Source organism: Schistocerca serialis, chromosome 3, assembly GCF_023864345.2.
Source record: "Schistocerca serialis cubense isolate TAMUIC-IGC-003099 chromosome 3, iqSchSeri2.2, whole genome shotgun sequence".
Lineage (NCBI taxonomy): Eukaryota > Metazoa > Arthropoda > Insecta > Orthoptera > Acrididae > Schistocerca > Schistocerca serialis.
In genome coordinates, this window is record NC_064640.1 from 381,710,236 (window position 1) to 381,782,324 (window position 72,089).

The 72,089-nt window shown below is 43.6% G+C and overlaps 1 protein-coding gene across 1 annotated transcript; it reads right to left on the reverse strand.

Annotated features, from left to right (window-relative positions):
• Positions 1–7,620: 7,620 nt before the first annotated feature.
• On the reverse strand, positions 7,621–16,006 carry LOC126470881 (octapeptide-repeat protein T2-like; the record flags this gene model as incomplete). The annotated part of the gene is made up of 3 exons (XM_050098903.1): positions 7,621–7,676; positions 14,531–15,473; positions 15,950–16,006. Coding segments are annotated over 3 exons (1,056 nt in total), but the record flags the coding sequence as incomplete, so codon positions are not given.
• Positions 16,007–72,089: the final 56,083 nt, after the last annotated feature.

Genomic DNA, 72,089 nt, shown 5'->3' on the forward strand with positions numbered 1-72,089 from the left:
AGCAAGCTGTGTCAAAATCGGTAAAGAATTGCAAAAACAGAACGTTTTTGAGGAATACGGGTGTGTATATTCGTAATATTGCCTCGTAAATCCCCAAGATTGGCGATCATTTACAGATGCTCGAAACTTAGTGCGGACTTCAACGCGAGATGCCTATAACAGTTTCCACAACGAAACTTTGTCTCGAAACCTGGCAGAAAATCCAGAGAGACTCTGGTCGTATGTGATGTATGTTAGCGGCAAGAGACAATCAATGCCTTCTCTGCGCGATAGCAATGGAGATACTATTGAAGACAGTGCTGCCAAAGCAGAGTTACTAAACAGAGCCTTCCGAAATGCCTTCACAGAAGATGATGTAAATATTCCAGAATTAGGATTGAGAACAGCCGCCAACATGAGTAACGTAGAAGTAAACATCCTCGGAGTAGTGAAGCAACTTACATCCCTTAATAAAAGCAAGTCTTCTGGTCCAGGCGCTGTACCAATTAGGTTCCTTTCGGAATATGCTGCTGCATTAGCTCCATGCTTATCATATACAACCGTTCGCGCGACGAAAGATCGGTACGCAAAGACTAGAAAGTTGCACAGGTCACACCAATATTCAAGAAAGGTAGTAGGAGTAATCCACTAAATTACAGGCCCATATCAACGTCAATATGCAGCAAGATTTTAGAACATACACTCCTGGAAATTGAAATAAGAACACCGTGAATTCATTGTCCCAGGAAGGGGAAACTTTATTGACACATTCCTGGGGTCAGATACATCACATGATCACACTGACAGAACCACAGGCACATAGACACAGGCAACAGAGCATGCACAATGTCGGCACTAGTACAGTGTATATCCACCTTTCGCAGCAATGCAGGCTGCTATTCTCCCATGGAGACGATCGTAGAGATGCTGGATGTAGTCCTGTGGAACGGCTTGCCATGCCATTTCCACCTGGCGCCTCAGTTGGACCAGCGTTCGTGCTGGACGTGCAGACCGCGTGAGACGACGCTTCATCCAGTCCCAAACATGCTCAATAGGGGACAGATCCGGAGATCTTGCTGGCCAGGGTAGTTGATGTACACCTTCTAGAGCACGTTGGGAGGCACGGGATACATGCGGACGTGCATTGTCCTGTTGGAACAGCAAGTTCCCTTGCCGGTCTAGGAATGGTAGAACGATGGGTTCGATGACGGTTTGGATGTACCGTGCACTATTCAGTGTCCCCTCGACGATCACCAGTGGTGTACGGCCAGTGTAGGAGATCGCTCCCCACACCATGATGCCGGGTGTTGGCCCTGTGTGCCTCGGTCGTATGCAGTCCTGATTGTGGCGCTCACCTGCACGGCGCCAAACACGCATACGACCATCATTGGCACCAAGGCAGAAGCGACTCTCATCGCTGAAGACGACACGTCTTCATTCGTCCCTCCATTCACGCCTGTCACGACACCACTGGAGGCGGGCTGCACGATGTTGGGGCGTGAGCGGAAGACGGCCTAACGGTGTGCGGGACCGTAGCCCAGCTTCATGGAGACGGTTGCGAATGGTCCTCGCCGATACCCCAGGAGCAACAGTGTCCCTAATTTGCTGGGAAGTGGCGGTGCGGTCCCCTACGGCACTGCGTAGGATCCTACGGTCTTGGCGTGCATCCGCGCGTCGCTGCGGTCCGGTCCCAGGTCGACGGGCACGTGCACCTTCCGCCGACCACTGGCGACAACATCGATGTACTGTGGAGACCTCATGCCCCACGTGTTGAGCAATTCGGCGGTACGTCCACCCGGCCTCCCGCTTGCCCACTATACGCCCTCGCTCAAAGTCCGTCAACTGCACATACGGTTCACGTCCACGCTGTCGCGGCATGCTATCAGTGTTAAAGACTGCGATGGAGCTCCGTATGCCACGGCAAACTGGCTGACACTGACGGCGGCGGTGCACAAATGCTGCGCAGCTAGCGCCATTCGACGGCCAACACCGCGGTTCCTGGTGTGTCCGCTGTGCCGTGCGTGTGATCATTGCTTGTACAGCCCTCTCGCAGTGTCCGGAGCAAGTATGGTGGGTCTGACACACCGGTGTCAATGTGTTCTTTTTTCCATTTCCAGGAGTGTATATTGTGTTCGAACATTATGAATTACCTCGAAGGAAACTGTCTATTGACACACTGTCAACATGGGTTTAGAAAACTTCGTTCCTGTGAAACACATGTAGTGTTGAGTGCTATTGACTAGGGATTTCAGATCGATTCCGTATTTCTCGATTTCCAGAAGACTTTTGACACTGTACCACGCAAGCGGCTTATAGTGAAATTGCGTGCTTACGGAATATCGTCTCAGTTATGTGACTGGATTTGTGATTTCCTGTCAGAGGTCACAGTTCGTAGTAATTGGCGGAAAGTCATCGAGTAAAAGAGAGGTGATTTCTGGCGTTCCCCAAGGTAGTGTCATAGGCCCTTTGCTGTTCCTTATCTATATAAATGATTTTGGAGACAATCTGAGCAGCCGTCTTTGGTTGTTTGCAGATGATGCTGTCATTATCGACTAATAAAGTCATCAGAAGACCAAAACAAACTGCAAAAGATTTAGAAAAGGTATGTGAATGGTTCGAAAATTGGCAGTTGACACTAAATAAGGAAAAGTGTGAGGTGTCATCCACATGAGTGCTGAAAGGAACTCGTTAAACTTCGGTTACACGATAAATCAGTCCAATCTAAAAGCTGTAAATTCAACTAAATACCTAAATACCTTGGTATTACAATTATGAACACCTTAAATTGGAAGAAACACACAGAAAATGTTGTGGGGAAGTCTAACCAAAGACTGCGTTTAATTGGCAGGACACTTAGAAAATGTAACACACCTACTAAGGAGATTGCCCACACTACGCTTGTCCGTCCTCTTTTAGAATACTGCTGGACGGTGTGGGATCCTTACCGGATAGGACTGACGGAGTGCATCGAAAAAGTTCAAAGAAAGGGCAGCACGTTTTGTACTATCGCGAAATATGGGGGAGAGTTTCACAGAAATGATACACGATTTGGGCTGGAAATCATTCTAAAGGAAGGCGTTTTTCGTTGTGACGGAATCTTCTCACGAAATTCCAATCACCAACTTTCTCCTCCGAATGCGAAAATATTTCGTTGACACCTACCTACATAGGGAGAAACGATTACCACTATAAAATAAGGGAAATCAGAGCTCGTACGGAAAGATATAGGTGTTCATTCTTTCCACGCGCTATACGAGATTGGAATAATAGAGAATTGTGACGGTGGTTCGATGAACTCTCTGCCAGGCACTTTAATGTGATTTGCAGAGTATCCACGTAGATGTAGATGTCTGCCGAGAGCAGGTAATGAGTGCGTGTCAGAACACGATCGGTGCTGGTAGCCTAAATACAAGGAGCGTTAATATCAGTTAGGCAAACATGTAATTCGCTAACTGCGACAACTATTCGCGCGGGTAGTCTGATACGAGGAAGTATTTTTAAATGATTCTCAATGCAATGCACCATGTAATTACACTGCAGCGACTTAGAAATTTAGGGACTATCGCGTGAGATAATACTGGCACATATTAGCAAAAAATATTTATTAGTGGTACTTCTTCAGTAATTCCTGCACTGTCGGAAAGTAGAATTGCTTTAAAAGGGCCTTATCATAAAGTGTCTGAAAGATGTGTAGATGAGAATGTAACCTACGAATAAGCGTTGTGGATGACTGTGATTATTTGCGTTACTTCCAAACATACAGTGACTAAAGCACACGGCTCTCGGAGATCGATGATGCTCGCTAAACCGGTTCGAACTTGCCTCTCATAGGACAGCGGATATAGCTCTGTATTCCACCCCCAATTTAGATTTTACATTATTTCGGAAATACAGTGACTCTTAATAGCACTCTAACAACGCACTTTCTCTAGCATTTGTTATTAATTAAACTCATATCATTACTAGCAATAAGATTAAAAAAAAAATATAGGCAACAACGCGACAGTACTGCATGATTTAGTGAAAATTTTGAAGCTACCTAGACAGTCAAGCAGCTTTTCTTGCTTTTAAAACTTAAAATATTTTCTAATTAACTCTAGGGAGAAATGTTACGTTGCTACTAATCCACTGTAAATTTTACTGCTAGTAGGAAATTCCCTGTTTATACCCTATAATGACAGCCTTACTGCTCAAAAAGTCATGGGAAAAAAATCATAATTTATGCTATGCACTTCGTTGCAAATTATTATAATTATTGTGACTCAGAGTATTTTACGTACAAAATGCGTAGTCTTCTGCTTTCTTCCACGGTCACCCAGTGGTTCTCCATCCGATTCATTTGTTGTTTCAACGTCTTGTATCTACATCACTGTCCACTGTACACACATTATATTCTTGAAGAAAATCTTCCTCTTCACTGAATTCTCTATTGTCTGTGTCTTTATCAGGTTCTCGAAACATATCTCCCAGTATGTTAGTGTTAAAATCCTTCAGAACCATCCATAAGTTGCTCATTTCAGCAGCAAGAAACACTGAAGAGGGCCAATGCGATATATGCTGACACTATTGTAACTGAAGCTGCTTAATATTTTACGTATTATGCCACACTGACATAAACTCAGAGCGATGGAACATTTATGCCACTATTAGAAAATAGGTACATCAGTACTATTTCGTAATATTTAAATATTTACAAGGGCACCAGTGCCAGCGAACCTCTGGAGTCAGACGGTTAATAATTCAGTTAACAACTATGTTTTCCATGAAGGTTCTCAAGAGCACCTTTCAAAGGAGTAATTAAATGATTAACCATTAAATATTGCTCATCTCAGGAGTATTAATGCATCTGAATGTTGAAAAAACTTTGTACTGAAAATAGTAGGTGTATGCTATTATTTGGGTTTTGAATAACAACAAAGTACATATAAATCGATAATGGTCACATTTTGCAAGGTAAAATCTTGAAACGCTGAAATGTACTGTATTCGGAATGATAGTCTGTACAAAATAATTCACTTGGCCACTAATCAAGCATTTATTCAATCTGAAACGGGAAGTTCCCTGAGAAAGAATAGCATTATTTTGTTTTTAGTCATTCGTCCTCTAGGAGACATTTTATGACAGGTTTCGAAATAGTCTTGAATGCGTTACACAAAAAGTTCAATCATAGGTCTTAGTATTAGTATTAAGCTGGATGTTCGGTTTCATTCTCATGGCTTCTGTTTAATACTGAGGAGACTTCATTGCCGCATTTTCACTTGGGATACGCGTGCCTGTTGGGGTTAAATTGAATGCAAACCTAGAAATGTGAAAAAATGCCTGTACAAACGCATGGAATAGTTCGACTTGCCGTATATCTGGGAATAGTGTGCATGTGTCATGACTGCATAATCACACTGGGCAAAATGTTAGTCACTCGCCTAAAATAGCCATCTGGCCGCTTTAGTGCGCCGTAGATAGCGTACAACTATATCAGGTGGTCATGTGACGCTCCATCATTTATGTAAGTCATGGCAGCGAAGTGGTGTGCATGTGCAGTCAGTAGCATGGGATTAGCGCTCTAACATGGGTCGAAGTTGAGACTTGACAGCATGTTAGAAAGGAATTATCGTGTCTGGACGTGCCCATGACCACACTGTGAATAAAGCTGCCAGAGCTGCTGTTGTATCAATGTGAAGTGAACTGTCCAAAGTGCCTTTAGGAAATGGTGTTTCACTCGCAGCCATGTTACACAGCGTCTGAACAATGATCCCAAAAGAATCCTAACCTACAGGTACCAGACAGGAGAGTCATGATTATGTAAATGACAACCGATTTTCAACCCTATAAAAATTAATGCTGTCGATGACTGTAGCTCCATTTCAACCAGTTTCTGAGCGAAAATTGTAGAGGAACCTTCATGTAGTGTGTATTTCGAGTGGAGTATATCGCAAAAGGCTACTCACAAATCCACACATCTTCTATGGGCCAAGCAAAACAGTAATTGGACAATAGCCAATTAGAGGCGCGTAGTGTGGTGCGACAAGTCAGAATTTCTCTATTTTCAAATGTTATAAACTGTTGAGTGCACCGGCGGCCTTATGAGGCGTTTAAGATGTGATGTGTGTGTGTGTGTGTGTGTGTGTGTGTGTCTGTGTGTGTGAAGGGATCACGTTAATGATATGGGGCAGTAATTTAATGAATTACTCCTATAGCCTTTCTTCTAATTTAGGTGTGATCTGTGCAACTTTCCAGTCTCTGGGTATGGCTCTTCCGTCGAGGGAGCGGTTGCATAGGATTCAGTATGGAGCTATTGCATCAGCATACTCTGAAAGAAACCTAATTAGTATGTTATCTGGGCCGGAATACTTGGTTTCCTAAAATAATTTAAGTTGATTTACTTCTCTGAGGATATCTTCTTCTAAGTTACTCCTGTTGACAGCTGTCCTTGATTTGAATTCTGGAATATTTGCTTAGTTTTCTTTGGTGAAGGAATTTCGGAAGGCTATGTTTAGTAATCCTGCTTCAGCAGGACTGCCACCGATAGATTTCCGTTGCTATCGCGCAAAGAAGGCATTGACTGTGACTTGCCGCTAATATAATTCATATACGACCAGAATCTCTTTCGATTTTCTGCCAGGTTTCGAGATAGTTTCGTAGTTTCGTTGTGGAAACTGGTACAAGCATTTCGCATTGAAGTTCACGCTAAATTTCGAGCTTCTCTAAAAGATTCCCAATCTTGGGATTTTGCTTTAGTTTAAATTTTGCACGCTTTCCTTGTTGTTTCTACCTTAGGGTTTTGACTTGCTTTGTGTACCATGGAGGATCACCTCCGTCTTTTGATAATTTATTTGGTGTGACTCGCTAGAGTGATATCTATAATATTTATCTTAATTTAAACCACATCTGGTCTACACTTACATTGTTAATTTGGAAGAAGTGGAGAATGTCTCTCAGGTCGGCGTCAAGCAGAATTTTTTTCTGCTTTTTTTGAACAGATGTATTTTTCGTTTATTTTTGATGGATTTGGGAGTTACGGTATTCAGCCTCGCAACGACATCAGTGTGTTCACTTAAAACACATCTTCATTGAATATTATAGAATTTATATTGTCAGGCTATGAAGGGGTTGCTTATTTTTGCTAGCAGGAATTGATTTTATTCTTCTTGTTCCAGCCTGCTCTGATAGAACATCTTGGGCACATTCTTATTTTTGGCGACGTAACCTTCTCTGATTGTTATTGCCCGTTATTTGATTAAGATTTAGGCCCACCTAAGTTTTCAGAACAATCTTTATACCGATTGAATGTATATTTTCCGGGTGTTCCTTTTCACCTATGGATATTAGAAGGTCGCAACGGATAACGCAATATTTTTGGGGGCAGTCAGAGAAAACTGCGTGCTATGAACTAATCTTGTGCCTAGAACTTTAGATTTGGGAAGCGTATTCATCAAATGCTACTAATATGACACCCTATTCCGGCATGCTGAGAAATAAATTAGCGATAACGGAAATTGGCTTCAAATGACAATTTTAATTTTCGATTAATCTTTTGCATTTTTAACAGTAATCTTTTTGCATTTAACAGATGGAAAACATTCATGATATTTTTATAAGGGATCCTATGTCTTCCTCACTTGAGAATTACAAGCAGCGTTGGCTTTAAGCTGCATAGTCCTGTGGGGGTGGGAACATCTGGGGAGCACGTGGCCACTTCTCTGTTTTAAAACACAGGCATTCACATGCACTAAATCCACACGGGAAAGCGAATGTCGACAGCATTTTTAGTCATAAGAATTGGATACATCTCGAAATCGAGCAGGATTTGGTGGCGGCATATTTTTAACGTGAAGCACTTGGAAACAAATCGACTCATCTTGCAAAATGCACACTCGATACAGTTTTTTTGATAATTTAAAATTGTTAACCACAAATAAAAATAAGAAGACAAGCTGTAACTGTTCAGGTTTGGCTTGAGATTTGAATTTATAGACCGTGTGATCGCGCCTAACGGAAATCACATTATTCTGCAACCGATTAATTGAACTAAAAATTATAACCGGTACCTAAATGATCATTGCAAAATAACTACGAGAAAAAATTTTTGAGTTTAACAAATAAGTAACAGATTCAAATACCTTTTATCCCGTGTTCGACGCAGCCATTCTGAGGGAACGTCTGGTCGCTTACCTGTCTTCAAACACGCTCTCGCGACTAACCGTCGAGCGGAGCTCTCCCCGAACAGCCCGAAGTGGTGGGGGAGGCCCATCACCAACCTTAGCTTCACACAGCTTCGGCCAAACGCTCCTGTTCCTGTTCTCTGCCTTCCACTGACAACGTTTACGTTGGTAGAAGATTAAGAAACTCACCACTGGTTCGTCTGCTACTACATTCAAATCACTCACACATGACCACGCATCTTAAGGAGGGGCGAAAAAACGGAAATAAGGACACAGGACTTGCACATAAGAATGAAAAAGAAAATAGAAAATACGTGGACTCATATTATTTCTACAGGCATGCGGTTGTTGCGGCTGAGATTATTTCACAGTTAATTACTTGCATGAAAGATCGATTTAAATCTGATTTTGTATATCAGATAGTATGAAGATTTGTTTTAGCACTAATTTTAATCATGTAACGACACCTATTGTGACGTTGCACACTATTTCATGTATCCGTTTTGATGCTCGTTATTGTCTCAAGATTACTTATTGCTAAGAGATAAAGTGTGTTTTCATAATAGTTTACTAGTTGAGTGGGCTCATCAACTAACTGGTCAAAGCAATTTTGAGAGAATGCGTTTAACACGATTTCAGATAATGTTTTATGCGTACCTCCGGATTTAGATATGTATTTTTACCAACATATCGAGAGTAAAATGAAATAACCACCAACTATAATTGCCTGCCTCGGGTACGTGTTTGACATTAAACGCAAGTTTTCTTTGAACCTTTCAGCAATTATATCATCTGAATTGGGAGGTCGGTAAAATATTTCAGTTACCGTTTTATTCCGGTTGCTAATAGTCTCTCTACCCATACTAACTCACAGGAACTATCTACAAGATAAACTATTTCTAACGGCAACAAACACGCCACCACCAATTGTATTTAGCCTATCCTTTCTGAACACCGGTACGTCCTTCGCAAAATTTCGGCTTAACTTATCTGACTTTAGCCATCTTTCAGTGCCTAAAAGGATTTGAGCATCAATACTTTCTATTAGCGGCTGGCGCTCTGGTACTTCCCAACACAGCTACGACAATTTACAATTATTATACTGATGCTTATTAGATCCACTGTACGATTTTTATGTGTTCGACCTGCACTCTTTGAGACTGAAGCCGCCTCCTGTGTTTCCCCGAAAACGTCTAACTTAAAAGAAAAAAAGTCCAGTCCACGCCACACAGCCCCAACTACCCATGTAGCTGCCTACTGAGTCTAATGAACTCCTGGCTTATTTGGCGGAACCCGAAACCCCACCACCCTATGGCTCAAGATGAAGAATCTGCAGCCTCCATGGTCGCAGAACCGTCTGAGACTCTGATTCAGACCCTACATTAGGCTCTGCACGAGAGATCGGCAATTGGTCCTGTCGACTGTCTGCAGATGGTGATATCTGTTTTCATTTTGCAAGTACATCTGGCAGCCTTTACCATTTCAGACAGCTAGTCGAAAACAGAAAGAATATCTTCCAGTCCAAAGTGACACGTATCACTGGTACCGATGTCAGCCACCACCTGCAACTGGCTGCACCCTGCGCTTTTCATGGTAACCAGAAGGACACAGTATGCACACAGAGTGCACAATGGTTTTCTTCCCCTTCTTGGCAGCCACGTTCTTAGGTGGCTCCATAATTCACCTAACACGAGAGCTCAAGACTACCAATAATCCCACCCTTTGTGACTATCTGGATCTTGTAAGCTGTGAGGTTTCCTCTGAAACAGGAAAGTGACTGCATCTGGCTGAGGGACACTGTCAGCAGCAGATAGCACTTGGAACCTGTATGCCAGACTAACTGGGGAAGCCTTACGTTCGGCATCCCAGGAAATCTTTCACAGTCTATCACCCCCAGACGCGATCTCCCACTCAAACTCAGGTGAGGGGTCAACCTCAATGTGAGCATTAACTGGGTTGGCCACCGGTGCAAACCTATCGTCGGGCTCGAGAGTCGTGCTGTACGTCCTTTGGATCTCCAACGCCGGTCCACAACAGTGATGTCCATTCACTGCAGCCTCAGGCTCTGTAACCGAAGCCAACAAAGCCTGGAACTGAGAGCTGAAATGGTTCAAATGGCTCTAAGCACTATGGGTCTTAACATCTGAGGTCATCAGTCCCCTAGACGTAGGTTAGTTAGGTCTAAATAGTTCTAAGGACACCACACACACCCATGCTCGGGGCAGGATTCGAACCTGCGACCGTAGCAGCAGCGCGGTCCCGGACTGAAGCGCCTAGAACAGCTCGGCCACAGCGGCCGGCGAACTGAGAACAAAGTGTCACCAACACAGCTCGCAACCGCACCAGCAGTCACAGTGCCTATCCATACTAAAGACAAATGACTATCGCCACACTTTGCGGAACTCTACTGTAGACACAAACGAAAACGCAATTAAAATGCAGAAACTAAACAAATTAAACTACAACAGCACCCAGATGAAACTATATAACTCGCTCCTAGTTAGAACTCGTAAAATGTCACAAAATCTGTTACATCCCTGTTGCTGCGGTTGTTCGGTCGGCGGCTGCTGCCTGACTGGAGATAGTTCTCCACTATACCATCAAATACAGATACTGCCGGATTACGACTAACAATGTTACTCAACAAGTCCTAAGAAATAGAACCAAATGTACTGAACAGACGTAACCATTCACTATTCAATAAATTACCGCTTTAAGTGCACTTAATAAGTTATGCACGTGGAAAAGAAAACTGGAAATGGGGGACATCGAAATAAAAACACGAAAACTTGAGCATGCGGCGTGCAAGCATGGTTTATATATTACTTTATTTACACTATATGGAGAAATCTGGCTATGAGTGGTGATTTTAAATATCTGCATTTACAGTAAGCATGAATGGTGACTGGTCATGTCACAGGCCGGAATCAATGGAATCAACTACATTAAAGGTTACGCGAGAAATCTGGTTATAAAGCTGCATTCCCATCTGAATAGGCTTAATGAGGATGGTTCTGTTCTATACAAAACTGGTGGACTGGACGTTGTGCACCTAGCAACGGAACAACCATTTGTGGATTTTAAAAGTGATGAAATAAATACTTTTAATAGACACTCGTTTGCAAAAGGAGTAAACTTGAAGTTCTGTATTGAAATTCCACAGGAATGTGGATCAGAAGAGATGCTGATATACTCCCAGGAATATGTGGAACGCCTTAGCAGTAGTATTAGGGGACCAGAAAGTAACGTAGTTTTTTTACGTCTAACTGCAACATATGAAACGTTAACAGGTATTATTTTTATTTGATCACCAAACGTTTGACATTTAGTGTGCAAATTTTACTTTGTCAACAAACGTTTGTAACCAAGCGCGAAAATTATCAATGTCATATCGATAAAAGTCAATTAGTTTTGAGCAAAATCTCTGTAGAAGGCATTCTGGACATCATTCGCATTTGCAAATCATGGCACTTAGAAAATGTTGTAGCGGTCGGGATAAATGGAAACTGCATGGCGCAATACCAGACAAGTGCGGTGTGTGAGGCAAATCTCCCACCCCAATTCATTTATTTTTTCCAAGGTTCGTCTTACACGGTGTTGTCTTGAATTATCGCATTGCAGAGTAACGCCTTTTTCCGTTGAGTCAATGGGTAATTTTTAATTAAAGATAAATTAACTGGATCAAATTGCTCACTGTAATGGTCTGCATTAACAATTTGTCCAGGTCTGAGCACTTCAAAATGAAAGAACCCGTTAGTACCGCATCAAACACACAAAATCACCTTTTGGGGTGTAAATTTGCCTTAGCTGTACTTCATGGCGTTTCATGTGGAGAGAGCCACTGCCTTTTGCATTTTGTACTATCATAGAGGGCCCACTTTTCATCTCCAGTGAGCGAGAGATCAGATAAAGCTTGTTTATTTTGCTGATGAAGTAATCAGTTGCGCGTTGTGGATCGGTTAGCTTTGTCTTCACCAGTCTGCTGCAAATGTTCTTCAGATAGTCGACCGAAGTTGGTTAGGATGTTTGACAGTTCCTCGATTTCCTGACGCCGGCAGGAGTGGCCGTGAGGTTGTAGGCGCTACAGTCAGGAACCGGATGACCCCTACGGTCGCAGGTTCGAATCCTGCCTCGGGCATGGATGTGTGTGATGTCCTTAGGTTAGTTAGGTTTAATTAGTTCTAAGTTCTAGGCGACTGATGACCTCAGAAGTTAGGTCGTACAGTGCTCAGAGCTATTTGAACCATTTTTGATTTCCTGACGCGCATTTGTTTCCACTTCCACCCTTAACACCTTAACATGTCATTGTCTAAACCTGTTGGTCCTCCTGATCGATACGAGTCAGAAAGATCAAAGTTACCGGATTTGGCATTTACAAACTTCTAATGCACATGAATAAACACCGCAAGCGTTTTTGGTAGTAACTTTCGTGTTATTACCCTTAAAAAAATTGAATTAGTTAGGAGTAAACATGTCACTCTGACGTAAAATATCTTTGGCACGACTTTGAAGCACACAGTGAGCTGGTAAGTGAGAAATGAACATCGAATTATACTGAAACGAAATTAATTGCCAAACCCCCAAATTTTTTGCAGGCCATAAGAGGAGTAATTAAAATCCCCGAATGCTTTCGTCGGGAACAGTTCGAGGAAGGAACAGAGCTAACTGTTAAAGCCAAAAGAGAGGTATTTTACGGGAAAAAAATGGTTCAAATGGCTCTGAGCACTATGGGACTCAACTGCTGTGGTCATAAGTCCCCTAGAACTTAGAACTACTTAAACCTAACTAACCTAAGGACAGCACACAACACCCAGCCATCACGAGGCAGAGAAAATCCCTGACCCCGCCGGGAATCGAACCCGGGAACCCGGGCGTGGGAAGCGAGAACGTTACGGGAAAAAGATTAGATGAAAGAACATACTGTCTTTGTTTTTAACAAATTGGTAGTTTGATAAAGAAATAAATGATTACAGAGTAGATTTAAATAATAAATTAAAAATTGAGCTGGATATTATTAAAACTTCACCAAATGAAAATAAAGTAAGTTTCCTGTTCGTAAATGTGTATGCAAATACAAATAAAGTTGTGATTCTTGAGTTTCTCCCGGCGTATTTGATAGTCCAAATATCCACGGGTGTGCTGCCGGTCTACAGTGTCCAACGGGCACAATATTTCGGCGATCATACATGTCGCCATCATCAGGTGAACTGACGGACTGAGCTCCTGTGAACGTGCCGGCACGGAGATCCGTACGCTATGGCTGCTCAGAGGGAACTGGGTTCGGTCGCGGCGGCGGCTGATTTAAATACCCTCCGCCCGCGGCGCGCTCCCTCCGCCGTCCGCGCCCCGCGCCACGGTCGCGCGGTGGAACAGATTGCGACGGCGTCTGAGATGACGTCGGAGTGATGGCTCTGTCCGCCGTGGTCGTCACAACTATACGTTTGCTCGATTTACTCTTGATTAACCCGATCGCTGGTTCCCAAGCCTTGCTAAGATTATAACCACCGTCACGGTTTATGAGGTCGTCATTGGTGCGAATTTCGATGGTCTCTCTAACAACGCTGTCCCAATATCTCGACGTCTGTACCAGAATCCTCGTGCGGTCATATTCCATGGCGTGATTTTCCGACAAACAATGTTCAGCGACCGCCGACTTGCTCGGATACATCAGACGAGTGTGCCTCTGGTGTTCACGGCATCGATCTTCGACGGTACGCATCGTCTGACCAATATACAAAAGTTACTGCATAAGAATTTCTGCTTTCTTTTTCACTATCCTTCTAAAACTCCTAAGTTTTCTATTGACAGCGATATACAGGTGTCTCTTTGGGAAGGGAATGTGGGTAGTTGTCTGATATAGAAAAGTAGTTCAAACTTCTATATCTACATCTACATTCATACTCCGCAAGCCACCTGGCGGTGTGTGGCGGAGGGTACTTTGAGTACCTCTATCGGTTCTCCGTTCTTTTCCAGTCTCGTATTGTTTGTGGAAAGAAAGATTGTCGGTATGCATCTGTGTGGGCTCTAATCTCCGATTTTATCCTCATGGTCTCTTCGAGAGATATACGTAGGAGGGAGCAATATACTGCTGGACTCCTCGGTGAAGGTATGTTCTCGAAACTTCAACAAAAGCCCTTACCGAGCTACTGAGCGTCTCTCCAGCAAAGTCTTCCACTGGAGTTTATCTGTCATCTACGTAACACTTTCGCGATTACCAAATGATCCTGTAACGAAGCGCGCTGTTCTCCGTTGGATCTTCTCTATCTTCTGTCTTTCTTCTGTCTTTCTTCTGTCTTTCTTCTGTCTTTCTTCTGTCTTTCTTCTGTCTTTCTTCTGTCTTTCTGCTGTCTTTCTGCTGTCTGTCTTCTGCCTGTCTTCTGCCTGTCTTCTGCCTGTCTTCTGCCTGTCTTCTGCCTGTCTTCTGCCTGTCTTCTGCCTGTCTTCTGCCTGTCTTCTGCCTGTCTTCTGCCTGTCTTCTGCCTGTCTTCTGCCTGTCTTCTGCCTGTCTTCTGCCTGTCTTCTGCCTGTCTTCTGCCTGTCTTCTGCCTGTCTTCTGCCTGTCTTCTGCCTGTCTTCTGCCTGTCTTCTGCCTGTCTTCTGCCTGTCTTCTGCCTGTCTTCTGCCTGTCTTCTGCCTGTCTTCTGCCTGTCTTCTGCCTGTCTTCTGCCTGTCTTCTGGCTGTCTTCTGGCTGTCTTCTGGCTGTCTTCTGGCTGTCTTCTGGCTGTCTTCTGGCTGTCTTCTGGCTGTCTTCTGGCTGTCTTCTGGCTGTCTTCTGGCTGTCTTCTGGCTGTCTTCTGGCTGTCTTCTGGCTGTCTTCTGGCTGTCTTCTGGCTGTCTTCTGGCTGTCTTCTGGCTGTCTTCTGGCTGTCTTCTGGCTGTCTTCTGGCTGTCTTCTGGCTGTCTTCTGGCTGTCTTCTGGCTGTCTTCTGGCTGTCTTCTGCCTTTCTCCTCTGCCTTTCTCCTCTGCCTCTCTCCTCTGCCTTTCTCCTCTGCCTTTCTCCTCTGCCTTTCTCCTCTGCCTTTCTCCTCTGCCTTTCTCCTCTGCCTTTCTCCTCTGCCTTTCTCCTCTGCCTTTCTCCTCTGCCTTTCTCCTCTGCCTTTCTCCTCTGCCTTTCTCCTCTGCCTTTCTCCTCTGCCTTTCTCCTCTGCCTTTCTCCTCTGCCTTTCTCCTCTGCCTTTCTCCTCTGCCTTTCTCCTCTGCCTTTCTCCTCTGCCTTTCTCCTCTGCCTTTCTCCTCTGCCTTTCTCCTCTGCCTTTCTCCTCTGCCTTTCTCCTCTGCCTTTCTCCTCTGCCTTTCTCCGCCTCTCTCCTCTCTCCGCCTCTCTATCTCCTCTCTATCTATGTCCCCTCTATCTCCTCTCTATCTATGTCCCCTCTATCTCCTCTCTATCTATGTCCCCTCTATCTCCTCTCTATCTATGTCCCCTCTATCTCCTCTCTATCTATGTCCCCTCTATCTCCTCTCTATCTATGTCCCCTCTATCTCCCCTCTATCTATGTCCCTTCTATCTCCCCTCTATCTACGTCCATTCTATCTCCTATATCCCCCTTCTATCTATGTCCCCTCTATCACCTCTATCACCTCTATCTCCTCTATCTCCTCTATCTCCTCTATCTCCTCTATCTCCTCTATCTCCTCTATCTCCTCTATCTCCTCTATCTCCTCTATCTCCTCTATCTCCTCTATCTCCTCTATCTCCTCTATCTCCTCTATCTCCTCTATCTCCTCTATCTCCTCTATCTCCTCTATCTCCTCTATCTCCTCTATCTCCTCTATCTCCTCTATCTCCTCTATCTCCTCTATCTCCTCTATCTCCTCTATCTCCTCTATCTCCTCTGTCTCCTCTGTCTCCTCTGTCTCCTCTGTCTCCCCTCTATGTCTCCTCTATGTCTCCTCTATGTCTCCTCTATGTCTCCTCTATGTCTCCTCTATTTCCCCTCTATGTCCCCTCTATGTCCCCTCTGTGTCCCCTCTGTGTCCCCTCTATCTCCTCTATCCCCCCTCTAACTATCTCCCCTCTAACTATCTCCCCTCTAACTGTCTCCCCTCTAACTGTCTCCCCTCTAACTATCTCCCCTCTAACTATCTCCCCTCTAACTATCTCCCCCCTAACTATCTCCCCCCTAACTAGCTCCCCCATATCTGGTACGGATCCCACACTGGTGAGCAATATTCAAGCAGTGGGCGAACAAGTTTACTGTAACCTGCTTCCTTTGTTTTCGGATTGCATTTCCTTAGGACTCTTCCAATGAATCTGTCTGGCATCTGCTTTATCAACGATCAACTGTATATGATCATTCTATTTTAAATCACTCCTAATGCCTACTCCCAGATAGTTTATGGAATTAAATGCTTCCAGTTGCTGACCTGCTATATTGTAGCTAAATGATAAAGGTTTTTCCTTTCTATGTATTCGCAGCACATTACACTTATCTACATTTAGATTCAATTGCCATTCCCTGCACCATGCGTCAATTCGTTGCAGATCCTCCTGCATTTCAGTACAATTTTCCATTGTTACAACCTCTCGATATACCACAGCATCAACCGCTAAAATCCTCAGTGAACTTCCGATGTTATCCACAAGGTCATTTATATATAATGCGAATAGCAACGTTCCTACGACACTGCCCTGCGGCACACCTGAAATCACTCTTACTTCGGAAGACTTCTCTCCATTGAGAATGACATGCTGCGTTCTGTTATCTAGGAACTCTTCAATACAATCACACAAATGGTCTGATAGTCCATATGATCTCACTTTGTTCATTAGACGACTGTGGGGAACTGTATCGAACGCCTTGCGGAAGTCGAGAAACACGGCATCTACTTGGGGACCCGTGTCTATGGCCCTCTGAGTCTCGTGGACGAATAGCGCGAGCTGGGTTTCACACGATCTTCTCTTTCAAAACCCATGCTGATTCCTACAGAGTAGATTTCTAGTCTCCAGAAAAGTCATTATACCCGAACGTAATACGTGTTCCAAAATTCTACAATTGATAGACGTTAGACATATAGGTCTATAGTTCTGCACATCTGTTCGACGTCACTTCTTGAAAACGGGGATGACCTGTGCCCCTTTCCAATCCTTTGGAACGCTACGCTCTTCTAGAGACCTACAGTACACCGCTGCAAGAAGGTGGCAAGTTCCTTCGCGTTCTCTGTGTAAAATCGAACTGGTACCCCATCAGCTCCAGCGGTCTTTCCTCTTTTAAGCGATTTTAATTGTTTCTCTATCCCTCTGTCGTCTACTTCGATATCTACCATTTTGTCATCTGTGCGACAATCTAGAGAGGGAACTACAGTGCAGTCTTCCTCTGTGAAATAGATTTGGAAAAAGACATTTAGTATTTCGGCCTTTAGTCTATCATCCTCTGTTTCAGTACCATTTTGGTCACAGAGTGTCTACACATTTTGTTTTGATCCACCTACTACTTTGACACAAGACCTCCTCACATTACATTTCGCTTCGCGTAATTTTTGTTTTTCTGCAGGGCTTCGGCTGTTTATGTTTGCTGTGAAGTTCCCTTTGCTTCCGCAGCAGTTTTCTAACTCGGTTGTTGTACCACGGTGGCTCTTTCCCCATTTCTTACGATCTTGCTTGCCACATACTCATCTAACACATATTGTACGATGGTTTTGAACTTTTTCCACTGATCCTCAACGCTATCTGTACTTGAGACAAAACCGAGCGGGGTGGCGCAGTGGTTAGACACTGGACTCGCATTCGGAAGGACGACGGTTCAATCCTGCGTCCGGCCATCCTGATTTAGGTTTTCCGTGATTTCCCTAAATCACTCCAGGCAAATGCCGGGATGGTTCCTCTGAAAGGGCACGGCCGACTTCCTTCCCCATCCTTCCCCAATCCGATGAGACCGATGACCACGCTGTCTGGTCTCCTTCCCCCAACAACCAACCAACCAACTTGAGACAAAACTTTTGTGTTGAGCCGTCAGGTACTCTGAAATCTGCTTTTTGTCACCCTTGCTAAACATGAAAAATCTTCCTACCTTTTTTAATATTTCTATTTACGGCTGAAATCAACGATACAGTAACCGCTTTATGATCGCTGATTCCCTATTCTGCGTTAACTGTTTCAAATAGTTCGGGTATGTTTGTCACCAGGAGGTCTAATATGTTATCGCCACGAATCGGTTCTATGTTTAACTGCTCAAGTTAGTGTTCAGATAATGCACTTAAAAAGATTTCACTGGATTCTTTGTCCCTGCCACCCGTTATAAACGTTTGAGTCTCCCAGTCTATATCCGGCAAATTAAAATCTCCACCCAGAACTATAGCATGGTCGGGAAATCTACTCGAAATATTTTCCAAATTATCCTTCACGTGCTCAGCCACAACAGCTGCTGAGCCAGGGGGCCTATAGAGACGTCCAATTACCATGTCTAAGCCTGCTTTAACCGTGACTTTCACCCAAATTATTTCACATTTCGGATCTCCGTCAATTTCCTTCGATACTACTGTACTTTTTATCGCTATAAACACGCCTCCCCCTTCACTGTCCAGGCTCTCTCTGTGGTATACATTCCAATCTGAGTTTAGAATTTCATTACTGTTTACATCTGGTTTCAGCCAACTTTCTGTCTCTAATACTACGTGGGCGTTGTGACCGTTTATTAATGAGAGCAATTCTGGGACCTTTCTATAGACGCTCCTGCAGTTTACTATTAGCACATCAATATTGTTATTCCCTGTTGCGTTTTGCGTAGTACTACCTTTTCTTGTCTCAGGAGGCGTCTTGTCGGGCCTAGGGAGGGAATTCTCTAACCTAAAAAACCCACATGTGCACTCCACACCTACTCCGCTACACTTGTAGCCGCTGCCTGCGTGTAGTGCGCGCCTGACCTATTCAAGGGGACCCTGCATTTCTCCACCCGATAGCGGAGGTCGAGAAATTTGCACCCCAGATCTCCGCAGAATCGTCTGAGACTCTGGTTTAAGCCTTCCACTCGGCTCCAAACCAGAGGACCGCGATCGGTTCTGGAAACGATACTGCAAATAGTTAGCTCAGATTCCACCCCGCGAGCGAGGCTTTCCGCCTTCACCAACTCCGCCAACCGCCTGTATGAACTGAGGATGATCTCTGAAGCCAGACGGCAGGAGTCATTTGTGCCGACATGAGCAACAATTTACGGTCGGGTGCACCCAGTGCTCTCTATCGCCACCGGCAGGGCCTCCTCCACATCTCGGATGAGACCCCCCCGGCAAGCAGACAGGGTGAACACTGGCCTTCCTCCCCGATCTTTCCGCTATCTCCCTAAGGGACTCCATCGCCCACCTAACGTTGGAGCTCCCAATAAATAATAAACCTCTCCCCCCGTGTGCCTGCTCAGACCTTGCTGAAGGAGCGGCCACATGTCCACTCACAACTCGGAGTTAAAATTGTAGCGACCCCCCATCTCTTCGCAAAATGAAGAGGTGCATGCATGGAATGTAGCGAATCTGAGGAGGAGAGGGTTTTTTAGCGTGATATTCTTCGGAAATTTAACGTTTCTTTCAATGGTGTCAAGTATGACACTGAACTTATTTGTAAAGCCGAAATTATCTACGTGCTCAACAAGAAAGTGAGCATTATACCTGCTGAAATTGTGGAAGAAGGCGTGTGCGTGTCATGACAGTTGGTAATCCAATTTGAATTGTGGCTTGCAGCATGGAACTTCCTCACTGGATGACACAGGACTCTGTACAGAGTTTCCGCATCTCTATCCAGTTGCAACCCACAAATATGACAGTCAATTGCCTGCTCATATAAGAAATCGTCTCTTGCAAGTTGGTCAGGGGAATGTTGCTGCGATAAATGTTATCACACACCTGAGAGATTTTAGAGATAAGGTAGCAAACACCTCAGATGTATGATTCCAAATGGTTGATTCTGGAGTCATACTAACATACAACGTGATTGGCAGTGTGTTACAAGTAAGTAAAAGTGAAGAACAGAGAGCAAAATTATTGTACATAGTTCAGAATTTCATTTGCTTCTAACAATTCTGATCCTATCACTATGGTGCATAGACTGATAATGAAGAATCTCGTGTATCCTGATACAGTCAAGGTCATGCAAAATGTCCCCTGCATAACTACCACCTACCACCTACAGCATTATCTTACCACTGGAAGTGATGCATCGCCTGTTGTCATCCTATCCACCCTTCAAAAGTACTTCCATCCTCCAAACAGTGATCCCTTTCCATGCGATTTATAAGAGTTATATCTGCTGCGTAGCTGTTGTGTATAGGAGACTGCAGTGGATGCGCTAGTAGAATGTGGTGTTATAGTTGTGTAACGTCCCCAGCCTTAGGGCGTACCACCATCAACAGTTTCATTCGCCTTCACTATGTGAGAGATTTGCGCAGAGATTTGGAATATAATCCACGACTCTGAAACTAAGCCTGGTGAACAGGAAATTTACACGACCATCGCTGCTATACCTGCTGGCCAAATACTAGTGGTAATTCTTATCAACATCAGTATTCTAACTACACTGTCGGGGAAAAAAATCGCAACACCAAGAAGGAATTGCGCGACGTAAACGAAAGTTGAAAGGCGTGTTTCTACATCTGAAAGATCGGCTATTCAAATTTCGCGCCAGTCACTCAGGAGCGGCGCTAGTAGCGACACAGCGACTCTCCAAGTCAGGTGTGATTTAAATAACGCTGTAACGATCGTGAGGGTAAGTTACTTTTGAGACTGAACGTAGTGGGTTGATGGTAGTCAAGAATGCCTTCAAGGCGATGAAGACGCAATTAGCAATACCCTCACTGAATTTGAACGTGGTAGTGTAATGGGGCTACGAGGAACTGGAAGTTCCTTCTTCGATGTTGTCGAAAGACTTGGCAGGACTATAGCCGCTCCACACTACTGCTGACAGTGGTGGGCATCAGAAGATCGGGCTCCGGACGGCCAAGTGGCTCTACCGAAAGGGAAGATCATCGTATTCGGCGTATGTCTCTGGCACATCGTACTGCATCTGCTGCTGCAATTTGAGCAGCGGTTGGCACCAAAGTAACGCAACGAACTATTAAAAATAGGCTAATTCAAGCACAGCTCAGAGACAGACGTCCTGTAGCACGCGTTCCACTGACCCCATTTGCGACTTGAGTGGTGTCAATTGAAAGCTCACTGGAGGGAAGGTTGGAGGTCTGTTATGTTTTCTGGTGAAAGCTCGTTCTGCCTCGGCGCCAGTGATGGCTTTGTGTCGGTTAGAAGGAAGTCGGTTGAGAGCCTGCAACAAACCTGTTTGCGTGCTAGACGTGCTGGACCTGCACCTGGAGTTATGATCTAGGGTGTGATTTTATATAACAGCAGCAGTATTGTCGTGATTATTCTACGCATACTGATTGCAAATTTGTTCGTCGGTCTGGTGGTTCGACTTGTTGTGCCGATATTCATGAACACACTTCCAGGAGTGTTTTCAAACAGGATACCTCTCGCCCATATATCGCTGTTGTAGTCCAACATCCTCTACAGTGTGTCTACATGTTGCCTTGATCTGCTCGATCATCAGATCTGTCTCCAATCGAACGTGTATGGGACATCACCGGACGTCCACTCCAGCGTCACTGACGAACGGCACTAGCCGTCCCTGTATTGACCGACCGAGTGCAGCAGGCACGGAACTCTCTCCCATAAACTGACATCCGGCACCTGTACAGCACAATGCACGCACGTTTGCATGCTTGAATTCAACATTCTGGCGGCTACACCGGTTATTAATGTACCAGCATTTCATATCTGCAAGCCGCGCGGAGTGGCCGCGCGGTGTGAGGCGCCATGTCACCGATTGCGCGGCCCTTCCCGCCGGAGGTTCGAGTCCTCCCTCGGGCATGAGTGTGTGTGTGTTACTGTTAGCGCAAATTAGTTTACGTTAGTTTAAGTAGCGTGGAAGTCTAGGGACCGATGACCTCAGCAGTTTGGCCCTTAGGAATCCACATACGTAGACATACATACATACATACATACATACCTGCAATAATTATTTTTTGGTGTTGCTATTTTTTCCGTCATTTGTTACCTTCTCGTCAAGTACCAACGTACCGGCAAGCGTTGGTAGCCTCGGTTACCAATGCACGCCTTGGTTTTCGAAAACGGAGCATTTCACGTTTCAGAAACTTGCAAACATGCATTTAATGTATGGTGCAGCACGATGTAGTGGCTGGCAAGTCGAACAAATGCTCAGAGAAGAGTTCGATTACAGGTGTTATCCTAACGGAAATTAATTCATGACCTTAGCAGAAACTCGCTAGAAAATACTTCTTTTAAGTCACAAAGAGCCGGCCAAGTTTCTCACGAAACAATTTTTTGCGCAGTGGAATTTGAGAAGCTGGTGATGGATCTTGTTTGAAAAAACTCATCAACTGTCCGATAAATGCACACTTCCAATATTTCAGAGTGGATGTGTTGGGGGAGCTGCAATTAGCTGCAACTACACCTCTAACATGCACAGTGTGAGTAAGCGATGGGACCAAATGATTTTGAACCCAGAGTTTCGTTGTAATGCAAGTATTGAGACCGGTGGCCGTCATTGGAACAATTTTTATGCACTTGGTCTGTAACTATGAGGTTTGGCGCGTGTACATAACAAAATATTCACTATTAATATCTAACCACTAGTTCATCTCAAAGTACTCAGTTTAGAATCCTCTACCATTTATGGAACTTCGACCGTAAGGATTTGCGATATCCCGTATATCAAACATTGCGCTAATAGTGTTTTAAAATAAAATTTGCAAACGATTACACTTAGTGGCTAAAATGTAATTATGTCTCCAGTATTTGGATTTTTATGTGCTGCGGTTATCATAAATCATTCACAAGAAGAGCTGCTTCGGTAAACGTTGCACAGATGAACAGTTGTTTTCCAAGAAATCTGCTAGTCTTGTCGACTATTTTGATAAATGAACTGGTAAGGCAGAAACTGTACTGAAAAGTTAATCATAGAGGAGTTTGTCATCTTCATAGCCATTAGCACTTAAGTCACACGCTGCCATTGAACAATGAGGCCAACTTTCTGGCGCTTCAGATGTTAATCTTGCACTTGCAGGAATTACATGATTGGTACATGATATTTTATAACTTAAGTAAGTATTTATGATTTCGATTATTACTAATCATTACGTGCCAAAAATCCCTAGATTTGCTGATTTGAGATACAGTGTTTCGGGTATGTGCTGAGATAACGTGTAGTTAAAGAACGGAGACTCCGTTCTCTGGAGGAGGCATGAAGGTTGCGACGAACCGCCGTAATAAGCAGCTGGCTTTTAGATGATGACAGAGAGAAAACTTGGACGACGCGGGCCACAAAGCTTCCTCTGTGAGGAAAGGAAATGAGCCTCTGAGCCTGAACATCTCTGTACAATTCTCTAGCACATGCTTTGGCGAACTGTGCTACACTTACTAGAAAAAGAATACAAGATAACTATAATTTACCACTTGCCATCATGAACTTGGATTGAAAGAATCTAAACCACAATACTGATCGCGCTTAATGTTACGCTAGTACAGTTTCTGATACTGGAATTTCTTTCTCATCCATGGGGATATTTTCTTCAGAGGTTTTAATTACCCTCTTCGTGCGACATCAATGGATCCTGCTATATTCCACAGTAACACTCTAGTGGCTTGCGAGATCCCTGAGGCAATATTCTACCCAGACAACCAATAGAGCTTTGCACGATAGTCCACCAAAAATGAAAAATAAAAAATGCAATGAATAACAGCAGAGCTTTGACAGCATCAGCAAACGGTTCACTCCATGGAATGGAAAGGGTGGGTCGTTTAAAAAGAAACCGTATTATGTACATACAAAGCTCTCTAGGAGAGTGCAAGAATACTTACATAAGTGATAGCATTTAGAAAAGTTATATTTCTTATACGAACAGAGAATTTTGTGCAAGTTGAATGGATCAAAAAAGCATAAATTCTTCTTGATTGTTGAACTCTAACGGGACTTCACAACATATTGAATTGGAGCTAAGGTGTTGCCTTCACTTGAGATCTGACAATAATAAGCTTCTGATAACTGAATAAAGAGTGATAAAGACTGTGAAGAAGAGCATGTAATAGACGAAAATATAAAGAAGAGAGTAAATGACAGGGATCAGTTGCAGAAACCACACTGGAAGAAATTAAAGTTAGTATCAAGACTCTTAAAAGCAGTAAAGCTCCTGGAGAAGACAATGTTACAGCAGAAATGATAAAATATGGTGGAGGAAAACTAGTAACGGTTTTGCATGAGATTATAGTGGAAATATGGCGGAAAGAAAATATGCCGAAACAGTGGAGTGCAGCCACCGTCTGCCCTATACATCAGAAACATGACAAAGCTGACTGTGGGAATCATAGAGGAATTGCACTGCTCTGTATAGTATACAAAGTATTAAGAAGAAACATGGCTGGGAGGTTAAGAACATACGTAGAAGAGTATCTAGGAGACTACCAGTATGGTTTCAGAACTAACAGATCCTCCACAGACCAGATTTTCACTATCAGACAGATCCGTGAAAAATGTTATGAGTACAATTGACTTCAAAAAGAGCTTACGGTAGTATCAAAAGGGATCAACTTTGCAAGGCAATGCAAGAGGCAGGGGTCCCTAACAAACTGATAAGATTGGTTCAAATAACATGGAGAAAAACAGTATGCAAAGTAATGATCGAGGGCACTTTATCAAAGGTATTTGAAGTTAACCAAGGACTGCGGCAGGTTGATGTGCTCGCCACTATTCTGTTTAATGTCGCCTTGGAGAGTGTAATGGGCCGGCCGTGGTGGTCTAGCGGTTCTAGGCGCTCAGTCCGGAACCGCGCGACTGCTACGGTCGCAGGTTCGAATCCTGCCTTGGGCATTGATGTGTGTGATGTCCTTAGGTTAGTTAGGTTTAAGTAGTTCTAAGTTCTAGGGGACTGATGACCACAGATGTTAAGTCCCATAGTGCTCAGATCCATTTGAACCATTTTTGAGAGTGTAATGCGAAAGACACAAAGCACAACCCTGGGGAACAATGTTTAATAGAGTGACCCAGGAGCTTGCATATGTGTATGATATTGATTTGTTATCCAGGAGGAAACAGGACCTGGAAGAAAAGCTCGAAAAAGTAGAAAGATATAGTGCGGAGATGGGGCTGACCATTAATCAAAGACCAAGTATATGTTAACATCTAGGAAAAGATATAGTGAAGGAAAAAGAAGGGTGACTTTGAACGGAAAAGAATATGAACGTTGCGAGAGCTTTAAATATCTTGGGTCACTGGTAACTGAGAATAATGATATGAGAGAAGAAATACATGCAAGGATTGCAGCTGGTAACAGGAGCTACTTTGCACTCGTTAAAGTGTTTACAGCAAGGAGCCTTAGTAGGAATCTGAAGCTGACGGTGTATCGTACAGTAGTGAGACCCGCTGCACCCTGCAAGCAGCAGTGGAGCAGGGGCTCTGCAGGTCAGACACACTGCCGCGCAGTAAATGCACAGCACAGTCACAACGGAGCAGCAGAGCCTCTGCAGTTTAACGCATAACGCGCACGCAGCACAGCGCACTGCAAACATCTCGATACACAAAAACGCTGTTTCGTTGTACAGTACATATAAGGGATGATGATGATGATGATGATGATGATGATGATGATGATGGTTGTTGCTTTAGGGTGCCAAACAGCGAAGTTATCAGCACCCCTGCTTGGAATAAATACAGATGAGGGTGGTAAAAAAAATGTAAACCCAAGTGATGTCCTCACACAAATAGTGGGAACACAATCCTGTCTGTCTGAGAGAAAGATCAAACATAAGAAGCAGACAAAATACTGCAGAATAGACAGATAAAATCAAAGATAAAATATCGAAACACACAGTTAAAAGTGGACAGAGGACTGTGGCTGCGTGGGACACATTAAAATTTCACACCCAATATTTTGAGATGAATTCCAGACATCACACAAACTTAAAACACAAGCACTCATTCTCAAAGAAAATAGAGTGTAGGTCCTGTGGGAGCCCCAGGTCTGCACTCAGGTCATCCTGTAAAACACACTCGGTTTAAAATATGTCTTATGGACAGTTGCGTTCCACATTCATGACACGCTGATGGCTCCTCATGATATAAGAGAAACAGTGCGCGTAAGTGCAGTGAAAGATCTGTATGGGGTTACAAGTAATTGCCAAAGTGAAGGACACATTGCAGCTATATGTTACCTACGGAAGATCCTGATCAGATATTTAGGGAAAGTATTGACTAAACACTCACCTGTTCGAAGAGATTCACACGCTGATAGTGGAAGAGCTAAGAGGGAAAACTGAGTAACATGCGGGGGCTGATAGCTAATAAAGAAAAATTATCAATGTGTTAAGGTATGTGATTAAAATAACATGTGGTTTTACCTCAATATTTATTGAAATTAAGTGAAAGCAATTTCTTATGTAAATTCAAGACTTCAAAGGCATTCTGTATATCTGATATATTTAATCATGCATATGGTACAGTTTGTTCAAAATGCATATCAGCGCAATAACATTACGAAGTAGTTGCATATGTGGCAGATGCAGGATTATCCACGTTTTCAATGTTGAATGTTCTCTGAATAGTCTACTGGTAAGAGTATGATGATGAGGATGATGACGTCTAGGTTTATGATTGACGTAATACCATTAATTTACATAATGTTTTCTTTGTGTTTCAGATACGATCTGAAACATTTTTGTTCTCCACTGACGCCTGGTAGATTTTTGGGATGTCTTTTGTTGAAAGGTACATCGACATGCAAAATTGATCCAAATCTTCGTTTTTTAATTAATTACATTCGCACGTAAAATGTCCCTTTCCTCAGCTCCCTCTTCTCAGCTACTTATGCTATCTAGTATCATCTTATGGACGTCTGCTTGTTGCTTTTTCTTTGTCAACAGCTGCTCCAGTTCAGTCAGCATTCCATTACACTATGTTCCTCTGATATAATGTCTCTGTCATCAATTGCAATTGTGAATGTATTGTTTTGCGCTATTTGCTGTCGACCGTCTGTCTGTCATAAGTAAACTAAAAAAATGTCGCCGCGTTTTCGTATGCCGATGGGTGACAGACTGAGGATGCTGCTTGCCCACTCTTCTTCTGTTCCTGGAGGGCGTCCCGTAGAAAGTCCCTCAGTTTCCCGAATTTTCTTTCGCTACATCCCCTGAAAGAAGGCATTTCTCATTATAATTTCTCATACTCTTTATTATAAAGGGACTTAAGAAATGCAAATTTTTATGCCTTCTAATAGTTGTCACAGCCGGCCGCGGTGGTCTCGCGGTTCTAGGCGCGCAGTCCGGAACCGCGCGACTGCTACGGTCGCAGGTTCGAATCCTGCCTCGGGCATGGATGTGTGTGATGTCCTTAGGTTAGTTAGGTTTAAGTAGTTCTAAGTTCTAGGGGACTGATGACCACAGATGTTAAGTCCCATAGTGCTCAGAGCCATTTGAACCAATAGTTGTCACATTCTTCCCACAGTGTTTGAAACGGTTTTTAAATTAGTGTCAAATTTCCATGAATGTGAAAACATATAATAAGATTGCTATCTGCCCTTCCTATCGGATATAGGAAATTTTCATGATTTCAGCCATTTAAAGACGTGTAACTTGTTTAAAACCACAGCTCTGGACTACTACATGGGTGAAATGATAGTGTCAAAGATAGTGTCAAAGATAGTTTATGACTTATTTACAACCTATTTGTGTTCCAGAGCCTACAGTAGTTATGTGGGAAAGTCATGCTTCAAAGTTTGAAGGGAAATGACAATTTTACAATTACCTTGGAGCTGTTGACGAGAAACATGTTACAGTGAGATAACCTCTGTTATCTGGTTCCTTTTATTTCAGTTATACACAGCATCGTTATTTAGTGTTTGACTGCTGTCAATGCTCATTGTAGATTTACTTCTATATAGTGTGTCGAAAGAGGAATGTTTAATAGACAGGGATAGAGCAGCAACGATCATTCGAAGCAACAAAGTGTAGTAAACTTGTGTTCTAAATTGCGTACCTCAAGAGCTAGGAGAACTTCTTTATTTCTCACGCCATGAAATAAATTCATTCTACTGCAAGCTCTTTGCTTTCAGTATTTTGGGAGGAAGTGGTGGGGACCAAAGCAAGAAAAGACTGTCTACTGAGCATGGGCTTTAAAATAAATCTCTTCTGAACTATGAGCACTTGTTCATTTTCGCTACTGTGGAAATACATTTCCTTTACTGAACAACTGCTCGTAGCTCTTAAGGCACACAGATGTACTCGGCTTTGAATGATGTGTGGCTCTGTAGTTACAGCTCTACACTGTAATCCAGTGGTCGTCGAACTGCGGTCCGTGGGCCGCATTCGGACCTAATGAAGTGTTCGTGCAGCCCGTGGTTCAGTCGTTTTTTATAACATCGCATCTAGCAGCTAACAGCCGAATCCTAAAACGTCAACGGTCGTCAAGAGTTCTTTAAGAGTTTAGTGCACCTGCTCAGTAACAAGACAAAAATACTTACACAGGCAGTAATATTTCAAAACGTGCTTAATCCCAATAGACGTTGGTGGACTCAGCCGTGAGCTAAACAAATCTGACGGCTTACCTCAGAGTCAGAGGAGTAACTAGCGCGGCCACGCTGCGGGGTAGAGGATGTGAAGGGTGGAATGTTTTCTTGTTTGTCTCCCAGTACTGACAAAACACGAGCGTGTGCGACTAGTACAGATCAGATGCCATGGTATAAATGTTGACAAGGAAGTAACATGGATTCGTGAATCCGCATTATGGTCATCTTCAAATGCGGTACCTGTTTGTATAAAGGAACATTGTATTAAGGGTGTTGTACTGAAATGTAGTGAGCAGCAAAAAATACGCATTTAAAACGCTTATCAAACTTTGGTGATGGAGCCGTATATTCAATTGTGCATTTAAATGTAAGTACAAATACTACTATAAATCCAAGTCATTCGCACACACACTGAAACCGACAACACTTCACCACGCACTATAGTGTCACAATTGTTAGATCACTGCGGTTGGCAACAATACGAAACAGACCACAGTCGACAAAAGTGAACCGAATAGTGCCGACTCTTAACAGTCAGCAATTAGGGGAGGGCACCAAGTTTATTTCGCCATCACAATAGCTAATTTTCGTACATCGATCTTATAATAAATAATGGGACAGCAGCTGTTTTATTTATGGGCAGCAACAACAACAACAACAATAACACCAACACCACTATCAGCTATTTGTATTAGTTTTATTTAATTGCACACTGTTTCGGGGATACAATCCACCATAATCAGATCCCCTTCGTCGCGCGGAGTGGCCGTGCGGTTTGAGGCGCCATGTCACGGACTGCGCGGCCCCTCTCGCCGGAGGTTCGAGTCCTCCCTCGGGCATGGGTGTGTGTGCTGTTCTTAGCATAAGTCAATTTAAGTAGTGTGTAAGTCTAGGGACCGATGACCTCAGCACTTTGGTCCCTTCGGAATTAACACACATTTGAACATTTCCAGATCCCCTTCAACACAGGGTGATGACGCTTTCAGGTGGAATCAACATATCTCTAATAAAATGAGCAGAAAACAGTGGCGTCTGCGGAACATTTCATTTAAACTGCAACCAGATGCACCATAAGCGAGAAGCTCTGCGGATGCCGGTGGTGTCTGCTTCCTTTATTAGAGATACGGTGATGGTGCCTGCTGAAACTGTCGTCATTCTACGTTGCAGAGGAGACTGAAAATGATGTATTGTAAGCCCAGTACTAGCTGCAACTAAATGAAACTAATACAGACAGCTGATAGTTTTGTTGTCGGTACACGCATACTATAGATAGTATGTTGGGAGCTCATAACAAGGCTACTAATTAATAAGGTCGGGACAAATGCTGCCCTAGGTGCCTCCACCCTTTGTCAGTATTGGCTCTTGAGGAAAATCATTTGACGACCACTGCTCTACTCTAACACTACAAAGGAAACTATCCAGACTAAATAACGATTTATGGTTCAGGCTCGCGTATTTGAATAACACTTTGACACTTGGATTCACTGTCTGACGAACACTCGTTGAGAGCGGCTGACTATATTGGCTCAACATTACTTTCATGGGCAGGCGATAAGTGGAGAACTGTTGGTCTGCAACTTCTACTAGCGATGAACTGGCCGAGTGTGGTTGTGCGTCCGCTTTTATGAGGAAAGATCTCCATATGCGATCTAAACTGGCGGATGCAAAAAGTCGTTCCTGGTGGCAATGCTCTCCTTGGCGGTTGATATAACTACTGGCGGATTGAGCGGACTCTTCGAAGGCTTGTGGTGGAAGCATAGATACGTTGCTACTTATGAGCGCTATCCATGCAGCGACTGGTCAGAAGTTTGTAGCGCCACAGCTGGAGACTGCCACACTTTGCTTTGTACCGTATGTGACCTCATACACAGCAGTATTAGGGAAAAAGGTAACTGTTAGGACTTTAAGTATCCTGTAATATAAATCACCTACTGGACAACATAATAGAACTCCTTGAAGTTTCTTAGATGCTGAGGTGTTTCCATTATTACGAAAACTTTATGCGACCCTACGTGAAAGATAAACTCACTGATAATGATAAAAATAAAGGATTTAACAACACGCTTTCATGTGCTCGCCAAACTGTGGAGTGTGTTTTGTCTATATTGAGTTCCAGGTTTCAAGCTTTCAAAAGACCTTTCGAGTGTAGGCTGTAACGGTAGAAAGCATTATGACAGCAATACTCATACAGCATAATTGAGGACTCGAGACATTACATCATGACACCATGAGTACCAATGAGCAGCGGCATGGGTGAAACTACACTCCTGGAAATTGAAATAAGAACACCGTTAATTCATTGCCCCAGGAAGGGGAAACTTTATTGACACATTCCTGGGGTCAGATACATCACATGATCACACTGACAGAACCACAGGCACATAGACACAGGCAACAGAGCATGCACAATGTCGGCACTAGTACAGTGTATATCCACCTTTCGCAGCAATGCAGGCTGCTATTCTCCCATGGAGACGATCGTAGAGATGCTGGATGTAGTCCTGTGGAACGGCTTGCCATGCCATTTCCACCTGGCGCCTCAGTTGGACCAGCGTTCGTACTGGACGTGCAGACCGCGTGAGACTACGCTTCATCCAGTCCCAAACATACTCAATGGGGGACAGATCCGGAGATCTTGCTGGCCAGGGTAGTTGACTTACACCTTCTACAGCACGTTGGGTGGCACGGGATACATGCGGACGTGCATTGTCCTGTTAGAACAGCAAGTTCCCTTGCCGGTCTAGGAATGGTAGAACGATGGGTTCGATGACGGTTTGGATGTACCGTGCACTATTCAGTGTCCCCTCGACGATCACCAGTGGTGTACGGCCAGTGTAGGAGATCGCTCCCCACACCATGATGCCGGGTGTTGGCCCTGTGTGCCTCGGTCGTATGCAGTCCTGATTGTGGCGCTCACCTGCACGGCGCCAAACACGCATACGACCATCATTGGCACCAAGGCAGAAGCGACTCTCATCGCTGAAGACGACACGTCTCCATTCGTCCCTCCATTCACGCCTGTCGCGACACCACTGGAGGCGGGCTGCACGATGTTGGGGCGTGAGCGAAAGACGGCCTAACGGTGTGCGGGACCGTAGCCCAGCTTCATGGAGACGGTTGCGAATGGTCCTCGCCGATACCCCAGGAGCAACAGTGTCCCTAATTTGCTGGGAAGTGGCGGTGCGGTCCCCTACGGCACTGCGTAGGATCCTATGGTCTTGGCGTGCATCCGTGCGTCGCTGCGGTCCGGTCCCAGGTCGACGGGCATGTGCACCTTCCGCCGACCACTGGCGACAACATCGATGTACTGTGGAGACCTCACGCCCCACGTGTTGAGCAATTCGGCGGTACGTCCACCCGGCCTCCCGCATGCCCACTATACGCCCTCGCTCAAAGTCCGTCAACTGCACATACGGTTCACGTCCACGCTGTCGCGGCATGCTACCAGTGTTAAAGACTGCGATGGAGCTCCGTATGCCACGGCAAACTGGCTGACACTGACGGCGGCGGTGCACAAATGCTGCGCAGCTAGCGCCATTCGACGGCCAACACCGCGGTTCCTGGTGTGTCCGCTGTGCCGTGCGTGTGATCATTGCTTGTACAGCCCTCTCGCAGTGTCCGGAGCAAGTATGGTGGGTCTGACACACCGGTGTCAATGTGTTCTTTTTTCCATTTCCAGGAGTGTATTATTACTAGAGAAAGATTAAAGGATTGATTTAGTTGATCAGAAGGCTCCAGTCAGTGGCAGCTAGCGGCTTAAAAAGAGGTCAGTACCAATGAGAAGAAAGTTATGTCGTTTATGTACAAAATTTGTTGTGAAGGCGCATAGGAAAAATAATAAAGAAAAAAATAAGACAGAATTTGTGTAATGCAGTTCCTTTGTTATCTTCTATGTTTCTTCTTTTAAATTATTCAACCTTCAAATTGTTGTACGCTGGCCACATCTGATTACGATTTTAAGTGTGCAGGAAGCTGTGGTATGGGTTATCCAGTACTGCGGTGAGTGCAGATTCAAGAAAACTCACTCAACAGAATCTTTGTTGTTTGATGTTTCCATGCAGTATGTCGACGGCAGTGACACATGGGAAATTCAGGAAGCAGAATGCTGCAGCAGCACAACTGCAGCTGGCAGCGAGGAGGCCCTCGATCGCCGAGGAGTGTGTCAACTCCATTGAAGAGAGACGTTAGACGGTTGGGCTGGCGTGCCTCGCTCGTGGCCTGTGGCAACTGACAGAAAGTGCACAGGCTACACGTCGAACCCAGGAGCTTCAGACATCGAGTGACAGCAATATGTCTCGTGGTCTTATCGTGGCGTTTTTATCTTCTGCCGTTAGGTCAGACGATAGAAATGCCACTTGCACGCTTAGAGTAGCAGATTGACGGTGACCAACTTTAAACAGAACTTCATTAATTTTCACACACATTTATTACAATAACAACAAGCATAAAAATTATTTAACTTGGTTCCGGATGCTATTTATAATTGACAATCTGAAGTTCCTTTGGTATTGGTACGTTAATCTTACTCCCACATATAATTCTGATACTTGACAAAAGCGTCTGTACATTTATCTTCATGGCTACGTACCGGAATATGGTAATCTTATTAGGTGCAGACTGAAACTTGACTATAGACTGGTACAGACAAATGTAGAACTCGTACCGATTGTTGCAGACAAATGCAGACTCACTAATCGGAGGTCTGTACACACGTTATAATACCTCGCGCGTTCATGTATCACTGCGCGAGTGTGATCCGCGAGGAGAAAAGGATCTACGTTAGCAGCAATCTCATTGGCTGCGTTACATATTAATACGCGGATCGGCGGAAGCAGAATTTGGTCAGTCTCTATGGTTTTCGAAGCACAGGCACTGGACTCGGCGACTTGTAAACCTAAGGTGTGGTACAGGTACGTCGATGATACTTTCGTGGTGTGGAGCCATGGTGAAGAACAGCTCGGTGACTTCCTAAGACACTTGAACAGCCTCCATGCCAACATAACATTTACCATGGAAGTAGAAAAGGACAAGAAACTGCCATTTCTAGATGTACTGGTCACAAGGGACGGCGAAAACCGACACACACGGACAGATACCTGCACAAACTGTCAAACCGCCACCCGAGCCAGAAAAGAGGCATGATTAGTACGCTCGTAACGAGAGCAGGACAAATATGTGAGCCGCAACACCTCAAACGAGAAATGCAACACCTGGAAACTGTCCTGAGGAGCAATGGGTACTCCACAAATTATATTAGAAGTGTAACAGAGCCAAACACTCGGCGAAGTAAGGAACCAGAAAAAGAAATGTCGGGTACGGCCTTTCTGCCATACATTCCCAGAGTGACGGACAGAATCGGTTGTATATTGCGCAAACATGGCGTAAAGACGATTTTCAAACCGACAAGGAAGACCAAAGAGTGTCTTAGATCGGCGAAGGTGAAGAGAGAGACACTTGCAATGTCGGGAATATACCGTATACCATGCACATGCGGAAAAGTTTATGTCGGAATGACTGTACGATCCATTAACACCAGGATCAAAGAGCATAAGCGACATTGCAGGTTGGGGCAGGTGGAGAAATCGGCCGTGGCAGAGCACGCACTGAATGAGACCGACCACGTAATAAAATTCGCCGACACGGAAGTTCTGGTTGTAGAGAAGCACTATCACACGCGCTTGTTCAGAGAAGCTGTAGAAATACAAAAACATGCGAACAGTTTGAACAAGAAAGAGGAAAGCCTTAAGGTAAACGGATCCTGGCTTCCCGTACTGCAGCGAACGACAGTCGCAGGTAGCAAGAGGAGAACAGCACCGGAAATGACCGTGGAGAAGCCTTCGGACGTTGGCGCGCCAGGTACATATAGTCTGCGCCCGCGAGCTCGGCTCCAGTTCACCACCGGCAATGGAGGGTGAAGCTTTGACAATGCCAGCCACTCGTGCTGGCGAAACGTCAGAAAAATCATTAGATGAACGTCGACCGAAGAACCCGAGACAGAAGCCAATAGGCAGTTTGTGAATAAAAATGTCTGAAAAGCTAGACTGAGGGTGCTAATTTGTAAAGTAAGAATGGCTAGAAGAAAAATGTAAAGTTGTTGCAGCATGCATGATTATGGACAAAACAGATGCTACTTAAGAAAAAATTAATGAAACGTTCTGAGATCAGAGAAACACCTGTATTCGTATCAAGACATCAGATAGGAAGCAAATACTAAGGAAAGAAAAGGCTGAAAGGTAGTAGTAGTAGTAGTAGTAGTAGTATATATTATGACTATAGAATGAAAACGGAATTGAAAACAAAGTTAATATATATTATAAATGAGAAAGAGAGAGAGAGAGAGAGTGTGTGTGTGTGTGTGTGTGTGTGTGTGTGTGTGGGGCCCTGTGTATCGGGAGAATGACTCGTACGTGCACAGTGACAGATGGTCTGAAGCGGGTTTAGTCGAGTACGTAGTTATAATTTTCATCCACCAGAGCACAGTAGCGGACAGACACACTCCATAAACAGGTCAAGAAAATGTTTTTGTGAATTGTTCTGTTTATTTCTTGAAGGCTTTTTCGTTTATTTATGTTTTTACAGTTTTGTATATGTTTTTAGTAGCGTGAATGATGCGTTTAAAGTAAATATGTAGATCATAGTTATACTGGCAAACGCTGTACGAACTAGCGTGAGAAATTTTTAAGACAGTGTGAATGCAGACGCCGGGAAATTTTATATCATAATATATGAAGTAAATTTGTGGTAAAAGAAAAGCTAATTCGAGTGCAATTGAAAATAGTTAATAACGTAAAGTACTGGTATAATTAAAATATTGGAATGTTAAATATTTATTTCGGGAAAAACTACAGTTTGAAAGTGTGTTATTTGTTGATTGGTTAGCCATTAAAAGCGCGTAATAAAGCGGGAGAATAATATATTTTTATTGGCCTTAAAGAAAACTGACCAATCAGAACGGAGTATTCTTCGCACGTCTTTTCTCTTGGAGACAGAGAATGCTTACAGCATTCTAAGTAGTCAGAGCCCAGGCTTTCAATGGTGCGGTCGTGTGTAGTATGAGCTCCGAAGGAAGTTTTAGTTTGCCGGTTTTAGTTGTGCTACATGCCTCAAAAGTGTTTTAAAATAAAGGCATATTTATTCGGGTGTTTTTTTTTTTTAGAAATTATGGATTTTTAAATAATTTCGTGTACGAGAAACGACAGTAATTCCGCGTGGCATATTGAGCAGATCGGTGACTAAAAACTTAAATGCATTCGACACCAATGAACTTAATAGTACTGCGAGCATTTTCATTCGAGAACAATCCGTTCTTAGTAGCTGTTCAGATTTCGTTAAATACGTTACCATAAACTTGCTAACGTGAATGAAAGGATTTGTGTATGGCTGTGTTACGATTAGTACGGGCTTGACAGTGAACGTGTAATTCTCAACTTCAGAATATATCAAAGTTTTGCGAGTATTTCCACCATTAATTCAAAATTAAGACCGTTACCTATTTTTAGAATAGTTACGTTGTATGCAGCTTTGTGCGAGTCGCAGTGCGGTAGGTTTCTGCACGGCTTTCCTACCGGCGACATGCTGCGACGAGTTCACAGGTAGGTGCTGGTTTAATCCCAGATAGGAACCGCGCCGCCGCACAACAGATAATGAGATGCATGAAAAACTGCCGCATCATGTATGACGTTTTAATTTATTACTTTTTTTTACTACTAACTATATTCACAACACATTTCTCAGACAGTAACCACATATACACTGGATGTACCTGCAAAATTATATGACTGTACGCAGTTCAGGAGAAATGACGTCATAAACACTGAGTAGCGTGAAAATGAAACTGCAGGCTACATTCATTAGAGATACAGTTCAAATATGAGTACAGATGTGTGTCAAATATGTCAAATGCAAGTGAAATATATTTGATATGTGTGAATGCAGGCAAAAGCACAGGTAAAGATCTCAGCCTAAACCCCTGGGAAGATTTCAGCCAAATTTGGTTCAAATACTGACTAGGATCTGGAAAGAAACACTGTGGGGGGATGAGAGCCACCAGCCTCGTACTGATGTGGTGGTGATGACGTGGAGATAGTGGGGGGAGGAGGAGATGGACACAGATGGTTGGGAGGAGGAAATGAGAAGAAAGAGAGGGGAGAAGGAGATGGACAGAGAGGGAGAGGAGGAAATGGACATAGAAAGAGAGAGGGCGGAGATGGACAGGGAGAGGGGGCAGGAGGAGATCGACAGAGAGTGGGGGATCTAGGAGGAGGACATAGAGAAGAGGAAGGAGGCAATGGACTAGTAGGTGACTGGAATAAATACATACCTATGGTTTTGTTATATATATGTGCGTGTTTAACGGCGGTTAACACCGCGGGACGTAGTTATTTTTATGAATAATTTATATTTCGTCAGGATTCTACAAATGAATCTTTGAAATTTGTTTCTTAAATTCTGTGAGTATTGGCTAACATTACAGCGAGGTGCTATTTTTTGATGCGATCCCTTCTAATACGCAAGTCATTAAGAAATTTTTGACTGTTGCATTCCACAGGAACAGTTCCAGATTGCCGGGAGGTAAACAGTTTTTGTTATTAGGGGTCAATTTCGTTGCATTTCGATTAACTTCGTACGAGAAATATTTTGGAATCGACACCAGGATCCGAGTTCACACTCATTTTGGACATTTGTACATTTAGCAGGACTCATCGCAAAACAAATATTTTGATAATGTGCAGCTGGTTTTTAGTTAGGTTTGTCGTGTGTTCTACAATAACTAATATACTGTGACGACGCAGTGAGTTGAAGCTTAGTCTGCAGTGCATCCAATTAACTAAACTGACCGTCATCAAAATTGCAACATCCGTAAAGATAGCAAATAACTACATTTTACAAACTGTTAGTATACTGCATAGTAGGAAATATATATGATTAAATTTGTAGATTATTTGAGGGTGTACAAGTTGCGAAATTTAGTAGACAGCGCTTGGACGTCTGGCAGCAACAATGGCTGTAATCCGCCTGGGCATCGAGTCGAACTGAACTTGGATCACAGATACTGACACGGTCTTTCATGCTGCTTCAACTCTGTTCCTGGCTTGTTATGCAAGTTACCAACCAAGCGAAGCAGAGCTAATCGTAACTAATGGGCATTTTGTATGACTAAGTTGGTATGGGCGTTGAAATAATTCAGCAGCTGCACTTGAAACATTCTGACCGAACGGAACTCGGAAACGGATAGTGTTTCTCGCAAACGATCCCCTTACACCCCTGCCACCCCACACACTTCCCGTCTGACCACAGTTCCAACGTGCTGATATTGCTACCCCATTTATTTTTCTCGCAGGCTAATTGTATTCTCGCAAGGGGACGAACGACGGTATGCAACGGCACTGAAATAGTCGTATTGCTCGTCGAGATGTTCTTACACAATTATATGAGTGGTGTCTGTTCTTTCGGACATGTCCGGAGAAACAGACAAAACACATGTAATTGTAGGGATAATCGTGTATTGTACTCAGTGGCACTCCATACGACCACGCCGAGTGCTGGGCCCGTAAGACTATAATCAATGCAGTCTGTCACTCTACTCATCGAAACGTTCGTCTTGATGCTGTACCCAGAATCACAACACGTCTAGACAAACCATATGGTGCCTCTCGTATGTACAGTGTTGTCACTATCGGCGCGCCTCTCTCTGCTTCCACAAATGCAAGCGGTAACGATAGTCACCGTGGTATTCCATATGACGTCGCATTTTACAAATTGATAATTCTCTTGCTGCAAACAAACAAATATCCTGACACAAGGTGTGTATAGTGGCTATACATCCTGCACGGTCGAGAGAACAGCATGTCCGTCCTTTAGGGCGCTAGTGATACGGGCCGGCTGAGATCCTACATGGTACTGAGTATGGCTCTCTTGATCCCATCGATACCATATTCGCTTAGCACTCGTGGGATCCAGATCAACGCTAGCGGTAATACTGCGGAACGATAAACCGTATTCTCAATGGGCCACGATAGAACCGCTGTCGAATTTCATCATCCATGCTGGTAGTCGTTTCTCCTTCTTGCACGATCATTTCACAAATAACCAACACTAAAATGTAATATCTGACTGAGAAACTCGCAGCTTAATCTTTCATTACATACGTAACGCAGATGGCTTAACCCCGGCCTACTTTGTGCGGGTGCGCTGAAACACTGATCATTTGTTTAGCTAAGCACACAGAACACTTCATGCCAGTTTGACGTTTGGTGCATAACACCTTCATAGTGTTCCGATTTCCATGGTTAACCATGTATTTTCTATGTATGGTGCTTCACATGATATAATTATCTCGATGACATCGGGCTGGTTGGTATCAGGCTTGTGTGGACCATGCGTGTCTTTCCGCTAATTTATGACATTCAAGCTTTCGGCTGTGTCTTGTAGTTTCCTCTTCCATTTATTGCCGACATACATAAATTGTCTTGGTCCTTAAAACATATTCATAAACAAAAAAAATGGTTCAAATGGCTCTGAGCACTATGGGACTTAACATCTGAGGTCATTACTCCCCTAGAACTTAGAACTACTTAAACCTACTTAAGGACACCACACACATCCATGCCCGAGGCAGGATTCGAACCTGTGACCGTAGCGGTCGCGCGGTTCCAGACTTTAGCGCATAGAACCGCTCGGCCACTCCGGTCGGCTATTCACAAACACTATGACTGAAATATAAGCTATCGTTATCATTGACTGCATGACAACATTTGGTAAGAATATTAATATTTCAGTGCTTATTATATTGGCCTTTCCTTAAGAACTAATATTTCCACCACGTTTGGACGTTACGAACAGAATTCTAGAAGTAAGGCGCAGCAGCAATTGTTGTGGGACACATAAATTATTAAGATTAACTCTGGAACAGTCTCCTGTAATTCCGTTGTCTAGATGAAGTCTTGATTATAATATATTGCCCCCCGCGGTCCTCAGCTGGGGGGTTTCTACCACATCTGGAAAGAGGGATACATGGACTACCTGTGAAAGCTTTAATAGTATACTGTTACATAAATATATAAGTTATGTGTGTGTGTGTGTGTGTGTGTGTGTGTGTGTGTGTGTGTGTGTGTGTGTGTTGAAGTTTATAACTACTGAGGTGCCGCAGTCGTGTAGAATGCTTGATTAGGCAATACTTAGACTGTTCAAATCTCCTCTTCCGTTGCTTTACGCACGAACGGTTTTGTTCATTATGTTCATTATCAACTGCTACACTGCTTTTAAGATCTAATACGTAAGATCCCTTAACACTTCATTAATATTAAGATACCATAAACTAATGCATTTAAATAGATATATAAAACTCTGTATATGTGTAAAGATGTGCTGTAACAAATTCCGATAGTAAGTAGAAGATAATTTATGAATTACCGAAAAATATGCAACTTTGCCTGTTGTAATCTTCAGCTGGGAAACTGATTTGATGAAGCTCTTCACACTAGTCTATCCTGCGCAAGCTACTTCGTCTCAGCGTACCTTCTGCAAGCTGCATCCATTTGAAGGTGCTTACTGTAATCAGGCCTTGCTTTCCCTCTGCAATTTACCCGCGTTCGCTTCCCCACAAACGTACTTTCTTGGATTACCAAATCAACTATTTCCTTGATGCCCTGGGTTATCAACCTAAGCCTTATGGGAGTCAAGTTGCCTCATGAAGCCCTTTCCTTCATGATTCAATTCAGTATCTCTTTGTTACACTATCTACCAGTCTAATCTTCGGCATTTATCCGTAGCGTCACATTTTTAATACTTCTATTCTTGTCTGCGTAGTTTATCTCACGTGATCCATTTCCATATAATGCTACATTTCAGTCAATAACGTTCAGAAGAATACCATTAAGGCTAAAGTTTACATTATATGTTCTTTCACAGAAACTCTTTCATTGCTATTGCCAGTCTACGTTCCTCATCCTCTTTAAATCCACTGTCGTCAGCTACTCTATATTGCTGCGGAAACTGCAACACTCTTATACTTCAGTGTCCTAGTCTTAGCCAGCGACATGTGACCCATTCCGACTGCACTGCATTGGCCTTGTTTAGAGTTTCTCGATAGTCACGTTACAGCCTCTTTTCAAGATACTGTAAAATCCATTATTTGCACATACAGATTGAAGTGACGAATGAAAAGATGTACCAAGGCCAGGATTCAAACCCCGGAACTCTTGCTTACTAAGCAGATGCGATAATGACAAAGCCACCTTGTCACAATGTCTTTACACAAGTGCACAGGCTGCCCTAGCACGCCTCCCTCCTCCCACTCACGCCTCCGCCCACTTGGTATTCCTCCTAACTTGAACAGCACCGCAGAGGCTCTTCATCTGTATAGGAGCAGGACCTCGGCATCATTCTTCCTGTCAGTCTGCGTGTATACATCATAGATAGTTTGGACTTGAAAAGGTCTCTGGAACCATATAGTTTAAATTGATTATAAAATCCCTTCAAATAATCTTCTAATTCCTTTCCTTTCTATGACAAAATTATAATGTAGCTAGCAAACTGTATAGTTTACATTTCTTCCCTCCCAACATTAATTCAGTTCCCAAATTTCTCCATGATTTTATTTACTGCTGGCTGTATGTAGAGATTTAATAACATTGGAGATATTTCTTAGCTACTGTTTCCCTTTCATGTCCTTCATCTCTTACAACTATCGTCTGCTTTCTGTACGAGTTGTACATAATTTTTCTCTCCCTGTATTTTATTCCGGCTACCTGTAGCATTCCAGAGTGTGTATGCCAGTCAATATTGTCAAAAACTTTTTTTAATTTTACAAATAGTACAGATGTGTGTTTGCTTTTCTGCAGTCTATGTCATAAGCTGTAGGGTTAGTATCGTTTCATGTGATCTTACATTTCTCAGGAACGCAAACTCATCTTCTCCCAGCAGTCTTCAACCAGTCATTCAGTTATTCTGTAGATTATACGTATTAGACTTTTTCCACCATGCCTTATGAAACTTACGATTCGGTACTACTGACACCGGTCGACACTTGCCGTCTTCTTACGAGATTATTCCATTGTTCTAGATTAATTTTACGAATGTGTACTCAAAAGTAATGCCTCCGAATTTCTTAAGTGAAAACTTTTAAAGATTTTAAATAAAACAAACTTTATTAGACTTCTAAATCTTTGTATACGCACTTACTTCAATGCATAGTCACCCATTGTCTTGTCGAGCTCCGGTGAGTCGGCTTTTAGGCGGTTTTCCATCTATCTCGGCGAATGTCGGCTTATTTCTCTTATTCCGCCTCAACTACACTATGTCGACGATAGCTGCGCAAACAAGTTCTCCACGTACGCGTACACCACCACTAGTCTCCCACGCAAACATAGGGGTTACACTCGTCTGGTGTGAGACGTTCCCTGGGGGGGGGGGGGGGGGGGGGGGGGGGCGAACCGCACGATAACCCTGGGTTCGGTGTGGGGCGGCAGAGGGGTGAAGTGGACAACGGTAGTCGTCGTGGGATTGTGGACCACTGCAGCTGCGGTGGGGACGGAGCCTCTCCGTCGTTTCTAGGTCCCTGGTTAACATACAACATACACCCTTTGTCTCCCATCAGGAGACAAGTTTCTTGATATCGCCACTGTAGAATGTTTGACTTTGTTGACGGAGCCTCAGCCTCACTTCTGCTTGCCCCGCTTCATCGCTATCAAAGAGAAGTCGTCTAAGAGGTTCTTAAAGTTTTGGCAGTAGATGAAAATCGGTTGGGGCCAAACCGGGTCTGAATGGGGCATCATGTATGATAGTGAACCCGAGGCGTCGGATTGTTTCAAATGTCGCTGCGTTCATGTGTGCTCCGGCAATGTCATACTGGAGGAGAGGGTGCGCCATGTGTGGAAGAACTCTTCGAAGTTTCTCACGCACCGACATCGTTACGTTACACGCTACAGTTCGGAGCCCACTAGTGGGAGAGGGCTGCGTATATGTAGACATGAAGGATGAAGATGTAGAATGTCAATAATGTTTGTTTTATCTTAAAACCTTGAAGGGTTTTCACATAAAACATTTGGAGGTATTACTTTTCAGCATGCCCTCTTGCTTTCGAAGTAGTAAGTGATTGTGTTCAAAAAATCTGCAATGTTCACTATTACAAAAATAGTGTTTTCAAGGTATCTTCTTCACATTACGAAGTTAGTGTACGCAAAATGTTATAGCAGTTGTCTTTGGTGAAATGAATTTCATTAACTTGTGTGATTGTTTTCATTAATTGTTTCTGTTCTTTATTTAAAACAATATATTCTTCTAGCTCGATTAATCTTGGTTATACTGCTGCCTCACATTTAACTGTGTACGTTTGATAGCTGTTATTTGGAATGCACAGTAATATGATCGGGGAGTGTGTATTATATTAGATAAGTCATAAATGAGGAAAAATACTTCGTGGATAGCGTCTCACATTGAGGTGTTTATCCCTTGTTTCTGTCTCAGTAAATGGGAATGCATGTAAACGTCATAAAATCGAAGAGTGTGAAGTTCGCTTTTGAATGTTCTCGTGCGCCTGGACAAGTCAGGAGAGCGACAGTGTGCACACCTTGCGTGCTTTGTGGTTGTCTGTGCCGCATAGTTGAAGGTGATTGAATCTAAGCAAAGTCACAGTCCAGTACTCTGTCTTCTTTTGATCAAGTTGTGTCGCGCATCGAGGCTAGTTAGCGCAAGGAAATGAAACTGAGAATGTACTCTACTAACGTGTCTCTATTTTAATTTTTTTCTGGAGTTAATTTTAAAGATCAGTTACAAAGAACCACAACACGAAATACAAAAATTGAGCTACTCATATGTCTGTTTAATCAACTGAGTGTAGTATAATTGTAAAAGTCGGAAAGATTATACTAACAAATGACGTTAAGCTCTATTAGCGTTTCATGAGTATTATTCGCAACGACGTGTAGGTGGAAAATTTCAGCCTATTGCAGAAATGTTTGCAGGACACGATTCATCATATTTGTGTCCCTTCACATTGTGATCTCACCTATGTAAACAAGAGGTTTCAGATGGCCACTTTAAAAATAAATAATATTAGGGTATGACAATATAGCTAGTCATACTACAGCACATCTGGGACCAATAGAGTTTGAATGAAAGAAGTTGTTGAGATGGCGTTCCACTGTGGCGCAGAAGTTAGTTGGATCACCAACATGCATGAACGAAATTTTCATATTAAGGGGTGATGCTAATTCCATTCAATAATTCCGGTAAAGAAGTATCCAGTGAACACAAAAATCACTCTCCTGTCAGTATTGGTGGTAACACATGTGGTCTTGCCATCGTGCTTGCGTTGCGCGGGAGTTTTCTTATTCCCAGTCGCACATATTATGAGAATTCACCATACCTCTCTCGTGAAATAGGAATCGTCAGTGAAAAGAACTGATCCTGAATAGCTCTGGTATTTCATCTGCTGAATTATAATGAAACTGCTTAAGTCCGGCAACAACACTTACATATACTGCATGCGAAGGAATGGGAATGATTTTCGTGCAGTACTCGCACAACGTAACTTCGTAAAATTTTCCTTGATACAGTGCTCTCGCAATATCTGCTCTTTCGTGCGCAACCAAATAGTTGAGATTCATGTCGGGGTATTTCTCGTTTCTGAAAAGTTACGGGAAAGTAACACTGCAAAGCACCCGTTAGCAGCAGTTGGTGCCTCGCGTATCAGCTAGAGCGAACAGCGCAGTGCTGTTGTAAACATCGCCCTTTCTTCAGGCATCAGTTGCTGTTTCCGTTTATACTTCAAACTTCACGGGACACGAGAATCTACACACTGTTGCTCTCGGCAACATGTAGTTCCCAAGTTTTCGTACGGTGGCTCGTACTCTACGATGAAATAAATTTTTCTGCAATCTTCCCAGCGCCGGCTGACACAAATCAGGACTTTGGTGGGCTATGTGATATCCGTTGGTGTCTGGTTTAATGATTAACCTAATGTTATTTTCTAAATAATAAGTTCAGAAGAATAAACAAATGTTTCTTGACTTGTGGAGCGTAAAAGCTTGCGGTCGCTGTAATATATTCCTTCATTTACGACTCATCCTCTATTATCTACATTAGAGAACTGCTGTAACATACTATTAACCTGTTATTACTGTAGAAGACAAGGTACTTAGAAATACGTTTCCTTAAACTACATATATTGACAACGAAGTAACGAGACTAGTCGCATTACAGAGGAAAGTTTTGTCGCTGAACGTGAGTACGTGACTTTTTACGTCGATCAATAACTGTCCCTTGCGCAGTGTTAACTTTCTTCGGAATCGATGGACTCAGAATCAATACACGTGTAGTCTACTACGAACATGTCCTTTTACGGCACCAGTTGGTAAAAATGGGAGAACTCAAGCACCACTTCTCGGAAAACGACTTGCACAAACATTTTTAGCAGTGGAAGGAACTGAAGTTGACGTGTGTGGACTCAAATTATTCCTCCTTTGAAGACGATCACCTCTAACTCAGGGCATTTCTTTATTTCTGTATTTTCTTTGTTTATGAGCAATCTTCTGACTAGTTTGATGAATCGTGCCATGACTTTCTTATGTCAACTTCATCATCTCAGAGTAGCACAAATTTGCTCCATCAGCCTCGTTCCATTTGTGTGAAACCTTGTACAAAATATTTTTCAGGAAAGCGCCGCAAGGCCACCTCTGTAACGAACAGCTCGTCCACTAACACTGGCGTAATTGGTTTTCCACCCTGAAATGTGCCTTTCCATTGTGACAAGTAATCATGGTGAGAATTTGTGCACTAATTTGCCACTCACACAGTTCCTCAATATTACAAGCAATCGCTTTTTTGTCAGACCACGTAGTTCTATCACAGGTTTTCCGTGTAAAATAACTTACTAAAGACTGCAATCCCTAAAAAGACCCTAAAAGTATCACGGACAGAAGTAAGCAGTTTACTTTCCACACGACAATGTCATCCTCGTGTATAACTGTTGAAGAACTCAGGAAACTTAACAGTATTTACCGTGTTTTATTGATTAAATACGCCAGGGTAAGCCTAATTACAAAGTTTCAAGAGTCAGCATTAAGAGATGAATCCAGGAATGTATTAGAGCCCCGTACTTATAGCTCCCGTATGAACTACGAAGATAAGATTTAAATTGTTATAGTGCGTACTGAGATATTTGAGCAGTCATTATTCCAGCGCTCCATACAGGAATGGGAGGGGCAGACACACTAATGCTTGGTACAATGGAAATTATCCACAACACGGTGATTTACACACTATTCATGCAGATGCAGATGCAAATGGGTCTCCAGATTAGTTCAGTACCTATAAGTTTTCTGGTAACTGCATAATTCACAAGTTAATCGCAGAATCTTCTTCAGAATACATTCCAGTCATGGCACACCATTCTTTTTTAGGACGATTACGGGTAAACGGTCCACGTAAGCATCACACGTGATTTTAAAATGTTAACTAGACACATTTCAAGGCTATTTTCTTGGCGAGATCGGCAGAATTTTTTCCTATTCTTTTATTTTAAATAGTAAGGTATCAACTTAATATCTGCCTCTTATCTTGTGGACTAGAACTTGCGTTCCATGCAAGTTTAAAAAAATTATTGTCTTGAAATACACCCTCAGATAGAAAAGGCAGTTTTGAGGGATAACAAGATCTTAGTAGAATAGCGATAGGGAGAGGTTTCAACAGTGAGCTCCTAGTTTCACTATTTCACGGTTTAACAAAGTGTCTCTCATGAATTCTCTTAACTTCGGAAATGTTCCTTACTCTGTGTTCCTCATTTTGCGTAATAACCTACAAATGTCTACTACTTGACCATTATTAATAAATGTAAGTTGTTCGCCTCCACCACTTGAAGATCTCGAAGAAAACTGCATCAGCATCAAAGTTATCTTACACTCTGAAAATAAGTTCAAAGGGAACACGCTACTGCCATGCATCCTTTACGTATCAGTCTATGGATTCCCTGAGTTCACTGAGAAGCTCTGTTCAAAATTCTAATATGGATGCCAAATCAGAAATACACAAAATAAATTAATAAATATTTGTAGGCAAATTAAATTGACTGAAGCTATATTTCAAGACAGAATCATACATACATTTCAGTCCTGGTGGCTGCGATCATTTGTTGAAATAGATTAGGTCGAGTGGTTCTAGGCGCTTCAGCCCGGAACCGGTCTGCTGCTTCGAATCCTGCCTCGGGCATGGATGTATGTGATGTCCTTAGGTTAGTTAGGTTTAAGTAGTTCTGAATTTAGGGGACTGATGACCCCGGATGTTAAGTTACATAGTGCTTAGAGCCATTTTTTGAAATAGATTAACTTTGAAAGATTTCTGTTGGTTTGTCGACTGGATGATTCAAGGAGCAAGCTATGCCTCGAACAGACAAGTCTACATGTCTGTACACATACGAGATGGCCTATCGCTCAAAACCCATGGGAAGAAAACACCTAGATCTACCAAAGGTCAATTCAATGAGGGGGCATACATCCCCACATTCCGCTACTTACCAGAGGTAAGCCACTCACAAATTTCCTAGAAGGACTGGAAAAAGAGACAGAGAAAGAGAAGCACAGAGAGACAAAAGATGAACAAGTTGAACAGACCATGCGAGAGGGGGGAGGGGGGAAAGAGTAAAAGAGCAGGTAGGCTGAGGACCGGGATGGACCACCAAGCCAAGATAGTCACAGCCCGGCCTGGGCAGAAGAGGCAATAGAGCGTTCTGCCAACCCCTCAATGAGCCGATAAGGTTAAGTGGCCGTCCATTAAAGAGAGTGGTAAAAGCCTCCTTCACGAATGAAACGTAAAACTATGTCAACCTCTGAGACATCGTCTTCTAATATCTCCTAACACTATGTGCAGCGAGTGAAGGAGATTAAGAGTCCACTGCAGAGTGGCTAAGTTGGGACAGTTCAGCGCAATGTGCACCATCGGCTCTTGGGAACCACAACTACAGTGTGGGGGGCCTTTGTGATGGAGAAAATGACCATTAGTCAACCAAGTATTGCCAATGCAGGGCCAGCAAAGGATGGTGGCGTTCTTGTCAGAGGTTTGCATGGAGGATCTCCACAGATTTGTAATTTCCTTTATCACCTATAGTTAGCCTCAGGGAAGCTGTGACTGTTTAGCATAACTGGCAAGCTATTGTTGGTGCCCGATCCGCAGTGGTGGGACCCCACCCTTCACAAGTAAGCCGTTCACAGGGTTAGTTCGAAAGGCTCCTGTTGCAAGTTTTGGTGAAGTTAGAGTGAGCCATCCCATATTCCAGGTTCCTAAAACTTGACAGCGTAATATCACTCACAGATCTGTTTCCAGAATACCGATCTCAAGAGTCAGCTTACTGGTAGCCAGTTTGACAAGGCTATTAGCAAGTTCTTCTCCAGGATCCCGACTTGGTGCAGTGTCCAGATGGAGGTCATAGAACGTCCAAATTGTTCAAAGGCATACAGGAAACCCTGCATAACAAAGATCAAGGGATGGATGGGTAACGCTGGTCGAGAGCTTGCAGCCTGCTGAAGGAGTCGCTGCAGTTGAAAAAGGACTCAGCGATGCATGAATGGATATGCTCAAACGTATGAGATGGCTACCAAGTCCACAGTGAAAACACTGCAGCCACCTAGCAAGGACGACAGTTCACTATGTCCCATGTGAGTATAAGCAACCATCGAGCCATCAGTATATATTATTTTTGAATCCCTGTAAGTTTTGTGTTGTGAAGGAGGAGACAGTATTTCGGATGCTCAGGGAAGCTGTGAGTGTTTATCATAACTGGAAGCTATTGTTGTTGCCTGATCCGCAGTGGTGGGACCCAACCGTTCACAAGTATGCTGTTCACAGGTTTAGTTCGAAAGGCTCCTGTTGCAAGTTGAACCCCGCAGTGTTGAATCGGACCAAGTATGTGCAATGCGGAAGGTAATGCCAGGCTGCATGGCAGACTCCTATAATCCAGACCGGGTTGTATCAGGGCTTTATAAAGCTGCAGTAGGGTATTGCAGTTTGCATCCAAACTGCTGTTACTCAGGCAGCGATGTGTATGAAGGTGCAGCCAGCACTTTCGCTTAAGATGGCGAAAATGGATAATTCACATCAACTGAACATCGAAGACCAGTTCTAAAATGCGATGAGTCTCCACCACATTGAGTAGTTAGTTGTCGAGGTGAAGTTCTGCTTCTGGGTGAAAGGTACGACGTCGAAGAAGTGGATGACGCAAGTCTTGGCCGCGGAAATCCGAAAGCCTCTCGTATGGCGAGTTGCAGTCGACAGTCAGCCTCGCCCACAATAGAGGAGCAATAGTAGAGGCAAAATTCGTCAGCATGTGGGGAGGGTGATACTGACGACCCCACAGCTGTTCCTAGACTATTGATAGCTACTGGAAAGAGAGGGACACTCAGTACAGAGCCCTGTCGGACTCCATTTTGTTGGATAGGGAGATACCAACTCGAACCCGGAAACTACAGTGCCACGGGAAGTTCTAGATAAAAATAAAGAATTGAACCCAGAGACCCCACTCGTGTAAGGCAGTGAGAGTGTGGTGTCAGTCAAGCCTTTTGCAGGTAAAAGAAGACGGCTATAAGGTGTTGACGTTGGGCAAATTTGTTTGGATGGTAGACTCCAGGTAAACCTGATTATCAGTAGTGGAACGGCCATGACGGAAACCGCTCTGGGATGGAGACAGAAGACCCTGAGACTCAGGGAGCCAACACAGCCGTCGGCACATCATGTATTCAAGCAACTTACAGAGACATTAGTGAGACTAATTAGGCAGTAACTATCCATCTCTAGAGGGTGCTTACCCAGAGTCAGCACTGGGATGATGATGCTTTCTCGCCACTGCGATGGAAACTCGCCCTTGCTCCAGATGCGGTTACAGATTGCAAAGATATGACGCTGACAGTCCCCTGATAGGTGCTGCAGCATTTGCTTGTGGATGCAGTCAGGTACTGGGGCTGTATCAGGACAGTGGACGAGGAAACTGATGAATTCCCACTCACTGAATGGAGCATTGTCTGTCTCCAGGTGGCTTGTAGTAAAAGATAATTTCTTTCGCTGCAATCGCTATTTTAGGACACGAAAGGCAGGTTGATAATTATCAGACGCAGGGGCTCAAACATAAGGCAGAGCAAAGTGTTCTGTGACAGGGTTTGGATCAGTGTAGACAGCGCCATCCAAGGTAATACCAGGTGCACCTGCAGGTGTCTGGTATCTGTAGAGACGTCTGATCTTTACCCAAACCTGTGAAGGAGAGGTACATCATCTGATTGTTCAAACGTACCCTTCCCAGCATTCTTCTTCCCATCGTTTTATTAGGTGGTGGACCTGGGCGTGGAGCCGCCTAAAGGAAATGAGGTGCTTCCTCGATGGATGCCGTTTGCAGCGTTGGAGGGCCCCTAACAATCACTAATGACGTCTGCGATTTCTGATCACCACCAAGATACTATTTTCCGCTGGGCGTACCTGAGGAACAGTGGCTCGCTAAATCAGCTACCAAAAAATGGCTGTTGCTGTATTCTGGACTGCCTCATCAACACCTCCGTGTGTCAGGGGGCCAAGGGCTACAGCACAGGCGAAAGCATCCCAATCAACACTGTTGAGAGCCCATCTGGCTGGCCATCTAGGGGAGTAACACTGAGGGATAGACAGGATGATTGGCAAATGTTCACTAGGACACAGATATTTGTGGACTCTGCAGTGGATGGATGGTTCAAGACAAGGGCTGCAAACGGAAGGGTCAATGGCTGACAAATGTTCTGTGCATCAGAATCAAGTACGTGGAGGACCAGTAAACAATAGGAAACGGTCAAGTTGTGCCAGTAAGTTTTCGAGGTCTTTACTGAGCCAGTGATCGTGGGTCCACCTCACCAAAGTTTATTTGGCATTCAAATCATCCAAAATCAGGAAAGGTGGGGCGAGGTGAGAAACCAACACAAACAATGTTCTGAGACACTTCACCATTGGGAGGGAGACAAACACTGGAGATGGTCAAATCCTAAAATGCTCTTACCCCAACATCCACATCCTCCAAAGGTGTGTTAAGAGGCACAAATTCGCTATATAGTGTGTCCAGAACAAATATACAAACTCCGCCAAATACCCTCTCATATGTAGCACGATTCGAAAAATAGTCCCGGTATTCATGAAGGGCCAGGGTCCGTGATGCTGAAATCAGTCTCTTGAAGGGTAATGCAGAAGGCAGGGGAGGTGCTTTAAAGACGTCGTAGCTCAGTCAGGTGGTGAAACACTGCCACAATTACAGTCGAAAATAATGTTGTCGATGAACTGTGAGGTCATGAAGAGACCAAGTAGGCAGGTCATGCACTAGGCTCACCTGATGCCACTAGTTGAGGGGTTATGACATCAATATACAAAGGTTCTGGGTTCCGTTTAGTGGCGCAAATCGGGGCCTCAAAGGCCACTGGACTCTCCACCTCAGCCAAGGGAGTCGAACAGGCTGAGTACGTTTTCTTATCTTTCCTCTCCTCTAAGGAGAGGAAAGATTGGATGATTGTGAGGGCTTCTCTGAATCAGTTTTGGATAAAGACGATGTTCACGAGCCCTGCAACCAGCAGCATGTGGTTCGTTCAGCCACTGGCTGGTGTCTGGTTGCAGACAAGCTGAAACATTGGAAGGTGTCCTGAAGGACCCCTTCCTGGCGGGAGAAGCTGGAGGAAGGTGATTTGTCTCTGGCTGGGAGATAGGGACCAATGTCTCCAGTGGGTGAGAAGCTAACTATCCGAAATTAGGTATGGGGAAGCAACAGTCATTAGGTGACGGGCTTGGTTGAGTGACCCAGAAGGCCCACTCACTGTAGGAGGTGTAACGGGCGGGAGTACCATCGCCAAAAGGGTCGATGTCGTCCTAGCTGTAGCATATGACTCCGTTACATATGCTGATTGCAACCGCTCGTACTTCTTCTTGGCCTCTTGTTAAGTCAGTTTGTCCAGAGTCATACATTCTTGTGTTTCATCCTCTTTTTGGAAAATGGTGCAATTGGTGAGCAGGGAGAGTGGTGATTTCCACAGTTGGCACAGGTGGGGGGAGGGGTAGGAGGAGGGTTCGCATGTATTGCTCATCCAGAATCTCTACAGATGGGGCGAGCATTACAACGCGAAAACATGTGCCTGAATTTTAAACACTTGAAGCACTGCAAGGGGGGGAGGGGGGGGGGGGGGCTGGACACAAATACTCTTTCACATCGCATCAGTATAGCATCACCTTGACTTTTCGAAACAATGAATCCCTCTCAAAGGCCAAGAAGAAGTCGCCAGTAGCAAGTACATTGTCATTTGGCCCCCTATGTAAACAATGGACAAAGTGTACACCCCATGCCCTGAGTTGGTGTTTATTTATTTATTTCTTTACACGTCAGGCTCCGTAGGATCAAATTAAGGAGCAAATCTCCAAGGTCATGGAACGTGTCAGTAGATGAAATTACAACATAAAAGTAATAACAGATAAAAATAGTGTGTTTATGAATCCAAAACGGTCAAGCCCTAAGCTTAAGTAAACGCAATCAACAGTACACATAAGAATCACCCTTATTTTTCAAGGAACTCCTCAACAAAATACAAGGAGTGACCCAAGAGGAAACTCTTCAATTACGATTTGAACGCGCGTGGATTACTACTCAGATTTTTGAATTCTTGCGGTAGCTAATTCAAAATGGATGCAGCAGCATACTGCACACCTTTCTGCAGAAGAGTTACGGAAGATCGATCGAAATGCCGGTTGGATTTCTGACGAGTATTAACTGAGTGAAGGATGGTTATTCTTAGGAATAAACTGATGTTGTTAACAAGAGACGACACTAAAGTATATATATATATATATATATATATATATATATATATATATATATATATATATATATATATAGAGAGAGAGAGAGAGAGAGAGAGAGAGAGAGAGGCCAAGGTCAGAATACCCAGACTAGTGAAAAGAGGTCGACAAGAGGTTCGCGAACTTACACCACTTACTGCCCGAAGCGCCCGTTTCCGAGTCAAAAATACACTTTTAGAATGGCGCCATACGACATAAGCGAATGAAAATACGCAAAGTAGACTAATTTTCTTGTCGAACGATCACTCACTTCAGATACCGCTCGAATAGTAAAAATGGCAGCATTAAGCTCGTCATCAGATTGCAAGAGCAGACCTCCTATCTTCTCCACAAAGGATAGGGGCTTTGCGGCCAAGAACGAATACCCATCAGTCCTTGTGCAAACTAAGTATTTGGAGGAATATATCTCTGCTCTACGTTCTTCCCACAGCGTAGCCAGTGACAACGTTTTACGGTCGTCTCTCTCTACATTACGCAATGACTTCCCTTCCATAGAGTCGGCTGGGGCCATATGGCTTCTAGCAGGAGATAACTTCATCCACTTAATTTGCAGCTCATCCGCTGTGCTGACACCCACTCCAAACAGGGGATCCCCCCTCCTCCTCCTCCCCCCCACTCTCCGACCAGCCTCAGCAACGCCTACTTAGTAAGTAATCCATTGCTCGGGGTCCTCATGCTCCATTCACGATGGGCTCATAATCCTTGGCATACATACGTCAGGCAGCAACAGTGGGATCTCTGTGTGGTCAGGAGGCCACCAGTTTGCAGGTAGTTGACGACCCCCCCCCCCCCCCCCCTACCCCATTTCTGAATGGCTGCCGTGCTGGGTTTTGGGTTTATTACCTTATTAGAGGAAAGAGAGCAAAGAAGGAAAAACACCAAGGTGGAGCATACACCGCATTTGGCGACCTTCCCTACACTATCCGTAGTTACGGAGAATTCTCATAATTGGTGGAGGGTCAAACTCAATAATGTGGATCATGCGTTTATTCAACGAAAGTTTGTAGAAAACACCGGAAATGGAAACGAGCCCGAATTCATAAATAAGGTCCAAGCGGGGCCTGCAACAAGAAAACCACCTGATGGAGAGGCAGAGAGGGAAAGGCTCAGTGTAAGTATAACCTTGCAGCACCGAAAGGAAGTAATGCTGCAAAGGCTGCGTCCCCGTGGTAGCCAAGCACGTGCTCACAAAAGAGTTGTGAGCCCCTGTGGCAAAAGCTTTCTGTACAGTATCGCAAAACCACATTACAAAAGTAATATTCCACACTGAATAAATACTGCATTTATAGTGATAACTTAGTTATAACCCACTTGAGGTTTAGGATACCTGTTACTGAAATGGATTCCAGACCAAACGTGCTGTATAACGAGTACTAAGTCGGAGGTAGACCTACATTTAGGACATGAAATTACAAAACAAAAACAGGAGTCAGCACGCCAGCCGCACCAAACGAACAGCAGCCAAGAAGCTGAATGCCTTGTGTACAGCGAGTCGTGTAAACAGAACACGGAAAACTACATCCAAGTGTTCCGATGCGATGATCCGTGTTCTTAAATACCTTAGCATCTCAGAAGACATCGCTGCATTCTCGCACTAGCAAAGACGCATTGCTTCCGCGTTTTACAGTCGATACGAAACGACAGCCTGACGACATGAGAGGCAAACACAATACGTAGTACACATTCAGGATAAATGAAAGGGCGCTCGTTATTAAGTGGACTCCTTTAAAACTTCAATTGAAAGGAAATACTTAATGGTCGTTGTTGTTGTTGTTGTTGTTGTTGTTGTTGTTGTCTTCAGTACAGAGACTGGTTTGATGCAGCTCTCCATGCTACTTTAACCTGAGCAAGCTTCTTCATCTCCCAGTTCCTACTGCAAGGTACATCCTTCTCAATCTGCTCAGTGTATTCATCTCTTGGTCTCCCTTCACGATTTTTACCCTCCACGCTGCCCTCCAATACTAAATTGGTGATCCCTTGATGCCTCAGAACATGTCCTACCAACCTATCCCTTCTTCTAGTCAAACTGTGCCACAAATTTCTCTTCCCCCTAATTCTATACAATACCTCCTCATTAGTTATATGATCTACTCATCTAATCTTCAGCATTCTTCTGTAGCATCACATTTCGAAAGCTTCTATTTTCTTCTTGTCTAAACTATTTACCGCCCATGTTTTACTTCCATACATGGTTGCCCGCATCTCGTGGTCGTGCGGTAGCGTTCTCGCTTCCCACGCCCGGGTTCCCGGGTTCGATTCCCGGCGGGGTCAGGGATTTTCTCTGCCTCGTGATGGCTGGGTGTTGTGTGATGTCCTTAGGTTAGTTAGGTTTAAGTAGTTCTAAGTTCTAGGGGACTGATGACCGTAGATGTTAAGTCCCATAGTGCTCAGAGCCATTTGAACCATACATGGTTACACTCCATACAAATACTTTCAGAAACGACTTCCTGACACTTAAATCTATACTCGTTGTTAACAAATTTCTCTTCTTCAGAAACGTTTTCCTTGCCATTGCCAGTCTACATTTTATATCCTCTCTACTTTGACCATCATCAGTTACTTTGCTCCCCAAATAGCAAAGCTCATTTACTACTTTAAGTGTCTCATTTCCTAATCTAATTCCCTCATCACCCGACTTAATTCGACTACATTCCATTATCCTTGTTTTGCTTTTGTTGATGTTCATCTTATATCCTCCTTTCAAGACACTGTCCATTCCATTCAACTGCTCTTCCAGGTCCTTTGATGTGTCTGATAGAATTACAATGTCATCGGCGAACTTCAAGGTTTTTATTTCTTCTCCATGGATTTTAATTCCTAATACGAATTTTTCTTTTGTTTCCTTTACTGCTTGCTCAATATACAGATTGAATAACATCGGGGATAGACTACAACCCTGTCTCACTCCATTCCTAACCACTGCTTCCCTTTCATAACCTTAAATTCTTACAACTGTCATCTGGTTTCCGTACAAATTGTAAATAGCCTTTCGCTCCCTGTATTTTACCCCTGCCACCTTCAGAATTTGAAAGAGAATACTCCAGTCAACATTGTCAAAAGCTTTCTCTAAGTTTACAAATACTAGAAAAGTAGGTTTGCCTTTTCTTAATCTATCTTCTAAGATAAGTCGTAGGGTCAGTATTTCCTCACGTGTTTCAACATTCCTACGGAATCCAAATTGATCTTCCCCAAGGTCGGCTTCTACCAGTTTTTCCATTCATCTATAAAAAATTCGCATTAGTATTTTGCAGCCGTGACTTATTACACTGATAGTCGGTCATTTTCACATCTGTCAACGCCTACTTTCTTTGAGATTGGAATTATTATAGTCTTCTTGTAGTCTGAGAGTATTTCGCCTGTCTCTTCGACTTAGGTCTTTCAGTGCTCTGTCAAACTCTTCACGCAGTATCATATCTCCCATTTCTTCTCCATCTACATCCTCTTCCATTTCCATAATACTGTCCTCAAGTACGTCGCCCTTGTATAGACCCTCTACATACTCTTTCCACCTTTCTGCCTTGCCTTCTTTGCTTAGAATTGGGTTTCCATCTGAGCTCTTGATATCGATACTAGTGGTTCTCTTTTCTCCAAAGGTCTCTCTAATTTTCCTGTAGGCAGTATCTACCTTACTCCTAGTGAGACATGCCTCTAGATCCTTACATTTGTCCTCTAGCCATCCCTGCTTAGCCATTTTGCACTTCCTGTCGATCTCATTTTTGAGACTTTGCATTCCTTTTGCCTGCTTCCTTTACTGCATTTTTATATTTTCTCCTTTTATCAATTAAATTCAATATATCTTCTGTTACCCAAGGATTTCTACTAGCCCTCGTCTTTTTACCTACTTGATCCTCTGCTGCCTTCACTATTTCATCTCTCAAAGCTACCCATTCTTCTTATATTGTATTTCTCTCCCCCATTCGTGTCAATAGTTCTCTAATGCCCTCCCTGAAACTCTCTACAACCTCTGGTAATGTCAGTTTATCCAGGTGCCATCTCCTTAAATTCCCACCTTTTTGCAGTTTTAATCTGCAGTTTATAACCAACAGATTGTGGTCAGTCAACATCTGGCCCTCGAAATGTCTTAAAATTTAAATCCTGGGCCCTAAATCTGTCTTACCATTATATAATCTATCTGAAGCCTTGCAGTATCCACAGGCCTCTTCCAGGTATACAGCCTTCTTTCATGATTCTTGAACCAAGTGTTAGCTGTGATTAAGTTATGCTCTCTGCAAAATTCTACCAGGTGGCTTCCTCTTTCATTCCTTACTCCCATTCCATATTCACCTACAGCGTGTCCTTCTCTTCCTTTTCCTACTATTAAATTTTCATCTCCCTTCACTATCTGAATAATTTCTTTTATCTCATCATACCTTTCATCAATCTCTTCGTCATCTGCTGAGCTAGTTGGCATATAAACCTGTACTACTGTGGTAGGCATGGGCTTCGTATCTGTCTTGGCCACAATAATGCGTTCACTATGCTGTTTGTAGCATCTTACCCGCATTCCTATTTTCCTATTCATTATTAAACCTACTCCTGCATTACCCCTATTTGATTTTGTGTTTATAACCCTGTATTCACCGACCGGAAGTTGTTTCTCCTGCCACTACCGATGGCCTAGCAGTCTGGTCCCTTCAATCCCACAAACCAACCTCCTGCCACCAAACTTCACTAATTCCCTCTATATCGAACTTTAACCTATTCATTTTCCTTTTTAAATTTTCTAACCTACCTGCCCGATTAAGGGATCTGACATTCCACGCTCCGATCCGTAAAACGGCAGTTTTCTTTCTCCTGATAACGTCCTCCTGAGTAGTCCCCGCCCGGAGATCCGAATGGAGGACTATTTTACCTCCGGAATATTTTACCCAAGAGGACGCCATCGTCATTGAACCATACAGTAAAGCTGCATGCCCTCGGGAAAAATTACGGCTGTAGTTTCCCCTTGCTTTCAGTCTTCCGCAGTACCAGCACAGTAAGGCGGTTTTGGTTAGTGTTACAAGGGCAGATCATTCAATCATCCAGAAAGTTGCCCCTGCAACTACCGAAAAGGCTGCTGCCCCTCTTCAGGAACCACACGTTTGTCTGGTCACTCAACACATACCCCTCCGTTATGGTTGCACCTACGGTACGGTCATCTCTACGGTACGGTCATCTGTATCGCTGAGGCATGCAAGCCTCCCCACCAACGGCAAGGTCCATGGTTCATGAAATTATATTACTAGGTGGAAAACTGAATGATGATAGCTTTAGATTTAGGCAGCCATGTCATGTGGATTGTCTTCTTGGCACTCTGTACCACTCGGAGATGTAACCAAACAATAACCTGGCTTAAATTTTGGCCCAAATTTACGTAATTAATCTCGTATTAATGTTTGATATTAAAATGCGAACAAAAACGTAAATCTCGTGTCAAAAACTAGTTTTTCATTTCCTTTATTTGGAATACAGCATGATTCCATGTGCTGAAATTGTAGGTCACTCATCTTCATTCGTGCATGAACACATACACCTGTTGTAGGATACCAGGACAAGGTCGAACCCTGTGGTATTTATACAGAACATGTTGCCTTAGATTCTTTTCATTTAGAATATCTATTACGGTTGAATACATCTGTGCCCTCAAGTGACCTCCCAAGTAGTCACCACTTGCGTTTAATTTATGGACAGTCCATTAATTGCACTGGATCCTGTTCATTCATGTACTGATTTGATGTGTGATTCAAATGTGATGGTACACCTTCATGCACGTAGCACATGACGTTACACAGATTCAGTGATAGAAGTGCAAGAAACTGTGGCTGATCATCGTCCAGAAAACGTCCGTAGAAATTTGCAGGTAGAAATTCTAGAAGTATCTGTAATCCGATCATAATTTCACCAACGAGGTCCAATCAAACGTTCACAGAAAGGTTTTGTTCGAAGAAGGTCCGTACATATTCGCTGTAGACGATGAAGACGCCGTTTGTAGTGAAGTACGCTTTGTCGTTGAACAGTTCAATGTCGTTCAAATTACGGGCTCTTCTGATTTGACACAGGTACTACTCGTGACAGTTAAAGTGGACAAACTGGTCAGGGCTTAGAATTAATTGCACTGGATGGTAGTGACACGCGTGCAAGCTGTCTTGCAGGAAATGTGCATTATTTTATATAGTGCCCTACAGTGCACTGGTCATTTTTTGGTAAATGGGCTACTGTCAAGATAGTCCCATTCAGTACACTGAATGGTTAGAGGTGTGTAGTCAACATCATAGTAGTTGCGCGTTTAAAACTTGTTTCCAGAAAATGCCTACAAACATTAATAGATGAAAGTAAACTTCAAGTTGGCACGCTTTGGGAAACTCAAGGACGTGCATTACACAACACAACACTTCACTTGACGTCCGTCAATTTCTCGTTATTCCACTCCACAATATAATTAATGGAGAGCTGTATTCTATGTAGACTAGAGACGCAACGTTAATGGATAGCCAGCCTCGATACGATAACAAGAATTAACGAATTAGAGCACTTGCCTGTCAGTCTTCCAAGTCAGCTGCCCTAAGGTGTGTTCACAGAAAACTCAAAGCGCTGCGTCTAATGTCTCGAAGTCGAGAATGGCGTACGATTTGTGCATTTCATTTGTATGATTGCAGTATTATTACTAAGTTAATAAAATGAATACTGAGTGAAATATTACAGAGGAAAGTGATAATTGCGACGTGATGAAGTGGAGAAGGCGAGACAAAGACTGTATTTTAGTGGCAGAACACTTAGAAAATTGGGGGACTGATGACCTTAGCTGTTTAGTCCCCCTTAAACATCCCAACCACCACCACCACCACCACCACCACCACCACTTAGAAAATTCAACAAATCATCTAAAGAGACTGTCAACACTTCACGTGCGGTATGGGATATTTACCAGATAGTACTGACGGAGGACACAGAAAAGTTCAAAGAAGGGCAGCTGGTTTAGTATTGTAACGAAATTGGGTAGAGTGACACGTATATAATAAACTAATTGGGGTGCTTTCATTAAAGCAAAGGTGTATTTCCTTGTGCCGAGATCATTTCACGAAGTTTCAATCAGCAACTATGTCCTCCAAATGTCAAAATTTTTTGTTGAGCACCAAGTACAAAGGGAGAAATGAACATGGTAATAAAATAAGGGGAATCAGAGCGCGCACGGGAAGACGTATGTGTTCATTTTTTCCGTGTGATTTCTGAGTATGGAACGATCGAGAAACAGTCCGAAAGTGGGTCTATGAACCCTCTGCCAAACACTTAATTGTGGATTGCAGAGCTGCCATGTAGATGTAGAAGTAGGCATTGTTGGTGCCAGCTTCCATGAACTAATCCCACCAAGCCTTACACAAAAGCAATGCAGCACTTGGTTTAAGACACTTTTCAGAAAAAAGCTTATCGAAGCAACTAAATTACCTTAGAATAAGCAAGAATCCAATTTTTCTTAAGTCAGCCACCCAGTTTCCCACAAATAACATTTTAACTCATATGCATAAATTTAAAAAATCCATACATTACGATAGATTACTTTTCTTAAACGTTGCCTGGATGTAATCTGATTATAGGCCCATATTCCTCAGATGACTACCGTACAGGGTGTTTCAAAGACTTCACGACAAGCATCTAGTGGTGAGAGATCAAGTAATGGGGAATAAGTTTTTTGGGGGTAAAATGTTGTTTGACATTTCCTGCGACGCTAGCCATCGTTGTAAGATTGGTCATCAGGGCGAAGGCACTCTGTGGCTTTCGTATGCAATGTGTGTTGCCTGTCATGCAATAATATGCTCCGCATGAAAGGTGGTAGGCCGAGAAAATCGAAGTTCCTGAATACCTTCTGAAATATGTTTCTCTACCTAGAGGCACTGATTATCATGGTCTTGTTGTTGAGAATCATCATGTCAATTTACTGTGGTAGGTGGTACGTTGTACATCTCGTTAGTAGAACTTTCTGGGGCGGTAAAACCTCGTCGTCTCAAGGCTCGCAAATACTACAGCGAGCCTAGTGTCACAGGGAAGAGTCAGCGAACATTTAGTCTCTAACAAAAGTTGTTCCCCAAGATGTGAATTATCACATCTAGAGGTTTGTCGCAAAGGCTTTGTAACACCCCTTGTAATATCCGACAACCTGCCACCATTGTGGTGTGAAGTACCAACTGTTGGATGGCACCGCACACTGGAGACTCATCAGATATTACATGAGAAATAAACTCTGCGAACGTCCCTGAGCCACACAGAATGCAGTGAAGAGTCACTCATCCTGAATCCAAGCGATTTATTTACATTAGACAGCAGCCTTTTACACTCTTTCAACAAAACGTCAATCTCCACACAAAAAATATAGCAATGGTTGTTTGCGTTGTGCCGACGGATACCTGCTCAGCACGACACGACAACCGTATATCTAGACGACTGAAAAAGTCACTCTAAGTTAAAAAAAATTTCAGGGCAGGTTTCAGCATGTCGGATTGGACCGTTCCTTTGTAAGACAAAAAAGAATATGTAAATAACTAAATGAATAAATAAGTAAATGTGACGCATCAAGAAAAAAGTTATCCAAATGGGACAGAAATCGGTATATGTGATGTACACGTACGGAAAAACAAAAAATATTGAATGATTTATCCAAGAGAAAGAGATTTACGAATTGAGCAAGTCAATAAAGTGTTGGTCGGCCCCTGGGACTTGGGGGTTATTCAGCTTGAAATTGATTGCCAGAGTTGTTGGATGTCCTCCTGAGGTATATCATCCCACATTCTGCCCAACTGGCGCGTTAGATCGTCAAAATCTCGAGCTGATTGGATCGGCATGCATATAGTGCTCCAAACGTTCTCAATTAGGAAAATATTCGGTGATCTTACTGGCCAAGGTAGGGTTTGGGAGGCACGATGACAAGCAGTATAACCTCACGCCGTGTGCGGTTGGGTGTTTTCCTGTTGAAATGTAAGTCCAGCACAGCTTGCCATTGAGGGGAAACAAAACAGGGCATAGAATATTGTCGACGTGGTGCTGTGATGAAAGGGTGCCGCAGATTACTACCAGCAGGTCCTGCTATGAAAGGAAATGGCACCCTAGGCCATCAACCGAGGTTGGCGGGCCGTATGTCGGGTGACAACTACGCTGGTATCCCACAGCAGTCTGTATGCACTGGACATCAGGGCTCACTTGGAAGCAAGACACTGAAGACAATTCTACTCCAGACAGTGAGATTCCAAGTCGAAGACGTGTTTCATTTCTTTGGCTTAACGCAAGACTTCAGCTTGGACACCATTCGTAATGCTATGTCGATACGATACTGAGAAGAAGTTCCAAAGTCTGTGGGTCATATTTTCACAGAAGAAGACGCAGTTTACTTAGAAACGTACTAACACTTGTTTTCTGACTTGAGAAATATTAAGTTACTAAAACAGAACCGACTAAATATTCTTATTAAATTATTAAAAAGGAGGGTTAGAAATTAATTCCCATCGACAACGAGGTCATTCGGGTAACAAGCTCGGAAGTAGTAAGATAAAGCCGCTACTGATGTATTTTCGTTTTGTGGGTTGCATACATTCAGGGGCTATCATTCATTCAGGGACAAATCTATGTTTCTCCTAAGTGGTTTATGACTATCTGAGAATAACTGTGATTATGCTAATTGCTTTATCAACCCTTGGGGATAATTCATCCTTACGAGAATCCTCCCACCCCTTGTCCTCCCACAGCCCTCAGGGATAAGGGACACTTTCTCTGTCACTTCTTCGCAATTCAGTTCTGAGCCTCTTTTCTCTCTTCTGGAATATCCTCCAGCGATCTCCATACCTTCCCCACTTCCCTCCTTCTCTCCCCCACCTAGAAAACGGCAGAAAAACACTCAACCTGTGCTCATCTCAGGACACGAAATTGAAATCAATGTCAACTGACATGGTAACCCCTAGGCTTCCTCCTTACCCCCACCTCCACCTCCTCTCCTTGAAACCCTGCGCCACTTTCTATATAAGAAAAATTGGTGGGATACAGGTCAATAGCGTTACCTCCGCTCTTACAATTTCACCTTACGTCCTATTGGTGGATACTGGTGCAATTAGGTCAAAATCCTTACTGTGTTGATTCCGCAGCCCATCAGTTCCCCAGAAATACTAGCTCACATTTGATTGATCACTGCAGCTGATTTGAATATTTGGCGGGAAACATCTCATCATGATTGACAGTGCAGAATATTGCAATCTGGGAGGGGGGGGGGGGGAATCTCGCTTAAAACAATCGCCACAACCCACATCTATCGAAAAAGAAAAATTTTCCAGTCACACTGTCCACGGACCACAGGTGTGCTGGGAACTACGCTGGCTTGAAAATTAGGTCTTCATGTGCACCACACTGTACCACATGTGCTGCACTACCAGCAACCTTTTGAGTCCCAAGCACTGGACTGTGAGCCACTAGGACACCTGCAGAGAAATGTGTGATGCTTGATGTTGGCTTCCTTTGAAATTTGATGCCAGACTGACTTCTTATTTTCTTCCAAACACGCACGCTCCACACCACATCAGTGGAAGCAGCTGCTCTATGTACTCATCCCGGTATGCAGATACTGACTGAGCTAGTTCACAATACCACCAGCATAGAACGCTGGGAGAAGCCTCCACCCTCCTGTTCTCTCCCCCCTCCGACCTCGCCCCTCTGGTTACTTCCTGCCAGACAAAGCATCAGGTGGTGGCAACTCTTCGATATTCATACCTGGGCTCAAGTGGCTGCTTCCTGACCAGGAAGCACATGTCATGTGCCACCGGAAACCACGCCATTCACTCTTTTGTTCTGAACAAGGAAGCGGATACCTAGTAAATACCCAGCCCTCCCCAAAATGCTGGACTATGGATGTCTCGAAAATAGTCCATTTGTGCTACCCCCACTCAATCAGATTGATTGGCTAATTAATTAAATCAATACAATCTATGTGGTACAGTTTTTCCTCGCTTCCTATTGGTACATATTAGGACCGAGATTTGTGGCGGGAAATTCTGTTGCTATCCGGGTTCTGATACTGCAACTGCCTAGTTTCCCAACCCTACTCTTCCCCCTTCTGGATTTTCCTTTCTCTCTAATGGGGGACAATGGCACAATTAGGACATTTTTCAGGGAATCCATTACGCTGGAGGTAGCTTAAAATGGTAGTGTGGATTTCAAATTTCAGCTCAGTTGTCCTTAAACAATTGGCAGGGACAGGCCAGGGACTTGACAGGTGTGTGCTCGCAATACCATTATTGGAAACAATAAATTGATAACAATAAATTGATCAAACAGGAATTTGACTTTGTGATTGGAAGCGGTGCTGTATAAAATGATAGTTATTTATGATATCGGAGAAAATTTATGCCATCACGGTTGTGTGATTCCCGACGGCTACAGGGCTGCTGTGTGTATTTTTTAAAGCACTTGTAACCTCCCCCTCACTTATCGACCTTAATGACAGTGAAAAATTAAACCGCGTGTACCTAATGGAAATTTGGGAAAAGCAATCGTCACCGAAGTTAATCTGTCGGTAAAGAGGGAGGAAAGGGTTACATCTAAATGAAAGGAAAAATGCAAATGAAACTGGTGGAAATTAATTTTGAAAAGGGGTAAAGTAAATAAAGAAAGTAAATGTGCGACCGTTACGTCAGCAATTAACTAGCGGTAATTAGATATTTGAGATTTTGGGGAAATTACGGTCGCCAGTCCTAAGGACAATTACTATAGTAACTGAAAAAGAAAGGTTATTACACATATAATTAGCACTAGAAGCGTGGCAACTGAAGGTTGACACGTGTAGTGAGAAAACTGAAAGTTTGTCAGAAGTAATAAATTTCGCTACACTCTGACTTAATTTAACAAAAGAATTAACAAAACCGGAAAATCGAAAGTTAATTTAGTGACTGAAGTTAATAGTGAGCTTTCTTTCTGAAGCACATCGAAATTCAGTAAAATACGATTAGTCTTGGGCTACCTCAACAATCATCTCAAAAGCCACTTGAATCTACGCAATTTAGAAATAAGAGATTTAACTTTGAACTTGAATTAAATGATTCTGAGCGATTAACAATAGTGAAATTTAGTACGTACCAAGCTGAGCTGCAGTCACAGGTAAGCTAAAATACGGTAACAAAACTCGCACTCTTAATTTGTGCTTGTGCAATCTAAATATTGTAGCCAGCTATGAATATCTTAAATGAACTTTGAAATTAAAGCAGTGAAATCGAATGATGCTGGCGTTTGAATTTCAACGACACTCGGGTTCATTTCGGAGAAGGAAGGGACCCTGCTTGGTAATGCAATTGGGACAATGAGCAACAAAGGTTCATGCTAAGTTGCTGTAATTTTGCGAGGCAAATGGAACAGTTTGAAACGCTGAGGTCTGCCATACAGTTCTGAAACTTTACGTGCTTTTAGTCTTCCTTGTTGGTTGATTGAAGGTTTGAAGTCGTCGATCGAGGAGGTGGCGACAGTCACTCATTGTCGGCCGTCGCTGTTGCAGAAGCTGGATGCTGGCGCGCCTTCTTCTCGACACGGTCACCAGGCGAAACGGGCTCTTGATGTGCGCCAGCCAATGCTTCCCGTCCGCAACACCGTGTCAGAAACTATCATCGCAAGTCGAGCGCAATTACATGCTGCCAAACCCCGAAAGCGCGGCAACTCGCGGGAGCTTCACACAACACACCTGCTCCACTCGCTACTCCAGCCAGACTCCCCCTGCCCGCGCTCCACGCGGCAGAGTTAACACTACCAAAGGTCCTACACACTTTGATTCTTCACACGACCCATCGATGTAATCGTTCGATAGCAGTTTTCCCTAGGCAAGACCCAGCGTAAAAATACAAATAATATTTACGAAACAAACCAATTATACATCGACATAAGTGCATATATATATATATATATATATATATATATATATATATATATATATATATATATATACAAACAGTAAAACAATTACAATATATAAAGAGACAGAAATGTCATATCTTGAGGTAACAAAACAAGGAAAAAAAATAGTACAATAGATGGAAATAGGAGGATATGCATTTCCGGCGTTACACGCTGTCGAATTACCATGTTGGTTCTCTCTTGTAAAGCAGAGAGGAGGGGAAAGGGACTACTGCGTAACAACAGTAAATCACCTTTATTTAATCATATACCACTCCACCTTCCAGCTGCAAGACGGAGTCCACTGGGGTGTACTAAGAAGCCCTCATCGCCACACACTGCAGACATCGTCACGTGGACAGGACACTTTATAAAATGGTTCAAGTGGCTCTAAGCACTGTGGGGTCTTAACATTTGAGGTCATCAATCCCCTAGAACTTCGAACTACTTATACCTAACTAACCTAAGGACATCACACACATCCATGCCCGAGGCAGGATTCGAACCTGCGACTGTAGCAGCAGCGCGGTTCCGGACTGAAGCGCCTAGAACCGCTCTGTCGCAGCGGCCGGCTATACTTTATAAACACTCACACTTAAACCATGACCCGTTCAATAGTAGTTGCCATGGTTAGATGTTGGAGAGCGTGAAAACTTCCATAGGCCACCGCCGCCACTCGTCTTTCCGTCCCAAAGCTCCTGGCATCCTGTATTTGATGTAAAGAGGCAGGAAAGACTACCGCCGTGACCGCCAAACCGTCAGCCGATCAATTTACATGGGGGTTCAAATGGCTCTGAGCACTATGGGACTCAACTTCTGAGGTCATTAGTCCCCTAGAACTTATAACTAGTTAAACCTAACTAACCTAAGGACATCACAAACATCCATGCCCGAGGCAGGATTCGAACCTGCGACCGTAGCGATCTTGCGGTTCCAGACTGCAGCGCCTTTAACCGCACGGCCACTTCGGCCGGCATTTACATGGGGGAATAACCGTCCAGCGCGAACACTCGCCATATTGATCCTACTCACAAAACTCAGATGATGGCAAGGGCTGCCCAGTACATACAGAGTATTAGTTCGTTATTCACCTGTATAGAGGAACTCATGGATAGGTCAACTGCAACCTCTTACACTACCTGTCTGGTTCGGGAGGCTCTGCAGCAGATCGCGCCTTAAGGCGGACCATGCACCCTGACGCAAAGTGTAGCTGTTCTTGGAATCCTGCCACATATTTATTTGTGTAATTACAATGAAATATTCCGACCATAGCGACAATCTGGTGAAATTCGAGAGTGATAAAAGTATCGGGAGTACCTCCTCATGACAACAGTGACTCTGGAAATATAAATTTTCAACATAAACCTATATCCTCGTTGTGAATATACATAATTCTCCACATCAAATCTTTCATACCCCTTACGGCTATCGATGCACTGAATTCGCAGTTTTCGACATAAAAATCGGAGACTCTCTCTTACCCTTACGACCCGACGTAGACCCACTCACCTCACCTCACCTCACTTTCTTTGCACATGTCGGAACACTGACCATAGTAACATTACACTCCAACACATAGACATTTCAGACAAACAGTGCAGTTACTATCGCAGTAGCTTTACGTTTCAACAGCAAGTAGCGTGATATCATTTATAAGCGTATAGCGTCCGAAAAATTACTATATTTCCGCACTTCACACCAGCTGAGTGTCGTTCCGTGCGACCTGCCATAGCTTTCCAGCAGCAAAATCCCCCAGCCATATCGTCATTATCGCATATTTGTCGAGGAATAAGTGGCGTACTTACAAAAAAAAGCCACAGCCTCTTTTATTTATGTTACATACGTTGTTGCACGATAGTCATCGAATGCCAGAGCAGGAAGAACTGACAGATTTAATTTGGAAAGAGTGACTTACCTGACTCCAGCTAACTTCTACGAAAACATCACCTCAGTCCCAAGACGTCTCATCCCACGAGAATGTGGGGCGGCGGGTTGATAATAATAAATCATAAGTAATAGGAAATATTAGAATATTGTTCGCAGTGTTTTACTAGAGACTGGAAACTATATTTATGGTCAGCCAGAAAGCGATGGAGAACATACTGACCATAGTTTCCAGTCTGAAAGTTTACATTCTTGTCCAGCCCACTGAAGAAAATGTTTCTACTCTCTATTGTCCGCCCCAGGTAGCTGAGTGGTCAGCGCGACAGAATGTCAATCCTAAGGGCCCTGGTTCGATTACCGGCTGAGTCAGAGATTTTCTCCGCTCAGGGACTAGGTGTTGTGTTGTCCTAATTATCATCATTTCATCCCTATCGATGTGCATGTCACCGAAGTGGCGTCAAATCGAAAGACTTGCACCCGGCGAACGGTCTACTCGACGGGAGACCCTAGTCACACGACTCTCTATCTACTCAGCGGGGTCAGGAACTATGATTATAAATGAAGATTTTGAGTTTTAATTGATAGCTGTATTTGATAAATTTTCGCATTCACAGCATCGTAATACTCATGATGTTAGTACTTACAATAAATCTCTGTAATCTGAAAGCACTATGAGCTGTTCAGAGGCGACCTCTACGGTACATTCCCATGAAATGGTCTTTCGCCCTGACTGCTGATAATCAAAATAATTACTCGCAATAAAGGTGGAAAATAATTGTCACCACTTGCCATGAGGATTTTGTTAACATTGCGGGCGGCACACTAACAGTTACTTCCGCAAAATCTAGGCGATCGAGGACGGTGTACAGTCCTCTCAATTTCACTTCCTATTTGTACCGAAAACATGAGTTAAATTGCGGTCTGGCTGTGACGTCATCAGAGGTACTGCGTACTCTGGCGATTGACTGACGTGTATCGTATGATAGAGTGCGAAGTGGAGTCTTTTCAAAAATCCAAACTACCCAGGACGGTGTACAGTCCGCGATAGTTCACTTTTTTTTAATTACTGAAAATATGCGTTTAGTAACAGCCAATCTGTCACGTCATCCGAGGCAGCGCATACCCCGATGTTTGACTGACGCGGATTGTTCAGTGGCTGCGTGCGGAGTGAAGTCAAGTCACTGTTTTTTTTTCTTTATTATTTGAATACCTTTATTATAAAGGTAGGCCGGCAGCGGCCTATGTATGCCGCTTTTCGGCCACAGTGAACACATACAGGAAACAGTAACACAGAAAAACAAACATGGACAAAAACGGGAAACTGACATAGTAAAATAAATGAAGCCGTTCACAGGTGCACTGTTTGAATAAAACAGGGAAACATAACAGGGAAGAATGAGTTTACACACGTGAACGGAAGAGCACAAATGGAGAAGCACTAACGCGAAGACACACACGAGCACTGGTGACGATCTCTGGCACATGAGGACACACTGTTCACACACAAAGCCTGGGCCTTCCAAAGGGAGGAGGTGCGGGTAGGAGGAAGAGAGGGGGGGACTTGATGCCAGTGGAAAAGGAGAAGGGAGGGGGAGGGGAGAGGGTAAGGGGGTTGTGGAAACCCGGGAGGGAGGGAGGGGAGGGAGGGAGGAAGGGAGGAAGAGAAGAGAGAGAGAAGGGAGAGAGGGTGCCCTGGAGGAAAAACACAGGGGGAGGAAGGGGAGGATCAAAGTTGGTATGAGGCGTAGATGGAGGGGAGGAGGACGTCATCTTGGAGGGGGAGTTGGCGGAAGCCACCTTGGGCAAGGGTATAGAGGGTGGAGAGATGGAGAGTGGGTAGGATGTGGGAGTACAGGCATGGCATCCGACAGGGGTGGGAAAGGATGGGAGAGACAAGTGCGTGAGGGGGATCAAGTTTGTGGGAGATGTAAAGGATCCATAGCCGTTTTAGGAAAAGGAGGTGGTGTGGGAACGGAATTAAGTCATACAGGATCCGCCTGGGGGAGGGGAGGTGGATGCGATAGGTGAGGCAGAGCGCATGGCATTCCAGGATTTGAAGGGATTTATAGAAGGTAGGAGGGGCGGCGATCCAGGCAGTATGGACATAGCAGAGGATAGGGCAGATGAGGGATTTATAGGTGTGGAGGGCGTTAGAGGGGTCCAGACCCTATGTGCGGCCAGAAAGGAGCTTGAGGAGGTGGAGTCAGGAGCGTTGTGAGGGTATCCCGGTAGGCATTCCAGTTGGCACAGGGAAGTCACTGCCTCTCCAGCCGTATTTATATACGGGCGCAGCGGACGGCCAAGGGAACACCTACTGTCATCCGCTCTGTGCCACCGGTAGTACGCCGGCCGGTGTGGCCAAGCGGTTAAAGGCGCTACAGTCTGGTACTGCGTGGCCGCTACGGTCGCAGGTTCGAATCCTGCCTCGGGCATGGATGTGTGTGATGTCCTTAGGTTAGTTAGGTTTAAGTAGTTCTGAGTTCTAGGGGACTGATGACCTTAGAAGTTAAGTCGCATAGTGCTCAGAGCCATTTGAACCATTAGCTGCAAGAGAAACACAAAAATTTTCACTTTTAAGTACTCCCTTATTTAATCACAATCGTGGGCACCAATGTGAACGTCCTTATGACACTTTCACTAAATCATTAGAAATAGGGGTGAGATTTCACTTCCCCGTTATATTTTATTACAAAAAGTAAAAGGGGGATTCACTGTAGATCGTGTCGTCCACGCTTCCTTCCCCACTACACCTTGTAGGCTGCCTTTCACGAAGCCTCCATGTTCCCGAGAAAAAGATAACATAGTCAAAGTTTCTGTTTTCAACTTACATCTGAGGGAGGCCAAAACACATTTTATATTATATTTTCCTGCAATAGTTCCAATAAATGAGAAGTTACAAGGAAGGTTTTCTTTTATCTTTTTTTTATTTAGGAAATTATCAACTTTTTTCTTTTTTAAAATGTTTGTTGGCAATACGTTACATCATAATACAGTAAGGTTTTATTACATTATTAAGCGTGAATCACAAACAAAGTTAACCATGAGTGTGAGTGTCGCGTCATCATACACTGATGTGATAGATAGTGGCTATTCGTGTATTCCCATCCACACTATGTCCTTCCGGTGTGGCTGGAATGATCCATGGTTAAATAAGTGACATGTATGTTGGAGTTCATAGTGACCTTGACCATGCAGTTAGAAACCGTCGGAGCACTTCCATTACTCAGAGCTACAACAACAAAGAGAGTAGTGGAATGGAATGACTGCCCTCATTCATAAACATTTTTGCCGTATTTTTCCTCCGTTCACAATTTTAGCCGGTTTTTCCATAATTTCAAAGCATTTTACCCAATTACTCTAGTTTAAAACCACTAAACTCGACAGCTTCTTACGTCAACAAAACGTATCATGGTTTCGATCTCGATATGCTATCCACCAATGACATTGCATCTGGATTAAAAATGGTTCAAATGGCTCTGAGCACTATGGGACTTAACATCTTAGATCATCAGTCCCCTAGCACTTAGAACTACTTAAACCTAACTAACCTAAGGACATCACACACAGCCATGCCCGAGGCAGGATTCGAACCTGCGACCGTAGCAGTCCCGCGGTTCCGGACTGCAGCGCCTAGAACCGCACGACCACCGCGGCCGGCGAAGCTGGATTATCAATTTCTACACCACCTCCATTACTTTTCGAGTGGACATATCGTGCATCCTGTTATACTGCGTACGTAACATGACACAAATACTATTTCGTACTTTGGAAAATAGCAGCAAAGAGGAGGTACAAATACTACGTTCCTTAGAAGAAACACTTTATTAAATCGGTAATAGTTTATTACTTGTAGTCGAATTAAGTCGGGTGATGCTGAAGGAATTAGATTAGGAAATGAGACACTTAAAGTAGTAAAGGAGTTTTGCTATTTGGGGAGCAATATAACTGATGATGGTCGAAGTAGAGAGGATATAAAATGTAGACTGGCAATGGGAAGGAAAGCGTTTCTGAAGAAGAGAAATTTGTTAACATCGAGTATAGATTTAAGTGTCAGGAAGTCGTTTCTGAAAGTATTTGTATGGAGTGTAGCCATGTATGGAAGTGAAACATGGACGATAAATAGTTTGGACAAGAAGAGAATAGAAGGTTTCGAAATGTGGTGCTACAGATGAATGCTGAAGATTCGATGGGTAGATCACGTAACTAAAGAGGAGGTATTGAATAGAATTGGGGAGAAGTTTGTGGCACAACTTGACAAGAAGAAGGGACCGGTTGGTAGTACATGTTCTGAGGGATCAAAGGATCACAAATTTAGCACTGGATGGCAGCGTGGAGGGTAAAAATCTAAGGGGGAGACCAAGAGATGAATACACTAAGAAGATTCAGAAGGATGTAGGTTACAGTAAGTACTGAGAGATGAAGCAGCTTGCACAGGATAGAGTAGTATGGGGAGCTGCATCAAACCAGTCTCTGTACTGAAGACAACAACAACAACAACAACAACAACAGTTTATTACTATTGACCATCTCCCACTGTATGAATAGGAGTCACAAAATATTCTCGCATTCGTTGGATAAAGTCAGAGATTAAAATATTTCACCAACACGTTTGGTGATTACCACCCCAACAAACCAATTATTTCCATAACAGCACTCTGTCCTGTATTTCGAAACGAGTTACCCCTTTGCTGAACCCATCGGCTAGGGATCCTGAGCAAAACTGTAGATGGTCTGTATCTACATAGCTCTAAATAAAAGAATGGTACTGTTTGTGCATGACGGAACTCCTGACGGAA